The sequence below is a fragment of the Heterodontus francisci genome, chromosome 5 (assembly GCF_036365525.1).
Source record: "Heterodontus francisci isolate sHetFra1 chromosome 5, sHetFra1.hap1, whole genome shotgun sequence".
Classification (NCBI taxonomy): Eukaryota; Metazoa; Chordata; class Chondrichthyes; order Heterodontiformes; family Heterodontidae; genus Heterodontus; species Heterodontus francisci.
In genome coordinates this window covers 120,814,191-120,886,279 of record NC_090375.1, presented here as the reverse complement: position 1 = coordinate 120,886,279, position 72,089 = coordinate 120,814,191, and positions in this window count along the sequence as shown.

Here is a 72,089-nt window from a genome sequence, read left to right as displayed (position 1 = left end):
GGGAGATTGGTTAAGAAGGTAAGAGCCCATGGGCTTCTTGTGAAGGATGCAATAGTGTAGGGTGTGTCAATGTCAATGTATAGTTAGATAGTGGGTGAATGTGTCGCAATTGTGATACTGGTGGTGATGCAGTTATAGTTCAGTGTTTGTCAGATGAGATCTTACCTTGACCACTTGTGTCAAGTCATTAAATTACTTGTGACACTGGAGCCATGTCCTGGAGCCAGGGCTCCCGGCTATCATCTCCCAGGCAATTTCCTTCAACATGTGCTGCATTAGCTGCCTGAGTGGCCTCCTTCCCCGCTGTGGGTAGAGGTCATCCCTCCTCCTCTGTACCTCCTCCTCCAGGACCACCTTCCTCCAGGACCACCAGTCCCATATGGAGAAACTAAGTGCCCACTTTCTAGGTCCTTGAGACATTCTTCCACCCTGGCCACTCTCTAAACCAGCACACTCCACACCTTCAGTAAAAAGTAAGTGAGTGCAGGCTATATATACAGCTCCAGGAAAATTGTGTCAAATGATCACATGAATGCTAAACTTGCAGTTGTTAGTTTCAGTGTCTGCAAGCACAATTAAATCATGATGATCATCAGTTAGGCTGAAAATAGCATGCTAAATCCACACTTCCAAACAGGTGTTTCTTAATAGCACCCTGCGTTCACCTTTTGGCCAAAATAGCCCCCTGTATCACTTCACTCAGCTTTCCTGCTTCAAATAACCTGCCAAAGAGCAATCTCAATCTTATCAATGCATAGTGTTACTTAAATGTAAACAGTTGTCTGCACAATTGGAAGCCTATGGTGTGTCATCATAGCACGGTGTCGCAAAATTCATCTAAAGAGCTTCTGTACATCCAAAATTATATGTTGCACTGCTCATGAAAAGGCCCAACAGTTGAGCCTGAGACTTTCAGGGCCTACATTAACATTACTATAAACTGCAGAAATAAAATATACTGCAGCTTTATCCTTTGTGGAAACTGCATTGTTAATTAAGTAAATGGAAGTTTCTAGCAAAGGTTCAGCAAAGTATGTCTGATAGAGGTATAACAAATTTGACAGCAGCAAAGGCAAATGTGCAGTCCTGAAGATTCCAAAAGCATCTTCACTTTGAGTGAGCACTTGAGCAAATTTGCTCATAAAACAATTATTTGAGATTTTGCATAAAGCTAATGTCATATTTCAAGAATGTTAATCTTTTTCATGGATAGGATTCAGGAATAAATTAGTTTAGGGACTGAGTTTTTTTTTAAATGAATTTGCACAGACTTGAAAACTCTGCAGACCCTGAGACAGAACTGGGAAATGTAGATTCGATGGCTAATTTTAACCCAGCCTATCCAGAGTCTGCATGGCAGTGGTTTGAGCTTCCTGCAAAGCTGCAAATCGTGCTCGCAAGGACTGTGTGGTGAGGATCAAGCTGTTGCATTCTTGGTAATCATACTGTCTAAGGCAGACTTCAGAGTGATGATGACATGTGAGAGATTGTGTTCGAACGCCTCCACACTCTTAGCCTTTTAGTGGTCAGATTTCTTGGCACACCCTCCAAAACCTCAGCGACTTGTTTGTGTGATGTCAGCAGTTTTACTTTCATGGCAGGATGCTCGAAGTCGTCATCTCTGTCATCTTCAACAGAGTTGGGAGAGAGTCTCTCTTCCCCAGTTGAGGTCTGGGATGCCCCTTTCACCACAAACTGCTGTTGCCCACTGGTGCTAGCAATTCTAACATATGCAAACCCCTCTAGCTTATTATTAAATTCACGTGGAGTGCCAAAGTCTGAGCTGATGCCTGGGAGAGTTGGAGTTCCAGATCGTGCAAACTCAGAGGGTCAGTCCTCCGAAGTCTTTTCTTCTGTAGGAGATTGTGGGTGTTGAGAAGCTCCTGAGAAGAAAGAAAAAATGGAGAAGAGTTAGAATGGAAGAGAAGAAGCTGCAAATCAGGTGACAGTCTTGTGAACGCATGCTGAAGTTGTTAAGCATGTTGCATCTTTGCTGGGTTGAATGAAGGGATATAAGTAATATGCAGACACCCTGCTTTGCTATGGCACCAGCCTCTCCTTTGCCGATATTCATTACCCTTCCTGGGCTTGTGTGACCCAGGGCTTCTTACTGTGCTTGTGTGAGGGCAATTATGTTCGGGACTCCTACATCCATCCTCTGGCATTGTGCATAGTCTTCTCCTGCAGGAAGAGAGGATGTGAATTAATGAGTGAACATTGAAAAGATGAATGGGGATGTTTAGAGCTTCAGCATATGTTATATGCATTGAGAGGTTCAAAGAAGCGAGATGGAATGATGAGGAGCTGATGATATAGTTAAAGGGAATTATGCATGATGAGAACTGAAGAAGTAGTGGCAGTAATTACTGGTTGGGAAAGTTGTATGTGAGAAGAGAATGTGATATGAAGAGAGGAAAGAAAGAAGTGAATGTGTTTGGAATAAGTGAGAGGTGCTTCATTGTGGCCACGTGATTGTAAGCTGAAGGATGTGATGGAGGAGAGGTCATAGTTGAGCAGGGTGGGGTAGATGTGTGATGTGAGATACTGATGAGAAAGCTAGATTATTTAAAAAAATCTATAATTAAGGTCATAATGTTCAAAATCCATCCAGACCAGTCTACATCCTCTAATAACAGTATAAAACATAGCTGCCTCAATGACCAGATTTTCTTGTGGAAATAATATGGTTGCACATTTCCTCAGAGTTGTTTCCATAACTTCTGTCACCATAACTTCATTGGTAGTGTGCTGAAAACCTAATTCATGCATGTAAAGGTATTTATGGCACTGATTTTCCTCATTCCCCTTCCACTTTTGCCTGCAGAATGAATAGGTACGATAACTGCCTTGAATTGACCATGTATGATTTTAGTAAGCCAGGTCATTTGAATGGCTCAGTCACAGCCCTGGTGAAGGTTTATCATTGGTAGGGCCTTGTATGTGGAAACAGGTGCTGTTGGAAATGGAGCATGGCTACCTGACCTAAACCCGACGGGACCTGACAACATGCGTCGGGTTCGGGTCGGGTCGCTCTTCAGGGTCTGGCATTTGGGCTCGGGTCGGGTTGGGCCGGGTCGGATACACTATCACCACCTCCGGTAAGTGGCTCCAATGTTACTGTACTTTTTGGACTTGAAAGGTTGTTTAGTTACAGTTTTTTTTTAAGTTTGTGCAGATAAGCAACTAAGTGAAAAACGGAAGCTAGGTTAACTGATGGTCGGGCGCAGGAAAACTGAAAGGACTCAGGCCGGGTCGGGCTCGGGTCGGATGTGGTTCTGTCGGGCTCAGGTCAGCTTTCATTTGCAGACCCGAGCCGGCCTTTAGTTGGAAACACAAGGGCTGCCAAATTCGCTAAGCCCAGAAAACAGATGTGGGAATTGTAATGCACGATTAATCCAGGTAAACTTCATGCTGCCTGCTTACTTAAATAATTGTAGTGTGTAGCCAGGTGAAGCAGTGTTCAGTGCTGCATGCCCGAGCATGTGATGCAAAATTGTGGGAGGCTAGCACCACTTAAAGCCAGCTTGCATATCTTAAAGGGGGAGTGCATTTTGGCTGGACCAGGAAATGGAACTGTTTGCAGAAGAGAATGTACACAAGAAAAACACTGAATTATGGCAGAACATGGCAGAAAGCAGACTGCAAGGTTTTCGACACTGCACTGAAGGATTTTGTCAAGGAAGTGCAGAGGAGGAGCGATGTCATCTGTTGTGTAATTGCTTTAAGAGTGATGTCCATTTAAAAGCATTGTATGCTAATGAGCTTGACTTCTTTCTTCTTTGGGCCTCCTTATCTCGAGAGACAATGGATACGCGCCTGGAGGTGGTCAGTGGTTTGTGAAGCAGCGCCTGGAGTGGCTATAAAGGCCAATTCTGGAGTGACAGGCTCTTCCACAGGTGCTGCAGAGAAATTTGTTTGTTGGGGCTGTTGCACAGTTGGCTCTCCCCTTGCGCCTCTGTCTTTTTTCCTGCCAACTACTAAGTCTCTTCGACTCGCCACAATTTAGCCCTGTCTTTATGGCTGCCCGCCAGCTCTGGCTGCAGACTGCAAGGTTTTCGACACTGCACTGAAGGATTTTGTCAAGGAAGTGCAGAGGAGGAGCGATGTCATCTGTTGTGTAATTGCTTTAAGAGTGATGTCCATTTAAAAGCATTGTATGCTAATGAGCTTGACTGTATGTCCATATTATCATGGAGGAGATGGTACTCGCCATCATTGGAATGGCCATGATAGAGGCTGTGTCCAGCAGCAGGACTGAAACATTGACAATGTTGTTATACTCATAACTACATATCCCACTTCCCCCATTTCCCATAATCTCTTCTGATTTACAAGTTGCAGATGGTGTACACATGCACCTCTTGCTTTCACTACCTCCGCTCACTATAACCCTACCCCTGTGCCTTTCTACTTTCAAATATTCAGGAAGTACATACTGGCCAGGCAGTGTTGGAAGAGCAGGAAGACAGTGCTGAAGAAGAAATACGGTCATTCGCTCTCACACTGGCAGTCACAAGCTCAAATACTGACACTGCGCATGCTTCAGAGGATATCTTAGAGGCAGGTTCTGCACACAGTGAGGCAATGGACCTAATGGCAGGGCAGGGGACAAGCATAGCACAGGTACCAGTTCAGTGGAGGACAAGGTTGCACATGAGTTCTGCTGCACAGGATTTAGATGAGGACTTCAATGGGGAGGCCTACAGAAAAATGTAAATGGGTACGCTCAATGAAATGCTTAGTGCATTGGCAGGCCTGCCTGAACGTCTATGGTCAATGTCAAGGAGCATGGTGGAGACTGGCACCAACTTAGCACAAGTTGGGGAGAGCATTGAACCCATCCTTTCCAGCCTAGAAGTGGTAGCAAACTCCCAAGAAAACACTTCCTGACCCAACCATGTTGCAGCATCTGATGACCGATGTTTCAGCTTCCATTACCTGACCCGAAACGTTAACTCTGCTTCTCTTTCCACAGATGCTGCCAGACCTGCTGAGTGATTCCAGCATTTCTTGTTTTTGCTACCTAATGTCTGTCTGCTGCAATAGAAGCTCTGGCCGAGGTCATACAAACTCAGCTTATTGCCATGGAAGCTCAGACTGCTACCATCCTAGCTGCATATACCAGTGTTCAAAGCAGGGTCTCACAACAGTTCAGCAAGCTGTTTTCCAAAACATTGCTAGGATTGTGAAGCATGGCAGTGGCAGTAGCACCATATAGCACAAACATAATGTCCTTTTTCAGGATGACAGCATTTGTCCTCCCACCAGTGCCCTTGCTGTTGCCTGTCAGCCAGCCAGCCCAGACTGCTGCCGTCCATGCCGAGGAGGTGCAGTCCAACGCCTGGCCTTCTAGGGCCAGAGCTGTTCAACGTCATATTTTAAAGATCATTTGCAGTCTCCCCCACTAAAAGTTAGCAGTCTTCCACTAACCATGCTGCTGTCTCTGGGATAGCACTGAGAAAACTCTAAGACAGGCAGTAAGGGAATGCACAAGGGTGACTAGTTGACTTTTACATAGAATATTGGATGGTTTGATTTATAAACTTGGTTTGGAATGTTTGTTTTATGGTGGCTTTTATTTCAGTATTGTGGCCAAGTGGACATTTTGATGGTCATTAACAGAGGGAAGGTAAGGTGTGGGACTGTTGGTGAATGGGGAATTTGGATTGTGTTCACTGATACCACAGTCAGATGAGCTGATCGCAGACAGCCTGGCGAGAAAGGGGAGTATTGGTTGCCTCCTCCCTTCCTCTTGCTCCTCCTCAGCCGCTCACCATATACCTGGTAACGGCAACTGTACCCTCACGATGGCAAGGTTGTGCAGCAGATATACTATGATGAATCATGACAAAAGCTTTGGCAAGTACTGCAGGGCTCCTCCAGAGTGGTTCACACAGAGGAATCATTGTTTAAGCACCCAAATGGTCTACTTGATCACATTTCATGTAGCAGCATGGCTTTTGTGATATGCATACTGCTCACATGTTCTTGGGTCACACACCCAATTCATGAACCTGATAGTCAGAGATAGGGCTTGTCATCTAGCAGCCACCCTCTGATTTGTTGTGGTGGCTCAAATGCAGATCAGTACAGTGGACTGCCACACAATGAGACATCGTGACTGCTGCCAGGGTACCAGGTATTGACTTGCATGATGTGCTGAGTGTGGTTCACTAGTTGGACACAGAGGGAGTAGAATCCCCTCCAATTGCAATGCATCAGAGCCAAGCAATCATACAACCAGTAAATCAGATCAAATTTCTGTGGACCTGCCATATCCAGTTATGAATGGTTGTGGACAATTAAACAACTTATAGGAGGAGGAGGCTCCATGAACATTATGAGCCCAGCATGAGTTCAAAAGACAAGGTTGAAGCAGGCGCGACCATCTTCAGCCAGACGTGCTGAGTGAATGATCTATCTCGACCTCCTGCTGAAGTCCCCAGCAGCACAGATACCAGTCTTCAGCCAATTCGATTCACTCCATGTGATATCAAGAAATGGCTGAAGGCACTGGATACAGCAGAGATTATGGGCACCGATGAAGTCCCCACTGCAGTGCATCTAATGTGCACCCCGTGCCCCTAGCCAAGCTGTTCCAGTACAGTTGCAACAACATTTACTCAAAAAAGTGAAAAATTGCCATTACGTAAAAAGCAGGACAAATCCAACTCAGCCAATCACCATCCCATTAGTCTACTCTCAATCATCAGCAAAGTGATCGAAGGTGTCATGAACAATGCTATCAAGCTACACATACCCACAAATAACCTGCTCACCGATGCTCAGTTTGGCTTCTGCCAGGACCACTCGGCTGCAGACCTCATTACAGTCTTGGTCCAAATGTGGACAAAAGAGCTGAATTCCAGAGGTGAGGAAAGAGTTACTGTCCTTGGCATCAAGGCAACCTTTGACCAAATGTGGTATCAAGAAGCCCTAGCAAAATTGAGGTCAATGGGAATCAGGGAAAAATTCTCCACTGGTTAGCATCATACCTAGCGCAAAGGAAGATGGTTGTGGTTGTGGAGTCCAATCATCTCAGTCCCATGAGTTCCTCAGGGTAGTGTCCAAGGCTCAATCATCTTCAACTGCTTCATCAATGACCTTCACTCCATCATAAGGACAGAAGTGGGGATCTTCAATGATGATGCACACTGTTCAGTTCCATTCACAACTCCTCAGATAATGAAGCAGTCCATGCCCACATACAGCATGACCTGGACAATCATCAAACTTGGGCTGATAAGTGGCAAGTAGCAATCATGCCACACAAGTACCAGGCAATGACCATCTCCAAAAAGAGGGAATCTAACCATCTCCCCTTGACATGCACTGGCATTACCATTGCTGAATCCCACAGCATCAACATCCTGGGGTTACCATTAACCAGAAACCTAACTGGACCAGCCACAGATATGCACTGGCTACAAGAGCAGGTCAGAGGTTGGGTATCCTGCAGCAAGTAACTCACCTCCTGACTCCCCAAAGCCTTTCCGCCATCTACAAGACACAAGTCAAGAGTGTGATGGAATACCCATCTTGCCTGGATGAGTGCAGTTCCAACAATACTCAAGAAGCTTGACACCATCCAGAACAAAACACCCCATCCACCACCTTAAACATTCAGTCCCTCCACCACTGGTGCACCTCGGCTGCAGTGTGAACCATCTACAAGATGCACTGCAGCAACTCACCAAGGCTTTTTCGACAGTACCTTCTAAACCCATGACCTCTACCATTTAGAAGAACAAGGACAGAAGGTGCATGGGAACACCACAACCTGCAAGTTCCACTCCAAGCCACACACCATACTGTCTTGGAACTATATTGCCATTCCTTCATCGTCCTGGGTCAAACTCCTGGAACTCCCTACCTAACAGCACTGTGGGTGTACCTACACCACTTGGACTGCTGCAGTTCAAGAAGGCAGCTCACCACCACCTTTTCAAGGTCAATTCGGGATGGGCAATAAATGCTGACCTTGCCAGCAATGCCTAAATCCCATGAATGGATGAAAAAAACATCAGAACTTACACATGGCACTGCAGAGCAATGTGTGTAGTCAATGTCGTACTGCACCATGGAGAAGCCTGCAGTCCTGGCAAAGCTATGTGCTTGCTCTGCCTGCTTCTCTTTGGCAAGAGAATGAAATGTACTCAGCTGTCATTGCATACAGAGACTCCGTGACCTTCCTTATGCAACAGTGGGCAGCAAATTGGGAGGTGCTGCAATTATCTCCTGCTCTAGCCTAAAAGAAGCAGATGCACAAAAGTTCATTACCATTGTCACCTTCACAGCCAATGGTAATGTCATCCTTACCCTGCTCTGAGGCTGCAGTTTGAGCTGCAACAGCCAACAAATTTCAATGGGCATTTCCTTGGTGAAGCGGAGACTTCTGACATACTTTTCCTCACTGGGGGGATAGCGGGGTGGGGGGAGTCTTTCCTGCTGCTGAATGCAAGGTTAAGAGAGGGCATTATTTGGAAGATTCAGGTTGAATATTGCACTGCTGGCATTTAATCAGTTATACACACCGACTGACACAAGATCAGACTACTCTGCATACTTCCGGTGCACGTTCCCTACGTTCACGTTAGCGCCATTACCAAAATGGTGTCCAGCATGGCTGTCAGCAGAAGTGTGTGCACTGCTGCAATTGTGGATATGAAACAGCACCTGTAGATTGAAAATATGGGCACTATACAAACAAACTTGTATCCAAGGCATATAGGCCTGAACACCTATGGGAGACTGAGAGAAAAAATAGGACTCACTTTCTCAGGCCCGTGCTACCATGATGTCTGCTCCCTTAGAGCAAGGATCTAATGGGTGCCCAGTGCAAGGACCAATATCAGCTTCTTTAAGCATTCCCACATTTGGGTTCTGTTCCAAAATACCTTGAAGAAGAAACTCGGGAGGACCAGGATTGCCCACATGCCCCCCCCCCCCCTTATTTACATGGCCTTGTTTCACTTGTACCTGCTGTAGGTAGTGCTGGAACTCTTGGAGAAATATAACAGTTGAGGCCTGACTCACAAGTCTCTACCCCTCATACTTGTTGCTTTGAAACTCAGGAATAGACATTGCCTGGACACTGATTGCAGGAAAATCATACCCTTGTCAAATTGAAGTAAGCACCAAAGTTTCAATTCCTCTAAAATTAGCAGACCTTGTATCGTTTAATTAGATTTAGATTAGATTAGAGATACAGCACTGGAACAGGCCCTTCGGCCCACCGAGTCTGTGCCGAACATCAACCACCCATTTATACTAATCCTACACTAATCCCATATTCCCAACAAACATCCCCACCTGCCCCTATATATTTCCCTACCACCTACCTATACTGGTGACAATTTATAATGGCCAATTTACCTATCAACCTGCAAGTCTTTTGGCTTGTGGGAGGAAACCGGAGCACCCGGAGAAAACCCACGCAGACACAGGGAGAACTTGCAAACTCCACACAGGCAGTACCCGGAATCGAACCCGGGTCCCTGCAGCTGTGAGGCTGCGGTGCTAACCACTGCGCCCCTGTGCCACTGTGCCGCCCTTAATCTAGCAATCATGCATTGTTTTAAACAGCTTATAATGCTTTTCTAAAATTAGCAATCTCATTTAATTCTTAAAAGTGAAATCAACTTTGTTCTGGTGGTGCTGATAGTTTGCCGTGCCGGATATTTTATTAAAAGACATATTTTACTTATTAGGGCTGATTCCATGGCCTGTTGTATGATTGCCTTTAAAAGTGATGTCCCTGTAAGATCTTAGTATGCTAATGAGCTAAGTACCAGGATGCAGTCATGTGACTACAAGCCAGCATGTCTTTGCAACTGTAACACCTAGAAGAAGGTTCTGTAAATAGTTTGCTCTGTACTGGATATAATAATTTTAGCTGTAATAAACCCGTTTGAGATCTTCAGCCAACTGGACTCCATGCATCTCATTTATGTTGCTTCAGACAACATAAAGAACTCATTACATGGCCCTGCACTCCAGACAGTCGCAGGGAATGCTGGCTGGGAAATCACAGGTCTGTAGTGCTTTATTTTCTGTTCAAGCAGTGCGGGCCCATAATTTCCCGGTTAGCATTCGCTCCACGAACTAAATGAGTACTTTGCATCAGTATTCATGAAAGAGAAGGACTTGGTGGATGATGAGCCTAGGGAAGGGAGTGCAGATAGTCTCAGTCATCTCATTATCAACAAGGAGGAGATGTTGGGTGTCTTGCAAAGCATTAAGGTAGATAAGTCCCCAGGGCCTGATGGGATCTACCCTGGAATACTGAGGGAGGCAAGGGAAGAAATTGTTGGGGCCTTGACAGAAATCTTTGCATCCTCATTGGCTACAGGTGAGGTCCCAGAGGACTGGAGAATAGCCAATGTTGTGCCTTTTTTTAAGAAGGGTGGCAAGGATAATCCAGAAAATTATAGGCTGGTGAGCCTTACGTCAGTGGTAGGGAAACTATTAGAGAGGATTATTCGGGACAGGATTTACTCCCATTTGGAAACAAATGAACTTATTAGCGAGAGACAGCATGGTTTTGTGAAGGGGAGGTCGTGTCCTACTAATTTGATGGAGTTTTTTGAGGAAGTGACGAAGATGATTGATGAAGGAAGGGCAGTGGATGTTATCTATATGGACTTTAGTAAAGCCTTTGACAAGGTCCCGCGTGGCAGACTGGCACAAAAGGTGAAGTCACACGGGATCAGAGGTGAGCTGGCAAGATGGATACAGAACTGGCTCGGTCACAGAAGACAGAGGGTTACAGTGGATGGGTGTTTTTCTGAATGGAGGGATGTGACTAGTGGTGTTCCGCAGGGACCAGTGCTGGGACCTTTGCTGTTTGTAGTATATATAAATGATTTGGAGGAAAATGTAGCTAGTCTGATTAGTAAGTTTGCGGACGTCACAAAGGTTGGTGGAGTTGCGGATAATGATGAGGATTGTCAGAGGATACAGCAGGATATAGATCAGTTGGAGACTTGGGCAGAGAAATGGCAGATGGAGTTTAATCCGGACAAATGGAAGGTCTAATGCAGGTGGGAGGTATACAGTAAATGGCAGAACCCTTAGGAGTATTGACAGGCAGAGAGATCTGGGTGTACAGGTCCACAGGTCACTGAAAGTGGCAACGCAGGTGGATAAGGTCGTCAAGAAGGCATACGGCATGCTTGCCTTCATTGGTCGGGGCATAGAGTATAAAAATTGGCAAGTCATGTTGCAGCTGTACAGAACCTTAGAGGCCACACTTAGAATATTGCGTGCAATTCTGGTCGCCACACTACCAGAAGGACGTGGAGGCTTTGGAGAGGGTACAGAGGGGGTGTACCAGGATGTTGCCTGGTCTGGAGGGCATTAGCTATGAGGAGAGGTTGGAAAAACTCGGATTGTTTTCACTGGAACAACGGAGGTGGAGGGGCGACATGATAGAGGTTTACAAAGTTATGAGCGGCATGGACAGAGTGGATAGTCAGAAGCTTTTTCCCAGGGTGGAAGAATCAGTTACTAGGAGACATAGGTTTAAGGTGCGAGAGGCAAAGTTTTTAGAGGGGATGTGCGAGGCAAGTTTTTTACACAGAGGGTGGTGAGTGCCTGGAACTTGCTGCCAGGGGAAGTGGTGGAAGCAGATACGATAGTGACTTTTCAGAGACATCTTGACAAATATATGAATAGGAAGGGAATAGAGGGATACGGTCCCCGGAAGTGCAGAAGGTGTTAGTTTGGGCAGGCATCAAGATCGGCGCAGGCTTGGAGGGCCGAATGGCCTGTTCCTGTGCTGTACTGTTCTTTGTTCTTTGTACACGTTATATTCTATACCATAAATGCCTGGTGGTGGAATTAGCTCAAGTCTTGGGACATATTTGTTGTGCTACAAAATATAGCAACATTTCTGTTATTTTTACTGAAAAACATTGATCCCATAAGCTTGAAAATAAAACCCCATTGGGGTTGAGGTTCTCAAATTGAAATGGGCCATTTCAGCTACCACTTTAGAAGAGGTGATTTATGCCTATCATCAATCTAAAGTGGAAAAGCATGTTGCCGTTCTTCATATAATCTTTAACTAATGTGAATATCAATTAGAAGTACTGGATCAGGCTCGCAAATTCAAAACAACTAAAATGAAATGGAAATTAAACAAAAGGCTTGGATTTAAGACCATTCTCAAAAGGATTAAGATAATTATCAGATGTATCAAAGTAAAATTGCTAATAGATCCACAGTGGATGGCAGATCCAGACAGTCAGGTATGAACAATCCGTTTATGCAATGCAAAAAGGTTTCCCTGAGGATAGAACAAGAAGTTGGAAAATTACAAAAGAAACTTAAATAATGAAAGGGTAGCTAGGAACTGCAGTACTCTAAATATATTAATGCAGTTTCAATTGGCCTGTGTCTGCCTTCACACCATCCTTATGAGGTCTCACATTGTTCCTTTTGTCTTCTAATGGCAATCTCTAGCAGCAGTCACCTTTGCATACATTTGGGATCTATATGTGTGTGGGAAGGTTGGAGATTACATGAAACTGTGTGGTATCCTCCTGAGAGATATCTTGGCTTAGTGGTAGCACTCTTGCTTTTGAACCCATAGGAAATGTGCTTGATTTTTGCAGCCACACTCATCTGCATGCACCACTCTCTCAATGGATATGAAAGTGATCACCAATACCAACATTTCTAGCACTGGATCATTTCAAGCTGTTACAGGCCATCTGCAATATCAATCATGGAACAATATGGGCATGCATTTATCAGGTCATTGACTCTTTTTACAGGAAAGCAAATTCATCACCTTTCACATCGCAGCAAGGCAGCAGTGAGAAAGGCAATCTAGTTTGATGGGACTGTTAGCTCTGTGTTTAAGAGGTGGCATTAACTGGAGGGCTTATGAGATGTTTGTGGTTGGTGACCTCTAGGAGCTCCAGTCTGGAAGGGCCCAGTTACAGATAGCAGCAACTCAGGATCTGCTGGGGTATTGTGGCTCACTAAGTCATCCTGAGAGATGGCATCATATTCTGTTCCCATAGCATCCTTTCCCTTGCTACTGGACTAAGGTTCAGCGCTCCTTCTGATTTGTGGGAGAGCACTCTCCAAGAGATAAATAATGTGAAGCCCCAATTGATTCACTCTTGTTCAAGAACCTTGTTCAAGATGAGTCCAGAGCCTGTATGGGTCCTGTGTGAACATCCCTAAGAGCTGCTACTACTGGTGTTGTAGCATCCGAAGATGCAGAAGTGAGAGGGATTAAGCTGCAACAACCAATGAAATGAGTATATTCTCCACAGCTGGCTTCAGAGTGTCAATGAGAACCCAGCCCAAGATAGTATGGACTCCATCATACTATTTGACATGTTTTGGAAGCTCCCTGGTGCACAATCCAATGCATTCAGTGAATTAAATGGGCCTTGGTCCTTTCTCGACAAGCAATTTTTACATTCCTATGAAAGCTGTTCCACTGAAAGTGAATGAAATCAGACCATCATGACGATCATGCTGGTTCAATACTTCCCGGTTCAAGATTGTTTTAGCACCATTTAATCATAAACTTCTCGAGGACCAATACAACAATTCCCAAATGCAACTGGATTACAATGTACAAGAGCAAAGTACGCAGATGCTGGAAATCTAAACAGAAACAGAAAATACTGGAAACAGTCAGCAGGTCTGGCAGCATCTGTCAAGAGAGAAACAGAGTTAATTTTCAAGGTCAGTGACCTTTCACCAGAACAACATTTTCAGTTTTTATTTAGGGTTTCATACCCTCTCCTTCTGCTTCTTCTTATACATTTTTTCCCTGCTTTGTCTTTTGTTTTTCTTGCTTAATCCACTCTCTTTTTCCTCTCTATTTCTCTTTCTGTCTCTAATTTGACTATAATTCACCCTAATTCCTTCTCCATCATTCACTCTGTTCCATTCTCTATCCTGTTGTTTCATTGGTTCAGGAGGTAGCCCATAAGCTGCTAAGTTGATAAGGTTCCAGATACAACGTTGAACAACACTGCACCATTATCAATTCACATTGCCAGCAATCTGTGGCAAAAATATAGTGCAATCTGAAAGATGAGGTTAAAAAGTCCAGTTTATTATGCTTGCTGCTAGATGCACTATTCTGGGCCATTGATTCTTTGCTGATTTACAGTTCTACAGGGTCTAGGCACCCTCAATATCTTACCTTAGTGACCACTATTCAGATATGTGTATCTCAAAAGCGGGATTTGAAATGCTATTTGATTATAGGGCACCACAGCCATGCCTGATGCTATCCTCACCCGATGTCAATATGGGAGCATTTATAGTAGTGGTCGATGGATAAAGATCAGGAACCCTCGATAACTTTACTCTTATTAACACATTAAGGAAAATTGTATTGTCGTTGAGCGTGTTGATTTGGCTGAAGGTGAGAAATGGGGTGAAATCCCAGAAAAATATGAGCATGCGGAAAGCCGGCTCCAACTGCCAACATCCGCATTTAACTGCAATGCATTAGACTGTGCGAGCAATCCCCTTGGGAGAAGCAGGTTGTCAGTTTCAATATGTTAATCATTCCATTACAGTGATATTAACATGGGTTTTGGAGTTTAACTTTGGCTCCTGGACTTCCTTGAACTTTCCAGTGAAAACAAGGCTAGAAGACTATAACAATTGAGGGAGGCTGAAGCCATGACAGGAAAATATGCCAATAAGTACAGAGTACTCACAGCTGCTTTCTTAGCAGTTCACAGGACTTGTGTTGAGAGATTACTTTACACACTTTGGAGGTGTCTTCTACACTTTGGAGGTTTGTACCGCATTTTACAGCTCTAATCTTTCATATCAGTATGGGTGCCGTTTACACTGTGTTACTTTGGACCTCAGGTGAGGACCAAGATGACCAACAGCAGCACCAGTAGCAGCAGGATCTGCTTCAGTAACCTGCACCTCAGAAACCTGCAGTTCCACAGGAGAGAGAGGACCAATAGAGAACTGCAGATGACAGGAGGTCATACCTGGCACATAGGGTCTACAATACAGCTACAACACTAGCATCTATCAGACAATGTAGAAAATTGCCCATGTATGTCCTGTCTACAAAAAGCGGGACAAATCCAATCCAGCCAATTACGACCCCATCAGTCTACTCTCAATCATCAGCAAAATGATAGAAAGTGTCATTAACAGTGCTATCATGTGGCATTTACTCAGCAATAACCTGCTAACTAAAGCTTAGTTTAGGTTCCACCAGATCTTAGGTTCCAGATCTTATTATAGCCTTGGTACAGACATGGATAAAACAGCTGAATTCCAGAGGTGAAGTAAGAGTGACTGCTCTTGACATCAAGGCAGCATTTGACTTTGACTGAGTGTGGCATCAAGGAACTCTCATAAAATTGAAGTCAGTGGGGAATCGGGGCAAAGCTCTCCACTAGCTGGAGTCATTGATGACCTTTCCTCCATCATAAGGTAGGAAGTGAGGGTGTTCACTAATGATTGCACAGCGTTCAGTCCTATTCATAATTCCTCTGATAATGAAGCAGTCCATGCCTGCATGCGGCAAGACTTGGACACGATTCAGCCTTGAGCTTATAAGTAGTGAGGAACATTCACGCCATGCAAGTGCCAGGAAGAGAAAGTTTATTCATCTCCCCTTACACTCAATGGCATTACCATTGCTGAATCCCCCACCATCAACATCCTGGGGGTTACCATTGACCAGAAATTTAACTGGACCATCCATATAAATACTATGGCTACAAGAGCAGGTCAGAGGCTGGGAATTCTGTGGCAAGTAACTCACCTCCTGACTCCCCAAAGCATGTCCACCAGGGCGGGGCACAAGTCAGGAGTATGATGGAATACGCTCCACTTGCCTGAATGGGCGCAGCTCCAACAGTTACCATTCAGTACAAAGCAGCCCACTTGATTGGCACCACCTTTAACATTCACTCTCTCCACCAGCAGCAGTGTGGACCATCTACAAGATGCACTGCAGAAACTGATCAAGGCTCCTTAGATTCTTTCTTTTTCTTTTGGGCCTCCTTATCTCGAGAGACAATGGATACGCGCCTGGAGGTGGTCAGTGGTTTGTGAAGCAGCGCCTGGAGTGGCTATAAAGGCCAATTCTGGAGTGACAGGCTCTTCCACAGGTGCTGCAGAGAAATTTGTTTGTTGGGGCAGAAACTGATCAAGGCTCCTTAGATAGCACCTTCTAAACCCCTGACCTCTACCACTGAGAAGAACATGGTTAGCAGATGCATGAGAACACCACCCCCCTCAAGTTCTCCTCCAAGTCACATATCATCCTGACTTGGAAATATATTGCTGTTTCTTCACAGTTGTTGGGTCAAAATCCTGGAACTCCCTGCAGGCACTGCCTGCTTCAGTATTTGAGGAGTTACAAATGGCACTGAACACTGTGCAATCATCAGTGAACAGCCCCATTTCTGACCTTATCTTGGAGGGAAGGACATAGATGAACAGCTGAAGATGGTTGGGCCTCAGACACTACCCTGAGAAACTCCAGCAGTGATGTCCTGGGGTTGAGATAATCGGCCTCCAACAACCACAACCATCTTCCTTTGTGCTAGGTATGACTCCAACCAGTGGAGAGCTATCCCCCAATTCCCAATGACTTCAATTTTGCTAGAGCTCCTTGATGCCACATTTGGTCAAATGCTGCCTTGATGTCAAGGGCAATCACTCTCACCTCACCTTTTGAATTCAGCTCTTTTGTCCATATTTGAACCAAGGCTGTAATGAGGTCTGGAGCTGAGTGGCTCTGGTGGAACCCAAACTGAGCATCGGTGACCCGGTCATTACTGCGTAAATGCCACTTGATAGCACTGTCGATGACACCTTTCATCACTTTGCAGATGACTGAGCGTAGACTGATGGGACGGTAATTGGCTGGATTAGATTTATCCTGTTTTTTATGGACAAGGCATGCCTTATCAATTTTCCATATTGGGTAGATACCTGTGGTGTAGCTGTACTGGAACAGCTTGGCTAAGGGCATGGCTAGTTCTGGAGCGCAAGTCTTCAGTACTACAGCCAGGGTGTTTCGGGGCCCATAGACTTTGCTGTATCCAGTGCTTTCAGCCTTTTCTTGATATCATTTGGAGTGAATCGAATTGTCTGAAGACTGTAATGGTGGAGACCTCCAGTAGAGGTTGAGATGGATAATCCACTCGGCACTTCTGGCTGAAGATGGTTGCAAATGCTAATATTACAATAGAAAAATTGCTCCTCAGCACATTGTGAGCAGCAATGTTATTGTAATTTTAACCCAATACGACTAAAAATAAATCAATAAACACTTTACTATTGCTTCCTTTTTTGTTTTCCTTTTTCCCTCATTCTTTCTTCCCCACTTCCCCATTGCTTTTATTTTCATTATTTTACTTTATTTCCAAATAATATTTGTTACTTCTCTTTTGAAAGAAAATTCAAGTTATTTCTTTATCTCTCATAATGCACCAGTGACACTTGAACAATTAATATTCCACTTTAGAGGTAGCAAGAGAGAGAGAATGTAAGGATGTAAAAGAATGAATATTTAAATAATATATTTGTTCTGTGACTCAGGTTTCTGTTCAAATTGGTCATGAACAGGTTTCAGATGAGGATGATGTAGGTGTTTCCAAGTTTTCCAGATCTATAAATGTTACCGTCAAATGAACTTGGGAAGACAGTGTGAATTTTTGCTTAGACAGTTTAATTTAACAGTGAAGAGTCTTACTTTTACATTATAAGTGTTTAAGCAATTGGAAAAAGAAAAAAGACTTAGATTTATATAGTTCCTTTCACAACATCAGAACATCCCAAAGTGCTTTACAGCCAATTAAGTACTTTTGAAGTGCAGTAACTGTTATACTATAGGAAGGGTGGCAGTCAGTTTGCACTCAGCAAGGTCCCACAAACAGCAGTGTGATAATGACCAGAAAATCTATTTTAATGATGTTGGTTTAGGGATATAATATGACCAGGGCACCTGGGAGAAATCCACCCCCAACACTTCCATCTTCAAATTAGTGCCATGGAATCTTTTTCATCCACTTCAGACAGCAGTCATGGCCTCAGTTTAACATCTCATCCAAAAGACTGCACCTCCAACAGTGCAGTACTTCCCAGTCCTGCACTGGAGTGTCAGTCTAGATTTTGTGCTCTGGTCTCTGGAGTGGGATGAATCCAGAACCTTCTGACCCACAGGAGGGTGCTACTACTGAGCCACAGTTGATATCAATGTTTTATTTCAGAAAACTAAGCAAAGAACTAAGGCTCACAGTTGGGTTCCCTACAAAGATTGAAAAGAATAGAAAAAAAAATCGGGTAACTCAAGAAGCAATGAATAGATGATGCCAAGATTTGGCTTTAAACCTTGTTGGACATCCTGAAGAGTTATATGTTGTACAGTTAAGGGTTAATAAAACAAGCTTTCCAATATAAACAATATAGCTTTGAGGTGACAGAGGAGAAAGCATAGTCTCTCTGATGCTTGAATATTACCTATGAGAAGCATTTGTGCAAGAAATTCTATAAGTGACTGGGAATACATCCACTATGGGTGATTAAAGTATAACTTTAGTGGCTAGTGTAATTAACACAGGCAGAGAGATTTATAAACTATAAGACAGAAAGATAATGGTTAATGAAGCCCAATCTTCAAAAGATTTGAAAACTGTTTAAGCCCTTTAAGAGAACTATCTTTGAAGTAAACAACTGCAACTGCTTATGTAAACAGAGTGCTTGCAAAGGATTCAGGGACAGACACGTCATGAGGTCTTATCTGTGGCATGTACTTTTGACGTGGCAAAATAAGTGGTATTAAAGAGCATGGATTTCAACAATTCTTTGGAGGGCACATTCTGTGTTTAGTTAGGCTGATCACCAATGCTGGGTATCAATAAAGGTTGTTCCGTATACTCCACCATCAGATGCCTTGTGCTAACTTGAAGCATGCCATTGTGAACCATAGAAGGAAGGAGGTTGGCTAACTGTTGCAGATTAACAAATGTCTCCAGATTATAATAAGAAAAGCTGCAATACCAAGGAAGGTAAAGAAAGTTTTACAATTTTGAGATCCTGGAGAAGAAAGTTTTGGAGAAGGACAGTGTAGTGACTCTGTTGCATTATCCATATTGTCGCACTCACGAGAACAGCAGTGATGAAAATACAGAATCAAACTTAAGTTATGAAAAATTGACTTTTCCTTTAAAAAGTGGACAATGTGCTTCAAAATTGCTATGTTCAGTTGGGAGGTGAACAGTGGGAACCACCCACACCCCTTACCACCTGGCCATAATAATACATTAACATTGATCATTCTATTGAAACATTATATCTATAAAAGTTTAATCATTCCAAGTCAGCTTGTGTATTTTCTAAAATGTAGCAATATCCAACGAAGTAAAAGCACTCACATTTCTGAAGAATTAATTACTTCTGGGAAATAGTGTAAAGTTATTTATTTCCACCCAATGATCCATCTATGTAAAGTAAAAGTGCTTGGAAAATCTTCATTATCTATTTGATGAATTCATATATTCCTCTCTTACACACTTATCATGGAAAATAAATACTTTTATTGATTAAAATAAACAGCACAACTGTAACTCCACATGACAACTCAATATTTTTCTAAAGCCATCAGAATAACAATTACTCTTCAAGTATTGCCTTCAGTTTCTGATTTTACTTCACATTTTTCATTGCTAATTGATGAACAGGACCTCCTCTTGATGTCCCCAGCATCACAGATGCCAGTCTTTAGCCAATCTGATTCACTCCATGTGATATCAAGAAATGGCTGAAGGCACTGCATACTGCAAAGGCTATGGGCCCTGACAATATTCCAGCAATAGTACTGAAGACTTGTACTCCCAAACTAGCCACACCCCTAGCAAAGCTCTTCTAGTACAACTACAACACTGGCATCTACTGGGCAATGTGGAAAATTGCCAAGGTATGTCCTGTGCACAAAAAGCAGGACAAATCCAACCCAGCCAATTACCGCCTATCAGTTTACTCCTGATTATCAGCAAAGTGATGGAAGGGGTTGTCAACAATGCTATCAAGTGGCACTTGATCAGCAATAACCTGCTCACAGATGCTCGGTTTGGGTTCTGCCAGGGCCACTCAGCTCCTGACCTCATAACAGCCCTGGTCCAAACATGGACAAAAGAGCTGAACTCCAGAGGTGAGGTGAGAGTGACTGCCCTTGACATCAAGGCAACATTTGACTGAGTATGGCGTCAAGGAGCCTGAGCAAAACTGGTGTCAGTGGGAATTGGGGAAAAACTCTCCACTGATTGGAGTCACACCTAGCACAAAGGAAGATGGTTGAGGTCGTTGGTCAATCATCTCAATCCCAGAACATCACTGCAGGATTTCCTCAGAGTAGTGTCCTGGGCCCAACCATCTTCAGCTGCTTCATCAATGACCTTCCTTCCTCAGATACTGAAGCAGCCCATGACCATATGCAGCAAGACCTGGACAACATCCAGGCTCGGGCTGATATGTGGCAAGTAACATTCACGCCACACACTTGTGGCAATGACAATCTCAAACAAGAGAGAATCTAACCATCTCCCCTTGATATTCAATGGCATTACCATCATTGAATCCCCCACTATCAATACCCTAGGGGTCACTATTGACCAGAAACTGAACTGGACCAGCCACATAAATGCTGTGGCTACAGGAACAGGTCAGAGGCTGGGAATTCTGAGGCAAGTAGCTCACCTCCTGTCTCCCCAATGACAGGAGTGTGATGGAATACTCTCCACTTGCCTGGATGGGTGCAGCTCCAAAAATACTCAAGAAGCTCTACATCATGCAGGATAAAGCAGCCCACTTGATTGGTACCCCATCCACCACCTTCAACATTCCATCCCTCCACCTCAGATGCAAAATGGCAGCAGTGTGTGCCATCTACAAGATGCACTGCAGCAACTTACCAAGGTTCCTTTGACAGCACCTTCCAAACCCGTGATCTCTACCACCTATATATTATATAATATATATGTAAGTGAGGCAGGAAAACCTATTATACTCAGGAATACAGGAGCAAACAAACACTCTTGCTGGGGAAAGATATAAGGTTTCCACCAGAGAGTGTTTTGAACTCTAAAGTTTTAGTTAATGGAATTGGCAGGGAGTACATACCCATACCTTTGCATAAAGTACACCTAGAAAGTCTTCCGTACTATTGCCTGAATGTTGTCAGGGCCCATAGCTTTTGCAGTATCCAGTGCCTTCAGTCATTTCTTGATATCATGTGGAGTGAATCGGATTGGCTGAAGACTGGCATCTGTGATGCTGGGGACGTCAGGAGGAGGTCCTATTCATCAATTAACAATGAAAAATGTGAAGTAAAATCAGAAACTGAAGGGTTGGTCAGCAATACTTGAAGAGTATCTGATTCTGATACGCTTCTGATATGACCTTTATCCTCAACCGAGGATTCCCCCCCACTGTTGTTGACAGAACCCTCAACCGTGTCCGGCCCATTTCCCGCACCTCTGCCCTCAACCCTTCCCCTCCCTCCCAGAACCGTGACAGGGTTCCCCTTGTCCTCACTTTCCACCCCATCAGCCTCCATATCCAAAGGATCATCCTCCGCCATTTCCGCCACCTCCAGCGTGATGCCACTACCAAACGCATCTTCCCCTCCCTTCCCCTGTCAGCAATCCGAAGGGAACATTCCCTCCGCGACACCCTGGTCCACTCCTCCATTACCCCCACCACCTCGTCCCCGTCCCATGGCATCTTCCCCTGCAATCGCAGGAGGTGTAATACCTGCCCATTTACCTCCTCTCTCCTCACTATCCCAGGCCCCAAACACTCCTTTCAGGTGAAGCAGCGATTTACTTGTACTTCTTTCAATGTAGTATACTGTATTCGCTGCTCACAATGTGGTCTCCTCTACATTGGGGAGATCAAGCGCAGACTGGGTGACCGCTTTGCGGAACACCTCCGCTCAGTCCGCAAGCAGGACCCTGAGCTTCCGGTTGCTTGCCATTTCAACACTCTCCCCTGCTGTCGTGCTCACATCTCTGTCCTGGGATTGCTGCAGTGTTCCAGTGAACATCAACGCAAGCTCGAGGAACAGCATCTCATCAACCGATTAGGCACACTACAGCCTGCCGGACTGAACATTGAGTTCAATAATTTCAGAGCATGACAGCCCCCCATTTTACTTTCATTTTTAGTTCTTCTTTCTTTTTTTTTCTTTTTTTACATTTTTTACAATCTTTTTTTGCATTTATTTCATTTCATCTTAGTTTGTTCAGTTTGCTTACTCACTTTTTTTTCATGTTTGCACTTGCTGCTGTTCAATATTCAGTCTGTTAACACCTTATCTGTGCTAATGCTTTGTCTTTCAACACACCATTAACATATTGTTTGCCTTTGCTCCATGACCTTTTGGTCAGCAATGTGGCCTTGTCCAATCTACACCTTCTCCTTTGTTATCTCTTGCCCCACCCCCACCTCACTTGCTTATAACGTTTGACATTTCTAATATTTGTCAGTTCCAAAGAAGGGTCACTAACCCGAAACGTTAACTCTGCTTCTCTTTCCACAGATGCTGCCAGACCTGCTGAGTGGTTCCAGCATTTCTTGTTTTTATTTCAGATTTCCAGCATCTGCAGTATTTTGCTTTTATATTAATACTTGAAGAGTAATTGGTATTTTGATGGCTTAGAAAAATATTGGAGTTACAGTTATCTTCTAGGTGGTATATATTATATATAATAAAAAGCAGCAGATGCATGGGAACACCACAATCCGCAAGTTCCCCTCCAAGCCACACATCATTCTGACTTGGAACTATATTGCCATTCCTTCACTGTTGCTGGGTCAAAATCCCTTCCTAACAGCGCTATTGGTGTACCTACACCCCAAGGACTGCAGCAGGTCATGAAGGCAGCTCACCACCACCTTCCCAAGGGCAATTAGAGATGGCCATAAATGCTGATCTAGCCAGTGACGCCCATATCTCCCGAATAAAAATAAACAGAATAAGCTTTTGATCAGTGTTTAATGTTACCATATTTTGTGCACTTTTGTACTATTAGAAAGAAATACTGACAAGAAAACTTCATCCACAAAGAACTTTTTCGCTCAGGCCAAAGACTTAACATCTTAAATCAACCCTGGGTACATTAGATGTGCAATGAATACGTGTGAGCCAGGCACAACCAATGCAATATTCATTCAGTTAGCAGATGTCCCACAGCTGTTTGTTCATTTATTAAGAGTGATGGCGAGGAGAGAAGGGGGCCATAACGTGATGAGGTAGGCTTCTTTTCGCTGCTAGAAATTAGAATCCTGTGAACCTTCAGCTTGCAAATGATTATTCTCCACCCATGTAATTGCCTCGGCTGTTATATTCAAACAGGCATGCTTCTACAGGTATTCTGTTGCAAACATCCATCCCTGTCTCCACACCATCCTTTCTGGAAAGAGGCCCCAGAGGCGACACGAGTCATGATTGGAATTGCAAGGTTTAATGTCATCAGTGCATGCTACCAACCCATTCACAAACTCCAGTGTTTAATGTGAAATGGTTTCTCAGCACAAATAAAATTCATTTAATTTCTGCACGTAGTTTTAAACCAAAACATTGTGAAATACACACTTGAATTGTTCATCCTGGAAACATTTCTCTCATAGAGTGACTAAGAATTCAATGATCCTGAGTTTAATCTCCGCTGCATAATTATGTTGTTTACTTCTGTTAGAAATTTATATCTAAAGAAGTCGAAAGATATATTGTTACCAACAGAAAGAGTTATTATCTTTATAAACAAGATAATCCCGCAGTCACTTTTCTCCCTTTAAAGGTTAAGTTAACCAAACAAGTTGACCCAAAACCGGATCAATGCTACTGACAAATGATTTTGTCAAATCTATTTGTTTTCAACAAGGCAAATTCCTTGTCTTAATTACAGTGGTATTTCCTACAAGTTGATTTTGATCATCAATAAATGTAAAAACATTCTAATTTAATTTGTGAGAAATAAATAGTAAACGTTTTTTGACGCATCAAATGTTGGCTCGCGTGAACCCTAACCAGCCCATACAAACGAATTGACTGCCTCATCCCAAATTACCCACAAAGTACTGCTTCTCTCTAGATAAATATGGCTAAAATCTTTTAAAAATATATAAAGTGATCGAAATCATCTTGCAAATCATATGCACTGTGCCCGAAGGTGCGTTTTGTACCAATACAAAAATCCTAGCGGTGGCATGTTTGTTCTGTGATAACACCAACGGTACTGACTTTGCTGTTGCTAACAAAACATCATAAAAGTTGCTAATAAGTCTCAATTGGCTACAAATATAGTACGAAATATCAGTTTTGCTTCCATATAATAGTTGCATTTTTGAAACTAATGAACCATTTTGATGCTGTTGTTGCGAGTTCAAATCTGTTTCCGGGAGAAATCAAGATAATATTATTGTAGATGTTTAACACGTTGAGAATTGCCATATTATTTCTGTATAATTTTAGGGACTATCACTCCATTTTAGATCTAGTTGAGTAATTTACAACTGAAGCAATATCCCGTGCTATCCTGCATAGCTCTGCTTCTATATATCACCGGAGATATATAGCTTATCCTTGCAGCATTCATTGGGTTAAGCAGTAAAGCTGTATCGCATTCGACAATTCCTCGGTTATTTAGGAATAAAGATTCGCTATCAAGTTTCGTAAAATTATCGAATATAACAGAATCATTTAATAAACATTGAATTAATAGAGTTTTTACAGGGAAATCCGACAGCAGCACTTCAGTATTTAACTATACATTCTATTTGCACACCCCTATACTTTACCTGACATAATTGAATTACAGCAAGTGTTGCTTACCACGATTGTTCTCATTAAGATTAAAACATTAAAGTAAGAACTGGGAAGCAGGGTATTTTGCAGACAAATTCTCCTTCGGTGCGTAGAAAAATATGTACTAATTAAGTCTTAAAGGACAAATTTGGATTGCCTATTAACGATAATAATTCTTAACTAGAATGAAAAACTATCTCCGAAAATCACTAATAACGCTTTTCCATGCGACAGTTTTTCATCTGTCTTCTCAATATGAACATTGTTCAACTTAGCGCGCGTCAAACTGCAAAATCGATTAGATAATAACCACAGATGCAGCGAACCAATGTCGCTACTAAAAAGGTTGTAAGTTTTCTTATTGTGTTGACACCATAGAACGAATATTAGAATAAATTAGAATGAAATCGTGTAATTCTAACAAATTAAGGCGACCAACTGCTTCCGAAAATTAGAGGAGTGTAATTCGCAATTAGGTTGCGACAGAAATGATGATCTGAATGGGGAACTTCCACCATCACTGTGCCGAGCGTCACAACGAAATCTGTGAACGCACATTATAAACAATCCTGAGGGGATTGATTATTTATGTAATGAACTGTGCTTTTCAAACTTGTTTTGTACTTATTGACCGCATATAGTAACGCCGTAATTGTGCTGTTCGCTATGACTGAACATGTTACTGTATTACCACAGTGTAAGAATATGCGATTTAGTGGGGGGTGGTGGTGCTGGAAACAGGAGAAACAAAATAAAACCGTCATTTTATTGCAAAAATCTGGACCATGTTCTCACATGACTCAAATCCTGGTTAGTGAGCCTACGCCACACGCAAGCACCTGAAAAGCCCACACTTCTGTTGTATCAAGCAATATTAAAAGTTAGCAGCAGACAATAATAAGACATTTCAACTTACAATATAAACCGAGTTCGAGTTGGTTTGAAATTGTTGACAGAATCAAAACACACTGTTTTATTGGTATAATGATTGCATGACTTTTTAACGGTGGAACGTGCTGATATGAAATATAACAATGCTCTGTCAAACCTAAATTGGTAATTTTCGCACAGCAAACGGTCATAATGTGAGTGGCTTGAAATTCAGTGAACACAATAGTACATTTCAATGTGATTTTATACACTCGTGAACAGTCGAAGTCAATATTAAACGAATGGTTGGAGATCGGCAGCCAATGATTTGTAGATTATAAAACAGAGATAACAGGTAGTTTATCACTTCCACATTTCACTGCTTTTAATTAAATTGGTTGGCGTCTAGAAACAGATTAGTTTGTGTGTATCAACTGCGCGCAGAACCTATGTTTATTCTCTAAATTAAAAGTAGCTCACCCTGTAACCACTTTTTACGCCTTCAGAACTACCAGAACTCAAAGAACAGGCTTACTGCAGCAGAATGTTGTCAAATTTATAAAGATTTCCACCCAGTAAAGCAATTCATCCAGTGAGACCGGACTACATTCATGCATGATACACCGCTTGATGTAAAAAAAAACAATGGATAAAGGCTGTACATAACAGTTACCAATGGAATTGTTTCCCCAGTTAAAATTATTTGACGAACTGAAACTGCAGGAACTAAATATGTTGAAAACCAGAGACGCAATGATCCTTGTCTCTACGAAAAAGGACACAGAAATGCAGGTTAATTGCTATTAAAATCTAAATTTTCCCTTCGCAGCATGTAATGTGTCACTTAAACAAGCACATAAATGTGGATGTTCTTCATACAGTTTATAACATTGAATGCGTGAATGAATTAGCTAATGTATACTGTCAAAATAACATTCAAACTGTTACGCCTTTTAAATTATAAGTAGACAACATAATGCTGATTGTAAAACCAACGTGTAATACTGAAATGTTACAGGGACTGAAAGAGACGACTGGATTTGTTCAAGCGCTTCCCATCCGCAGAATAATTCATACCGATATTGAGAATTTTTAATAACATATTTTAATACATTCTTAATATGAGATTATTCAAACAATTCACACGTACAACGTTAAATCTTTATTCAGTTTCATCTGCTGCTTTGAATCTACTGGCAATGGGCAGATAGCTGCCAAGAAAGTAGCTGGCGATGTTTTCAATGAGTACATCAAAGACTATAATTTATATATATATAGTTGATTTGTAATCAGATTAGGCTGAATTTTGAACAATTCATAACATTTACGCAGTAACTCCAAGTGCATTATATTTATTTGACTGCAATACAAAAGGCAGGATAAAACAAACTCTCGAGGGGTTATATCCAAAATGGGAAGCCAAACCTTTTTTGATGACTGATTGGTCGAATGAACAAAGAATATACTTACGCCGTACATGCCGAAAAAAAAGCCAGTCTTGCCGCGATCTGGGTCAGAGAAACTGACGACTTCTACTACGTGTGTAGGTAAAACATTCCAACAAAAATACGCATAACCCTACACTTGTAAAAATACACTTCCCGCGTAAATCGGTTTGTATAAAAATGCTTGGTTTATATCGATAGTTGTGTGATGGTGATTGTAACAATTTTATGTCTGTGTATGCACCCTGACAGCGAAAAGTGTTGCAGGTAAATAGCTCTGCTCTGAGCGAACGATCCTTGTTGCTGCAGCGCGCGCGCGCGCCCACACGCGGCACTGGGCAGTGTGTCCCGGAACAGGTTCGCGCATGTCATTCAAAGCAGCGCGTGCAGCGACCTCAACAGTGCAAGCGGCAGACTGCGCGCGCACCCACGAGCGCGCTTCGATCTTGATACCCGCGGGAATCCAGCCCGGGTCTGTACGCACGAGAGCGGGTTGGTGGCGCATGTCCAGTCTGTTACTGGGCGTAAAGTTCCGAAGAAGGGTCGCTGACCCGAAACGTTAACTCTGCTTCTCTTTCCACAGATGCTGCCAGACCTGCTGAGTGGTTCCAGCATTTCTTGTTTTTATTTCAGATTTCCAGCATCTGCAGTATTTTGCTTTTATTCTGTTACTGGGCGTGCCGCTTTGGCAGTGTGATCCCTATTAGTGGCAAGGGGGATGAACCCTGGTAGGTGGAACCAAGGCAGCGGGCAGTGTTCTCCGCTTGGGTGTGAGACATGTCTGAACTCTTGTCAGTTGATGACAGTGAATATGGTATATGTGATCGTCATCACTTGGGTCCGCACCTGTCACCTTCGGCGGTGGCTTTGTCGGCGTTAGTTGGAGCAATGACTCTGTCACTGAGAGACATCCGAGCAGTGGAGCGCGAGGCGCAGGGAGCATCTGAGACGCACGCGCGATGCTGGGCGCGCGGATGGGATCTGGCGCGCACGCGAGTGAAACCCCAGCCGCGGGGGCGCGCGTTCCCAGCAAGTGCTCGTGACAGCTGAAGCTGACGGCGAAGAGGAGTCAGCTCGCTTGCTCTAGTTGTATTCTTTATTTCAAGGACTTTTACCCTTTCTGTGGCACTCTGTTCTGGTCGAGATGGGCGGAGTAAGTCTAAAAGTACACGCTGTATATTTGCAATTTGACGAGGAGCCTCATAAAGAGGCTGCAGCACCGGAGACCGAGCTTCGTCCTTCTCCAGCAGAGTTTATAATATTTTACTCACGTCAAGATGACAAGCTGCCCCTTTTCTTTCCCCACTGGCAGCGGCAGAAATTTGAGTAGGAAGCGGGACAGGGAGTTAGAGATGGAACCCCGCGAGGTGTAGTCCATCTAGATACTGATTATCTGTCCGTGTCTGTCTGGGTGATTTTAATCGTGGTGACTTTAACTCTCAGTTGGCTCGGTTGTATTCATTCAGACTGACTTTGTTCCCCTGTACAACAGGCAGATCTCTCTAAGAGATCTTCCCCACCCATTGCGTCTTACCTTGTGTGGTTAGAAATTGTAACTGTGATCACACCAATAATATCCATCCCCGCACATTACAAAATGAGGGATTTATAGGATGGACCTTTTCGGCAACAGCAATAAATTGTTCAAATGAATTCTTAATTTGCGTTGGCTAAAATGTAAAGCCTTCAGGTAAGTAAGAATGAATCTTACATTAAAATATTGAGGAAATTAACGATTTTGTTAGAAAAAAACATATGAACTCTTGTAAAAATTTTGTTCGGCAAAAAGTGAATAAAAATAAATGGTGTTGCTTTGGAGAGGCATCCATTCATACTGAATTGTTTCCTTTGCTTCTTTTTATGGGGAGAACCCTGGCCAACACATTACATAACTCTCATCACAAACTGCATCAAGATTTTATTCTGTTTCCGACATTAGGCAAAAATGATACGTGGCTGTTACCCTTTTCAAAGTGCAGTTGTCTCTCAATCATGATTCAGCAGTACTTCCAATTGCCTGATCTATGGCAGTATATGTAATTGCTTATTGAACTATAGATTCCCGGTGCTTTTTATTTTAAGTCCTAATAATGGGTTTATTTAATTTGAAATATTCATTTACAATGGAGTACTTGGTCAATACAGGGTAGAGTTCAGACATTGTATCCAATCAGGCTTCTTCAGCCAATGACCTCACCAATGTAAAACCACATCAGAATTTTGGTGGCCACCAGTGTGTTCCTCAGAGCATCCTTTACAGTTACTTCTTTGTAACTCCAAATCCAAAATAGGCCTCTATTGTCAAATGCCCGACATTTGTAAAGCCCATAGGTGCACACACCAAGTGACAAATATATTATTTGCTAGCCTTGGAGTACACAAGAACACAAGAAATAGGAGCAGGAGTAGGCCATTCAGCTCCTCTAGCCTGCCCCATCATTCAATAAGATCATGGCTTATCTGTCCCAGGCCTCAACTCCTCTTTCAGGCCTGCTCCGCCTAACCCTCGACTCCCTGAGATTTCAAAAATTTATCTACCTCCTCCTTAAATACATTTAGTGACCTAACCTCCACAACTCTCTGAGGCAGAGAATTCCAGAGATTCACCACCCTCTGAAAGAAGAAATTCCTTCGCATCTCAGTTTTAAATGTGTGCCCCCTTATTCTGTAACAATATCGCCTAGTTCGAGATTCCCCACTAGTGGAAACATCTTCTCAACATCTACCCTGTCAAGCCCCCTTAAAATCTTATATGTTTCTATAAGATCACCTCTCATTCTTCTAAACTCCAATGAATAAAGGCCTAACCTGTTTAGCCGTTCTTGATAAGACAACCCCTTCATCCCAGGAATCAGCCTGGTGAACCTTTTCTGAACTGCCTCTAATGCTAGTATATCCTTCTTTAAATACGGGACCAAAACTGTATGCAGTACTCCAGGTGTGGCCTCACCAACACCCTGTACAGTTGTAACAAGACTTCCCTATTGCTAAACTCTAACCCCCTAGCAATAAAGGGCAAAATTCCATTTGCCTTCCTAATTACTTGCTGCACCTGCATGCTAACCTTTTGTGTTTCATGCACAAGAACACCCAGATCCCTTTGTACTGCAGTATTTTGTAGTCTTTCTCAATCTAAATAATAATCTGCCTTTTTATTCTTCCTACCAAAGTGGCTTACCTCACACTTTCCCACATTGAACACCATCTGCCAAGTTTTTGCACACTCACTTAACCTATCTATATCCTTTTGCAGATTCTTTGTGTCCTCATCATAACATGCCTTCCCACCTATTTTTGTATTGTCAGCAAATTTGGATACACTGCACTCTATCCCTTCCTCTAAGTCATTAACATAGATAGTAAATAGTTGAGGCCCGAGGACCGATCCTTGTGGCATCCCACTAGTTATGGCTTTCCAACCTGAAAAAGACCCATTGATCCTGACTCTTTGCCTTCTATGTGTTAGCCAATCCTCAATCCATGCCAACACATTACCCCCAATACCATGAGCTCTTATTTTATGCAATAACCTTTTATATGACACCTTATCAAACGCCTTTTGAAAATCCAAATACACTACATCTACTGGTTCCCCTTTATCCACTCTGCTTGTTATATCCTCAAAGAACTCTTAACAAATTTGTCAAACATGATTTCCCTTTCATAAAACTATGTAACACCCTCCTGTCCCTGACCACTGACCGAATTCAAGGTAGTTAATCTAAGGGGTGTGACTGTCTCCTGAAACACAGTGTCCAGGTAACTCTCCCCCACCCTGATGTGTCGCAGTGCCTGCAGCTGAGACTCCAGCTCATCAACTCTGAGCCGAAGTACCTCGAGCAGCCAACACTTTCTGCAGATGTGGTCACCATGGATCGCATCGGTGTCCACCAGCTCCCACATACTACAGCTGCAACACATCGCCTGCCCAGCCATCTCTATTCTATTTAATTAATTAATTTGGATCTCAGTATTTCAAAAACAAGAACTATTTAAGTGTACTCTTAACCTGTAATGTATTTGTCAACTTTTCCATGGAACTCATGCATCAGGAGGTATGTGCACTTGGCTTCTTCCAAATGTTTCTAAAGGCCTATGAAGCCAGCAGTGGCATGCATATGGGCATTTGTACTCCACTGCAATGGAATGCATAGGAAATAATTGTGTTTTTTTAATGTACAGCTTGTGTGGAACCACTTCCATAAGCCTATGCATATGAATACTAGATGTCCAGATAGCATGCACAATGCTTTAATTCTTAAGTAGTAAGCAGTTCTCCTATTGTTAGTGGACATGCCTTGAAGGGCTGCCTTCTGGGTCCAAGGGACCCAGTGCAGCTTAGTTGATGGCACCTCTGTGCCATTCTCAAACTCCTGAACAGAGAAAGTTCAATAATGCCTATGCCTTCTATTATAGAGAACACAATAAGCATACTCAAATATGTGACTCCGATGTCTGCACAAGTTGTGGGCATCCCACTGACCAACAAAAGTGACCAAAATAACTACTAGCCTGTATAATTCACTGTCTGGACATCAACATCGACAGGGCCTTGGAGGAACAGCAGAAAAACCTTTTAAAAGAGGAAGGGACACAGGAACATAGGAGCAGGAATAGGCCATTCAGTCTGTCAAGACTGCTCTGCCATTCAATTAGCTCATGGCTAATCATCTACCTCAATGCCACCTTCCCGTGCTATCCCCATATCCCTTGATGAACATGCTCAATGATTGAGCTTCCACAGCCCTCTGGGGTAGAGAATTCCAAAGATTCACCACTCTCTGAGTGAAGAAATTCCTCATCATCTAGTCTTAAATGGCCTGCCTCTAGTTTTGAGACTATGTCCCCAGCTAGGGGAAACGTCCTATCTCTATCCACCCTGTCACACCCTGTAAGAATTTTGTAAGTTTCAATGAGATCACCTCTCATTCTTCGAAACTGTGGAGAATACAGGCCCGGTTTCCTTGAATGAGAACAGAAAGTGCCAGAAATACTCAGCAGGTCTGGCAGCATCTGTGTAGAGAGAAACAGAGTTAACGTTTCAGGTCCGTGATCCTTCATCAGAACTGGCAAAAATTAGAAATGTAACAGTCTTTGAGCAAATGCAAGTAGGGAGGGGGAAGAAGAACAAGAGGGAAGGTCTGTGAAAGGACGGAGGGGGGAGAGATTAAATGACAGAAATGTCTTAAAACAGAATGCAAATGGAGTGCTAAATAGTTGCAGTGAAAGACAAAACATGAGGCTAAAAAGAGTGCTAATGGCAGAATAATGATCAGCTCTGTCCAAAACTGTACACAATACTCCAGGTGCGGTCTCACCAAAGCTTTATACAATTGCAGCAAGACATCTTTACTCCTATACTCAAATCCCTTTGCAATGAAAGCCAACATGCCATTTGCCTTTCTAATTGCTTGCTGCACCTGCGTGTTTCAGTGATTCATGAACAAGGACACCCAGGTCCCTTTGGACATCAACACTTCACAATCTCTCACCAGATAAGGAATGCTATGCTTTTCTGTTTTTTCTACCAAAGTGGATCACTTCACACTTCTTCACATTATATTCCATCTGCTATGTTCTTGCCCATTCACTTAACCTGTCCAGGTCCCCTGGAAGCCTCCTTGTATCCTCCTCACAATTTATATTCCCTCCTAGTTTTGTGTCATCAGCAAATTTGGAGAGAGGGAGGAGAGATCTGAATAACCAGAAGATTATCAGGTTGCACCAGTCCTTTCTAAGTACTCGACCCTTTCACCTAATATTGTGACATTGCAGCCTTTTCTTCAAATACCCTGGAATATTCCCGTAAGTATTACGTTCCTACCCCGCAAACCTAATCACTTCTGAACTTTAAATTTTATCCACATCAACCACAAATCTCTGAACAAAGAACTTCGGGTCCAATCACAAAATCTACACAATCTATATTAATGACTTGGATTGAAGGGACCGAGCGTATAGTAGCCACATTTGCTGATCATACAAAGATCATACAAAATGAATTTGGCCTAACCATCAGCCTCAAGAAAACGAACATCATGGGGCAGGATGTCAGAAATGCTCCATCCATCAATATTGGCGACCACGCTCTGGAAGTGGTTCAAGAGTTCACCTACCTAGGCTCAACTATCACCAGTAACCTGTCTCTAGATGCAGAAATCAACAAGCGCATGGGTAAGGCTTCCACTGCTATGTTCAGACTGGCCAAGAGAGTGTGGGAAAATGGCGCACTGACACGGAACACAAAAGTCCGAGTGTATCAGGCCTGTGTCCTCAGTACCTTGCTCTACGGCAGCGAGGCCTGGACAACGTATGCCAGCCAAGAGCGACGTCTCAATTCATTCCATCTTCGCTGCCTTCGGAGAATACTTGGCATCAGGTGGCAGGACTATATCTCCAACACAGAAGTCCTTGAAGCGGCCAACATCCCCAGCTTATACACACTACTGAGTCAGCGGCGCTTGAGATGGCTTGGCCATGTGAGCCGCATGGAAGATGGCAGGATCCCCAAAGACACATTGTACAGCGAGCTCGCCACTGGTATCAGACCCACCGGCCGTCCATGTCTCCGTTATAAAGACGTCTGCAAACGCGACATGAAATCGTGTGACATTGATCACAAGTCGTGGGAGTCAGTTGCCAGCATTCGCCAGAGCTGGCGGGCAGCCATAAAGACAGGGCTAAATTGTGGCGAGTCGAAGAGACTTAGTAGTTGGCAGGAAAAAAGACAGAGGCGCAAGGGGAGAGCCAACTGTGCAACAGCCCCAACAAACAAATTTCTCTGCAGCACCTGTGGAAGAGCCTGTCACTCCAGAATTGGCCTTTATAGCCACTCCAGGCGCTGCTTCACAAACCACTGACCACCTCCAGGCGCGTATCCATTGTCTCTCGAGATAAGGAGGCCCAAAAGAACAAAGATAGGTAGGAGAGCAAGTTGTGAGGAGGGCACAAAGAGTCTGCAAAGTGATATAGATAGATTAAGCAAACATTTGGCTGATGGCGCATAATGTGGGAAAATGTGAAGTTGTCCACTTTGGTGGGAAGAAAAGAAAAGCAGAATATTATATAAATGGAGAGAAACTGCAGAATGTTATGATACAGAGGGATCTAGGTGTCCTTGTACATGAATCACAAAAAGTTAGCATGCAAGTAACAGCAAGTAATTAGGAAGGCAAATGGAATGTTGGCCTTTATTGCAAGAGGAAATGGAATATAAAGTAGGGAAGTCTTGCTACAACTGTACAGGGCATTGGTGAGACCATACCTGGAGTACTGTATACAGTTTTGGTCTCCTTACTTAAGGAGGGATATTCTTGCATTGGAAGCAGTATAGAGAAGATTCACTAGGTTGATTCTGGGAATGAAGGGATTGTCTTATGAGGAAAGGTTGAGCAGTTTGGACCTATACTCATTGGAGTACAGAAGAATAAGAGGTGATCTTATTGAAGCATAAAAGATTCTGAGGGGGCTTAACAGTGTAGATGCTGACAGGATGTTTCCCCTCATGGTGGAATCTAGAACTAGGGGCACAGTTTCAAAATAAGGGGTCTCCCATTTAGGATTGAGATGAGGAGGAACTTCTCTCAGAGGGTCGTTAATCTTTGAAATTCTCTACCTCAGAGAGTAGTGGAGGCTGGGTCATTGAGTATATTCAAGGCTGCATTAGACAGATTTTTGATCTTCAAGAGTGTCAAGGATTATGTGGGGGGAGGGGGTGGGGGGGGGGTGGGGGGTGGGTGGGGGTTGTGGTGCCAGGCAAGAAAGTGGAGTTAAAGCCACAACTAGATCAACCATGATCTTATTGAATGGCGGAGCAGGCTCGAGGGGCCGAATGGCCTACTCCTGTTCCTATTTATGTCCTTATGTAAAAATCCTCTGTTGAGCACCACACTTATGATGAACAAACGAAAATGTCTCCGCACACAAAATATCCTGCCCAAATTCTTTATTAAGTAACATCAAAGTAAGTGTTCTGAATCAAAGGGGGGGATGGTAAACTCCAAGAATGGGTGAGTTGGGGCAAGTTGGGGAGGGATAAAATTAATGACTTCTCAATAGGGACTGCAGCCCAGTTCCATACTTGCCCACTTCTGGGTTTAACAGGCCCATTTGGATGCCAGCAAAAAACCTACTCGCCAAAGTTGGGGATTTAATTATTGCAGACAGACGGGTAGGCATTGGTGCATTTAACATCCTTAGGGGATGCTAATGAGGTCCTAGTAAATTGAGTTTAACTTTACTCTAAATTTAACATGCACAGCATGGATTTCCTGGGGTTCAGTTGGTATTTAAATTTGTCACTGCCCATCTGCATAAAAGCTCACTTGTTGAGGGTCTCAGAGACCGTTGCACATAAATGCATAAGGCAGGTGATGGATGCATTGTTTGCCAGGTCTGGTAGTTATGTAACTTTCCCCTGTGATGACAATAGCAGGAAGAGCAGGCACTCAGATTCACCTCTCCAACTGGATTCTCACAAGTACAGATTGCCATTAATTGCATACACATGGCATCTAAGCACCACCACAGCAACCAGGAGTTTTTATCCACCATACGGGATATTCTACCATCAATCTGCAGCTGGTGTGCAAGCAGAAGAGGAGGTTCATGCAAGTGTGTGCCAGATTCCCTGGGAGCAGTTGTGATGCTTTCATACTGTGCAGTCCAACATACCAGAACTCTTCCTTCCAGGAAGCAGACTTAAGGGTTGGCTCATAGGGGGCAAGGAATAACCCCTTCAAACTTGGCTCAGGACTCTTGTGAGGAATCTTACCAATGAGGTGCAGGACCACTACAACAAGATCCAAATGACCATCTGTGTGCCATAGAGCATTAGACTTTTTTTTATTTGTTTGTGGGATGTGGGCATCACTGGCTAAGCCAACATTTATTGCCCATCCCTAATTTCCCTTGAACCAAGTGGCTTGCTAGGCTGTTTCAGAGTCAACCACATTGCTATGGGTCTGGAGTCACATGTAAGCCAGACCACATAAGGACAGCAGATTTCTTTCCCTGAAGGGCATTTGTGAACCAGATGGGTTTTTGCAACAATCAACAACAGTTTCATGGTCACCATTAGACTAGCTTTTTTAATTCCAGATTTTTTAATTAATTAAATTCAAATTTTACCATCTGCTGTGGTGGGATTCGAACCCATGTCCCCAGAACACTAGCCTAGGCCACTAGCTTACTAGTCCAGTGACGTTACCACTACGCCACCGCTTCCCAAAGATGTACTTCAAATGCCTAGTTAGATCATAAGAACATAAGAAATAGAAACAGGAATAGACCATATGGCTGTTGAGCCTGATCTGCCAATCAATATGGTCATGGCAGATCTTCAGCTTCAACTCCAATTTCCTGCCCGCAACCTTATCCTTTGATTCCCTGAGAGACCAAAAATCTGTATCTCAGCCTTAAATGTATTCAATAATGGAGCATCCACAACCCTCTGGAGTAGCGAATTCCAAATATTCACAACCCTTTTGAGTGAAGAAATTTCTCCTCATCTCGATCCTAAATGATCCTAAATGAGTCTTGAGACCGTGCCTCCATGTTCTAGAATTCCCAGCCAGGGGAAACAACCTCTCAGCGTCTACCCTGTCAAGCCCCTTCAGAATCTTGTATGTTTCAATGAGGTTACCTCTCATTCTTCTAAACCCTAGAGAGTATAGACCCAATTTACTCAGCCTGTCATCATAGGACAACACTCTCATCCCAAGGACCAATCTAGTGAACCTTCACTGTACTGCCTCCAATGCAAGTATATCCTTCCTTAAATATGGGCCAAAAACTATACACAGTACTCCAAGTATGGTCTCACCAAAATCCTGCACAATTGTAGGAAGACCTCTTTATTCTTGCACTCCAGTCCCCTTACAATAAAGGTCAACATGCCATTTGCCTTCCTAGTTGCTTGCTGTATCTGGATGCTAACTTCCTGTGTTCCTTGTACAAGTACACCCGAGTCCATCTGAACATCAACATTTACAAGTTTCACATATTTTAAAAAATATTCTGCTTTTCTATTACTACTGAAGTGAATAACCTCATGTGGCCTCACATTATATTCCCTCTGCCATCTTGTTGCCCACTCACTTGTCTATATTTCTTTGCAACCTCTTTGTGTCCTCCTCACAGCTTACATTCCCATCTAGCTTTGTATTGTCAGCAAACTTAGATACATTGCTCTCTGTCTTTTCATCTAAGTCATTAATATAGATTGTAAATAGCTGAGGCCTCAGTACCAATCCTTGTGGCACTCCACTAGTTACAGCCTGCCAACTGAAAAATGGCCCGTTTATTCCTACTCTTAACTTCCTGTCTGTCAACCAATCCTCTATCCATACTAATATATTACCCCAACTGTCTGAGCCCTTATCTTGCATATTAACCTTTTGTGTGCCACCTTTTCAAATGTCTTTTGAAAATCCAAGCATACTGAATCTACTGGTTCCCCTTTTTCTACCCTACTAGTTACATTCCTAAAAACTCTTAATAAATTTGTCAAGCATGATTTCCATTTTGTAATACCATGCTGACTTTGTCTGATCATGCTATGATTTTCTAAGTACATTGTTATGACTTTCTTAATAATAGATTGCAGGTAACCAAGGTTGGGAAATAAATATTCCAGAATATACAACATTTGGAAAAGACAGACAGAATGGAAAAGGAGGTAGCATAGCCCTGATAGTAAAGGATGACATAAGGACAGTGGTGAGAAAGGATCTTAGCTCAGGAGATCAGGAAGTAGATCAGTATGGGTGGAGGTTAGAAATAGCAAGGATCAGAAAACACTGGTGGGAGTAGTTTATAGGCCCCCTAACAGTAGTTAGATCATTGGACAGAGCATTAAGCAAGAAATTATTGGAGCTTGTAATAAAGGCAATGTAATAATTGTGGGAGACGTTAATCTTCACATAGACTGGACCAATCAAATTGACAAAGGTAGATGAGTTTGTAGAATGCTTTCATGACAGTTTCCTGGAACAATATGTTGTGGAACCAACTAGGGATAATGCTATTCTAGATCTAGTATTGTGCAATGAGGCAGGGTTAATTGGTAATCTTTTAGTAAAAGATCCACTATGAAAAAGTGATCATAATACAATTGAATTCTGTATTAATTTTGAAAGCAACATACTCCATTCGAAAACATGAATCTTGAACTTAAACAAAGCCAATTTCTTAGGTATGAGGGGAGAGGTTGCTAAGAATGATTGGGTGAATAGACTAAAAGGTATGGTAGTAAATAAACAGTGAGAATGTTTTGAATTGTTTCTTCAGATGTTTCAACCAAAGAACGTTCCATCAAAAAACAAAAACTCAGTAAGAAAGATCCATCCATGGCTTAATCAGCAATTATTAGAGTAAAATAAGAGGCTTATAATGTTGCAAAGAATAGTGGTAAACCTGAGGATTAGGAGTGTTTTAGAGACCACTAAAGGGCCACCAAAAAGTTGATAAAAAGGGAAAAATAGAATACGAGAGCAAACTAGCCAGGAATGTACAAACATTGTAAGAGCGTTTACAAATATATAAAATGGAGGAGAGTAGCTAAAATAAATGTTGGCCTCTTAGAGGCAGCGACAGGAGAAATTATCATGGAAAATGAGGAAATGGAAGCAATGGCAGAGGGTTGGAGGTATCCTTCAGTACTCACCAGCGAGAGTGTCCCGATTAATAGTGATGTGCTATGTCTGCCGAGCGGTTTGCAGGTAAAGGAGGATGAAGGAGCTCATCACGAATCTTCGTATGAGAAGAACACAGAAGAGGAGGATGACAGGATATTCGTCACCAGACCAGCTGATTGCATTGCTACCAGGGATGCCCTAACATCATGGGGTTTCACCTACTATAAAACGTAAGAAATGGAAACCTGTGGTCCTGTCCTACCACCAGAACCACCCCAATCCTCCTCCTTCTTTTGCACTAAACAGTCCAATCGGTTCCATCATTCATTGATGTACATCATGAAATAGGTGAAAGGGCAAGTTGGTACTCAGGATGCAGTAATGGGCAAAATGTAGAAAAGATGCTAATTGATAAATTTTATGAGACATAAGAAAAGGAAACTTAACAGCATAATATTTTGTCAAACATCCATGTGCATATCCTTAGTGAATTAAGATTTCTTTAACTTGCACTTCATATTGCTTCTACATCCCATGAGTTTCAGTAGAGTGAGAGACAGGCTGCTCAAATCCTTGTTCAGACCTCTGGGTTTTGGAGCACCCTGCCAAAAACTGCTCCACCCGCACCTGTGCAGTGACAGACTCGGCAAGGCACTATGTCAGGTACTGACTGAGGGTGGGGGCAATGGGTGAGAAGTGAGAGCGCTGCAAATGAAGTAACCACTTCCATATCCCCTTTCACCATCATCACTCATGTGTCCATGTGTCCATCTATATGTAAATTTGATGTGTCATAATGTAGAATCAAGTTTTATAGAAACAGAACTCTTGTTGGCCACAATGTTGGATGATCTTGTTGATTTAGACACTGTCAACATAAATATATAAGAGGCAAGACTGTCCTGCCATTGATGAGTTATGGAAATTTTGATGCTCATTGTCCACAATTAATTTTTATTTTTTGTTGCCTTCCCCATTGCAGCCCCAGGAAGCAGTGTGCCCCACCCCATTGCCATTTGCATGTGGAAGATGGGGAAGGGATAGCCAACAGCAGAAGGAGTGATATCCTTCAGGGCAGTGAGCTGGCAGCTTTTCTTCCGCTGCAATCCTGCTTGATTTCAGTTGGGATCATGTAGGAGAATTACCGCACCACCCACTTCCCCCACGTCTGCCCAAATTGAAATGAGTCAAGCTGTGGGATTGCCTTGGTGTATTATAGATGTTATTAAGTACTGAAACATAGTTTTGTAGTTTACATAATACACAATCTCTGAATAAACAAAGCAAAGCCAAAATGTCCATCAGTGAGTTGGAACAGGATAGTTTCAAATATTTCCAAAAATAGTGTAGTCTGTTGTAATCTGTTAAATTTAATATAATAAAATGTACTAAGTTAGAAAAAAAATCATCTGGTATAAATTTAAACAGCTTACTTGCTCTTTTGCAGTTTTTATTTTGCCAAAACTGATCATATAGTAGTTTCTTAAGTTAGAAAATACTTCATTAAGTGATTTTGAAGAACAGTAACTGTACTATTTAAAAGGTGTTGAGAATGATAACCACAATTCAAATTGCTCGAATAAAAATAAAGATGATTGCATATTTTGCCTAATTAAATCACTGAAAAAGGATCCAACCTTGGGATACACTTTTAACTTCTGTTAAGCATCTGTTAGATGGACTAGACTGTTGAATCAAACATAAATCTCATGCTGGCTCATTAGTGAGGCATTTTTGAATTCCACGAAGCACCAAAGGCACATGTTGCATTTTAACTTTTAGCACTTCTAGCAAAGCTGGCTATTAACTGAACATCAGGGATAATAGGTTTTATATATATAGGATTAAAACCAAATGGGGAGGCCAAGAAAGTCAAACCCTCTTCCCCCAACTTGTTAGCCCTCTGTCAGGCAGTTGGAACCTATAGACATCAAAGTTGTTTTGACTGGTTAACACATTCCAGCCTATTTTAATAAATGAGATGAGTTATATATGTAGTTTCCGAATGATATGGTTCATGATAATGTCTCAGTATCTGAGAAAAATAGAAAGGTAACTTAGCAAAAAATTGAGTAAATCTGCAGTTAGTGGTTTATACAATTTAAAGCAATATACTTATTACAACATTTTGTGCTTGTGAGAGGAAAAAACTGATGAAATAGAGAGCAGGTAACCTCTTACCTCGGGCTAAGAGCATTGAATGCATTTGTAACTAACTTAAATATCCAGTTGAAAACAAAGAGGTTTGTGTAGGTTTTTAATTTGTTCTTGGGGGATGTGGGCTTTGCTGCAAGGCCGGCATTTATTGACCATCCCTAATTGCCCTTGAGTGGGAAGTGGTGAGCTGCCTTCTTGAACCACTGCAGTCATGGGGTCTAGGTGCACCCAAGGTACTGTTACGGAGGGAGTTCCAGGATTTTGACCCAGCAATAGTGAAGGAAATATAATTCCATGTCAGGATGCAAGTTGTAGCTGGTGGTGTTCCCATGTGTCTGCTGCCCTTATCCTTCTAGGTGATACAGGTCACAACTTTGGAAGGACAGGTCACAGCTTTGGAAGGTGCTGTCAAAGGAGCCTTGGCGAGTTGCTGCAGTACATCTTGTAGATAGTATACACTGCTGCCACTGTGTACTGGTGGAGGAATGAGTGAATGTTTAAGGTTGTGTGGATGGAGTGCTGATCAAGTGGGCTACTTTGTCTTGGATGGCGTTGAGCTTCTTGAGTGTTGTTGAAGTTGCACTCATCCAGGCAAGTGGAGAGTATTCCATCACACTCCTGACCTGTGCCTTGTAGATGGTGGACAGGCTTTGGGGAGTCAGGGCCAAGTTGCTCACCGCAGTATTCCCAGTCTCTGACCTGCTGTTGTAGCCACAGTATTTATATGGTTGATCCAGTTAAGTTTCTGGTCCATGGTAACCCCCAGGATGTTGATAGCGGAGGATTCTGTATTGGTAATGCCATTGAATGTCAAGGGGAGATGGTTAGATTCTCTCTTGTTGGAGATGGTCATTGCCTGGCACTTGCGTGGCATGAACGTCACATGCCACTTCTGAGCCCAAGCCTGAATGTTGTCCAGGTCTTGTTGCATGCAGGCATGGATTGCTTCTTTATCTGAGGAGTTGTGAATGGTATTGAACACTGTGCAATCATCAGTGAATATCCTCACTTCTCACCTTATGTTGGAGGAAAGGTCATTGATGAGCAGCTAAAGATGGTTGAGCCTAGGACACCAGCCTAGAATTCCTGCAGTGATGTCCTGGGGCTGAGATAATTGGCCTCCAATAACCACAACCATTTTACTTTGTACTAGGTATGATTCCAACTAGTCGAGATTTTTTCCCCTGATTCACATTGACTTCAATTTTGCAAGGGCTCCTTGATGCCACATTTGATCAAATGTTGCCTTGATGTCAAGGGCAGACACTCTCACCTCACCTCTGGAATTCAGCTCTTTTGTCCATGTATGAACCAAGGCTGTAATGAGGTCTGGAGCTGAGTGGGCCTGGCAGAACCCACCTGAGCATCTATGAGCAGATTATTGCCGAGTAAGTGCCACTTGACAGCACTGTCGATGACACCTCCTACAGCACCTCATGGCTGGATTATGTTGTTAGTCTGCAAATTTTAAGCATTCCAACTTTTTGGTTGAGAATTTGTATTGGAGCAAATAATGTTCAACAGAACAGGTTAAACTCTAAATCTTGGTAATTTTAAGGAAATCATCAATTTTCATAACTTTCCTTTCATTTTATCTTCGTAGGGTGCAACACTGTTACATTGGGAAGTCAGATGCAAATATCTAACCAATTGGTTTGAAATTATTATTGACAACTATAGGATATATGACATTCCTCTGCTTGCTATGTTAACACAAATATTAATCAGTTTATTTTAAATAATTCAACACCTACACTACAGTAATAGAAGAGGAATGTTATGCAAACATATTAAACATTTGGCCATTAATCTGGCCAACAGCATTCCTAAGTTGATATGTTTTGATATATTTTATATATTTGACTTTGTAGTCCTGGCGCAAAGGAGCCAGGACTGGATGTCAGCAAGTGATGCATTCAGTGATGCTGCAAAGTCCAAGCCACATTATTTTGTGAGGTTATACAATTTACGTAAATTATGCAAACTCCCATCCTTGTGCCTGTATGTACTTTAAGGGGAAAGAGGTAGAATTACATGAGATTGAAGCCGTTAAAGGGATGTGGCCAGTTTAGGAAGCCACACATAAGCCCCTATTTTAACCCAGGCTGTGAAATGGGGGTTGGGGGGGTGGGGGGTGCTGGGGGTTGGGTGCGGGCATGGTCAGGGTAAGCAGGAATCCTAAATGACATTGCCAATGTGAGGCCCAGGTGAGTAACGACCTGTTCGCCTGATCATGTCAGAAATGGACAGCCTATCCACTTTATGTGCATAATGTTCAGTGGGTTTACCGAGGTTTATAAGTGGAAATGCACTTCTTAAAGCAAGATTGCATTTCATGACTGTATACACCATTCTGCTGTGACTGATGAGTTGGAGGGCTGTCCCCAGGTTTGCTGATGCCTCTCTGGAGGCCCTCATGGAGGAAGTCAAGGCAATGAGGGCTGTACTCTTCTCCAGCACCTGTAGAAGCATCCCCAGGGCCATTATTCAGCTGGCTTGGACAGGTGACTGACAGAGTCAGTGGTTTCAGCAGTACCCAATTTCACTGTATGAAGAGGTTCAATGACATCTCTCCAACTCTTTCAAAAGCACCTGACAACATTCCTTTTACCTGCTCCCCCATCATTCCCACCCTTTAACTACATCATTTAGCATATCATCAAAAAGATACAATTCAACACCTTTCACATTCCAAACAGACTAGCCTCTTCATGCATTCATTTACAGCATAGAAGGAGGCCATTTGGCCTGTCGTGTCCACACCAGCTCTCCAGGAGCAATGCAGTCAGTCCCACTCCCCTGCTCAATGCCCACAGCCCTGCAAGTTTATTTCTTTCAAGTGCACGTCCAATTTCCTTTTGAAATCATTTGGTGGAATTTTATGCTCTCCTGCACAGTGGGTTTGGAGGTGGGGAGAGCATGAAATCAAGTGGGATGGTGGCGGCGGGGGCACCCCACCACCAACCCACCTCCACCGAAATTTAGTCTGGGGTAGGAAGGCATGTGAATGGCCTTCCCACCCCACCGCCAATTGAGGCCCTTAGCTGGGTAATTAACCCCCAATTAAGGGCCTCTTCCTGCTAAATCTGCAATTACTCGTGCGGTGGGTGGCTGTGTCGCCGCACAGGAAGCACGGCACGGAAAACCGTGCGAGCTGCTTCCTGGCTCTGGGTTGGGGGAGGTGGGTCCCTCGTTTGAAGGCACAGTGCCTGAATGAGGGACTCGACATTGGAAAGGGGGTGGGGGGTCCCCCTCCGCCCTTGCTGCTGACCTCCCTCTCACACCCCCTGCAACCACTACCTGTGAGACCCCTCCTGCTCTCACCTACTTTAAGCCTGATTCCAGCACCGCTCCGCGGTGTCTGGTCGTTGTAGCTACAGCAGCAGCCACCACCTCTAAGGTGACACTGCCGCTGCCAGCCTCTGATTGGCCGGCAGCTCTGCAAGGCAGGGACTTCCAGTGACAGGGTCTTAAATCCAATGGAAGGCCTGCCACTGTCCAGTTAAATGCTTGATTGGCACTTAATTCGGCGGGCCTTCCGTAGAATAGGGGATGCAGGGATCTTGGCATCTGATTCCCCCGACGTTGAGACCCCTGCCGCCAGCGTGAAATTCCCTCCATTGATTGTCTCCACTTCCACCACCCTCGTGAGTAACGAGTTCCAAGTCATTACCGCTCACTGCATATAAGTGTTCTTCCTCACATTCCCCCCGCATCTCTTGCCCAAAACCTTCAATTTGTGTCCCTTAGTCCTTGTACCATTAATTAATGGGAACTGCTTTTTCTTGTCTAACTTAGCTAAGCCTGTCATAATCATGTACACCTCTATTAAATCTCCCCTCACTCTCCTTTGGTCCAGGGGGAACAACCCCAGCTTTTCCAACCTAACCTTGTAACTAAAATCCCTCATCTCTGGAACCATTCTGCTAAATCTCCTCTGCACCCTCTCAAGGACCTTCACATCTTTTCTAAAGTGTGGTGACCAGAAGTGGACAAAATACTCTAGTTGGCGCCTAACCAGAGCTTTCTAAACATTCAGCAGAACTTCACTGCTTTTGTTCACTATGCCTCTACTTATGAAGCCCAAGATCCCTATGCTCTCTTCAGATTGCACACTTACAGCATTCTCTTCTCACATCCTGGCACTTTCACAACCACCAACTCCTCTCAGCACTCCTTCCACTTCCAACCACTGTGGTGTTATGTCGGATGGCATGAGTACTCTGCAGTTTACCTTGAAGAGGGTGCTTTCCAGGGATGCTACAGTCAGGCCCTCACAAAGAGTCGGTGTCACCAGCCTTTTAAGCTTTGGAGGAAGCTCAAACTGCTGCCATGTAGATGCTGGGCTCAAATTTGTGATTCACCTTGGAGAGGCAGACATCCACTTTGCAGAGACAGACACTCACCTTGGAGAGATTTCTGGAGCGAATTGATCGGAGCTTTTAAGATGTCACTCATTTTCTGTTGCCTGCTCTCCTATAGATCAATGGAAGTGATGAACCCCAACCCACTGAAGTGGCAGTAACACAATGGGAGCATTACGTGTTGGCCTCTCTCAGGATATCAGCATGCCTGCTCCTTCACCACCCCTCAACCAATAGCCACCATAGTGCTAGGAAGTCAGCTGGACCAGATTGTCCCGGCAGCAGCCAAAGTGCAGCAGTCTGAAGCCAGTCACCCCACAGATTCGAACATACAGAAGTCACTGGCTGCCAGCATCTCAAGAGTCATCACATGAGCAACAACAGTCTTCACTAGATTTGCTGAGGCCACTATGGGAGCACCTCATCTGATGAGGATTGCTCCTTTAAATACAGGCCTCTCTGTACAGCTAGACTGTAAAGAATGCAGCATACAGCTATGAATTAGGAGACTCAGGGGCATATTGTAAGGAGCCACCGATGTGTTGAAACACCTGCATCTCTGTTTCAGCAGTCTCATGGTGTGTTAATAATCACCCTAATGGTTCTGGCTTTGATTATACCTCTGTTGCTCAGCTATGGTGAGGTTGCAAAGCCACATGTGTAAGGGATGTACCTTGTCCCTCAGCAGGCTTCCTGCCATATTTTTGGTCAATAGGCCCTTGCCTGCCTTCAGTGTGTACTTCAGCTGACTGAAAAAGTGTGCGGTTAATATGCAGCTGGTGGGTACTTTACAATGATTTTAAAAACCCACTTACCCTGTTCCCTTCAGACAGGCAGGATTAAAATCAGCCCTGTAAGTTGCAAATATTGTATGAACCTTTATCAAGTAAATCGTTAAGTCGCTTAATTTCACAGCAAGTGTCCATACAGAGCAAATGTTATAATCAAATTCACTTTTTTTCAATCAGTGCTCCTTTTGATTGTACAAGAATACAAAATAATAAATACCCTACACTTCCCAAATGTCTTAGTAACTTAAACAAAATGAGGTAGAAATTGGTGTGTGTTGCATGGATTTTTGCATGCAAAACATACCAATTTAGCAGTGAGATGGGATGTACCCAATCCATGCAGGCGATTGTCCCACTGCTAGATTCAAAGGGATCATTTTTTAAGTGTCCGAGACCCCTTAAATTTGCCAATTCAGGATCTAATATCTGTTAAAGGACCCATTGGTGAAATTAGTCAGCGATGATCAAGATGTCAGGCCTATCCTGCTGAAAATTCTTCAACAGTCGCTTTCTCCACCAACAAAAAATTAGCTTCAAAAAACTATTTTTTCAGTACTTCTCCTGTGGAGTGCTCTTTTGACTCCACAGGCATCTCAATCCCCTCACTCACACCTCCACCACCCTTCAGTAGCCCCACCTTTCCACCCCATAGCCAACTCCAACTCCTCTCCTTGGGACTTACCTGAGGGCTGCTACTCAAACTGAAGTTTTCTTTCAGACAAACTGTTGTGGAGGCACGATCAGCATTGACAGCTTGCCATAAGTATGTTGATGAGGCTCAGATCTAAGCTCTGCAGTCCTGCCACATCCAGTCGTGAATGAAGGTGGACAATTAGACAACTAACTTGAGGAGGTGGCTCCACAAATATCCCCATCCTCAACGATGGGGGAGCCCAGCACATCAGTGCAAAACAGTATTTGCAACAATCTTCAGCCAGAAGTGCCGAGTTGATGATCCATCTCGTCCTCCTCCTGAAGTCCCCAGCATCACACATGCCAGACTTCAGCCAATTTGATTCACTCTGCATGATGTTAAACGACTGAAGGCACTGCGTACTGCAAAGGTCATGGGCCCTGACAACATTCCGGCAATAGTACTGAAGACCTGTGCTCCAGAACTTGCCGCGCCCCTAGCCAAGCTGTTCCAGTGCAGCTACAACACTGACATCTACTCGGCAATGTGGAAAATTGCCCAGGTAAGTCCTGTCCACAAAAAGCAGGACAGGTCCAAGCCAGCCAATTATCGCCCCATCGGTCTACTCTCAATCATCAGTAAAGTGATGGAAGGTGTCGTTGACAGTGCTATCAAGCGGCACTTGCTTAGCCATAACCGGCTCACCTGCACTCAGTTTGGGTTCCGCCAGGGCCACTCAGCTCCAGACCTCATGACAACTTTGGTACAAACGTAGACAAAAGAGCTGAACTCAACAGGCGAGATGAGAGTGACTGCCCTTGACATCAAGGCAGCATTTGACCAAGTATGGCATCAAGGAGCCCTAGCAAAACTGGAGTCATTGGGAATCAGGGGGAAAAATCTCCACTGGTTGGAGTTGTACCTAGCGCTAAGGAAGATGGTTGTGGTTGTTGGAGGTCAATCATCTCAGCTCAGGGCATCACTGCAGGAGTATTGTCCTAGGCCCAACCATCTTCAGCTGCTTCATCAATGACCTTCCTTCTTTCATAAGGTCAGAAGTGAGGATGTTCGCTGATGATTGCACAATGTTCAGCACCATTCACGACTCCTCAGATACTGAAGCAGTCCGTGTAGAAATGCAGCAAGACTTGGACAATATCCAGGCTTGGGCTGATAAGTAGCAAGTAAGACTCGCACCACACAAGTGCCAGCCAATGACCATCTCCAACAAGAGAGAATCTAACCATCTACTCTTGACATTCAATGGCATTACGATCGCTGAATCACCCACTATCAACATCCTAGGGGTTACCATTGACCAGAAACTGAACTGGAGTAGTCATATAAATAGCATGGATACAAGAGCAAGTCAGAGGCTAGGAATCCTGCAGCGTGTAACTCACGTCCTGACTACCCAAAGCCTGTCCACCATCTACAAGGCACAAGCCAGGAGTGTGATGGAATACTCTCTACTTGCCTGGATGGGTGCAGCTCCAACAACACTCAAGAAGCTGGACCCCATCCAGGACAAAGCAACCCACTTGATTAGCACCCCATCCACAAATATTCACTCCCTCCAGCACCGATGCACAGTGGCAGCAGTGTGTACCATCTACAAGATGCACTGCAGCAATGCACCAAGTCTCCTTAGACCGCACCTTCCAAACCCGTGACCTCTATCACCTAGAAGGACAAAGGCAGCAGATGCATGGGAACACCATCACCTGCAAGTTCCCATCCAAGTCACACACCATCCTGACTTCGAACTATATCGCCGTTCCTTCATTGTCGATGGGTCAAAATCCTGGAACTCCCTTCCTAACAGCACTGTGGGTGTACCTACCCCACATGGACTGCAACGGTTCTAGAAGGCAGCTCAGCACCACCTTTTCAAGACAATTAGGAATGGGCAATAAGTGCTGGCGTAGCCAGCGACGCCCACATCCCAGGAAGGAATTTAAAAAAACTTACGTGGGTGGTCATTGGTTGTGAATGCATTGTCACATGATATCTCCGACCCACCATACCACCAAACTCTCCTACTGCTCAATGCACCGCATCCCAATCACTCACCCATCAGCAGTTCCTGGCACACGGGACTCATGCCTAACATCCAGATACTTCATCTCACTTTCACACACCTACCAATGCTGCCAGCCTCACAACCACCTCTCGCTGCATCCATTTATCTCTAGCTCTTCAGCTATGGTAGGAACATCACCCAAACACTTTGCTATACAATCACTGACCTTCTGCCCTTTCTGTTGCAGGCAAGGTGGCACAGGATAGCAGAACCAATGGCGAACTAGGACACCTGCACCTGCGTTCAGTTTGAGGGAGAGAAGAGTGGGTCCAAGACGAGTATTTTAAACTTAAATAAGGGTAATTATGAGGGCATGAAAGCAGAGCTAGCGAAAGTAAAATGGAAAATTAGGTTAAGGGATAGGTCAATGGAGATGCAGTGGCAAACATTTAAGGGGATATTTCAGAATACGCAGAATAGATACCATCCAACAAGAAAGAAAAATTCCAAGGGTAGGACCCGCCATCCATGGTTAACTAAAGCAGTTAAATTTAGTCTCAAACTTATAGAAAAAGCATATAATTGTGCAAAGATGGGAGGCAGGTCAGATGATTGGACAAAATATAAAAAACAGCAAAGAATGACTAAAAGATTGATAAGGAAGGTAAAATTAAGAGTACGAGAGAAAGCTTGCTAGAAATATAAAGACAGATAGTAAGAATTTCCATGGATATTTAAAAAAGAAGAGTTAACAAAATGAGTGTTGGTCCTATAGAAAGTGAGTCTGGGGAATGAATAATGAATAATATGGAGATGGCAGATGAACAGAACAGGTATTTTGCATCGGTCTTCACTATTGACGATACAAGTAACATCCCAATATTAGCTGTAAGTCAGGAAATGAAAGGGAGGGAGGAACTCAAGAAAATTACAATCACCAAGGAACTGGTACTGAATACATTGTTGGAGCTGCGGGCTGACAAGTCCCCGGGTACTGATGGACTTCATCCTGGGGTGTTAGAAGAAGTGGTGAGTGAGATAGTTGATGCATTAGTTTTAATTTTCCAAAATTCCCTAGATTCAGGGAAGGTTCCGTTAGATTGGAAAATAGAGAATGTAACTCCTTTATTCAAAAAGGGAGAGAGACAAAAAGCAGGAAACTACAGGCCAGTTGGCTTAACATCTGTCATAGGAAAAATGTTAGAAGCTATTATTAAGGACGTTATAGCAGGGCGTTATTATGAAGGACATTATAGAAAAATTCAAGGTAATCAGGCAGAGTCAACATGGTTTTGTGAAAGGGAAATCATGTTTAACCAATTTATTGGAGTTCTTTAAGGGAGTTACATGTGCTGTGGATAAAGGGGAACCGGTGGAAGTATTGTACTTAGATTTCCAGAAGGCGTTTGATGAGGTGGCACATCGAAGGTTATTGCAGAAAATAAAAGTTCATGATGTAGGGGGCAACATATTGGCATGGATAGAAAACTGGCTAGCTAACAGGAAACAGAGAGTAGGCATAAATGGGTCATTTTCTGGTTGGCAAGATGTAATGAGTGGTGTGCCACAGGGATCTGTGCTGGGGCCTCAATTTTTTATAATTTATATAAATGATTTAGATGAAGGGACCAAAGGTATGGTTGCAAAATTTGCTGATGACACAAAGATAGGAAGGGAAGTAAGTTGTGAAGGGAACATAAGGAAGCTACAAAGGGATATAGATAGGTTAAGTGGGTGGGCAAAGACCTGGCAGATGGAGTAGAATGTGGGAAAGTGTGAAATTGTCCACTTTGGCAGGAAGAATAAAATAGAAGCATATTATCTAAATGGAGAGAGATTGCAGAGCTCTGAGATGCAAAGTGATCTGGGTGTCCTAGTGCATGAATCGCAAAAGTTAGTCTGCAGGTACAGCACGTAATTAGGAAAGTTAATAAAATGTTAGCGTTTATCGCGAGGGGAATTGAATACACAAGTTAGGGAGGTTATGCTTCAGCTATACAGGGATGAGACCACATTTGGAGTACTGTGTATAGTAATGGTCTCCTTATTTAAGGAAGGATGTAAATGCGTTAGAGGAAGTACAGATAAAGTTTACTAGACTAATACCTGGAATGGGCAGGCTGTCTTATGAGGAAAGATTGGACAGGCTAGACTTGTAACTGCTGGAAGTTAGAAGAGTAAGAGGCGACTTGATTGAAACATATAAGATCCTGAAGGGTCTTGATAGGGTGGGTGTGGAAATGATGGTTCCCCTTGTGGGAGAATCTAGAACTAGGGGTCACTGTTTAAAAATAAGAGGTCACCCATTTAAGACAGACATGAGGAGAAATTTTTTCTCTCAGAGTGTCGTGAGTCTTTGGAACTCTCTTCCTCAAAAGGCGGTGGAAGCAGAGTCTTTGACTATTTTTAAGGCAGAGGTAGATAGATTCTTGATAAGCAAGAGGGTGAAAGGTTATTTGGGGCAGGTGGAAATGTGGAGTAATCAGTTCAGCCATGAACTTATTGAATGGCGGAGCAGGCTCGAGTGGCCGACTCCTGCTCCTCATTCATATGTTCATATTCCCTGAGTCCAATGGAGGAGGTGGCTTTCAGCATCATGAGGCCAGCAGCAACAGAGCTCTTGTCATCCGGCGTTGCTGAGAACATTCAGGATGACAGTACATTTTTGCCATATGCCCCTTTTCAACTCCCAGCTTGCTATTTGGCATAATATGCAAGCTGCAGATAATGTGACCATGGACCTCTTGCTTCATATCCTACCCCATTTCCCTCACTCCAACCTTCCCTTTCTGATTTCCAGCTTTCAGACACCTGAGAGTGAAAGCAACAGTTGGGCACTAATGAAGAGATCCTATCACTTGATCTGACACTCGTAGCCATCAGCTCAGATACTGGCACTGCACATATCTTGGGGCATGTATAGAGTTGGGATCAGCACATGATGAGTCATTGGCACGAGTGGGCTGCAGCCAGTCTAGGGGAAAAGAATGGTTTGTTTGCCAGCCACTGAAGGGCGAGGTCGCAGATAAGTTCTGCTGCAGAGGATTCAGATGAGGACCTTGATAGGGAGGCAGATAGGACAGCACTGATGGACATGCACACTGAGATGCTGGGTGCAGTAGCTGGCTTGCCAGTCAGCTTCCTGCCACTGTTAAGGAGCCCGGAAGAGTCTGGCTCCATGTTGGCAGAAGACATTTTGCAGAGCTTGCCCTCTCTGTAGCCTCTGTTCTACAGTACTTGCAGAGACTGGTTGCTGGCATAATAACAGGTTCAGGCAGTTCTCTTAGTGTCCTGGCTAACATTCCACCCTCAACCAACACTCTCAGGGCAAAGCAGTCCATTTGATTGACAGCCCATCCACCATCTTAAACATCCACTCCCTCCACAACTAACATACTGTAGCTGCAGTGTGTACTATCTACAGAAAGCACTGCAGCAACTTAGCAAGACTTCTTCAACAGCACCTCCCAGAACAGCAACCTCTACTACTGAAGGACAAGAGCAGCAGACGCATGGGAACACCATCACCTACAAGTTTCCCTTCAAATCATACACCATTCTGACTTGGACATATATCGCTGTTCCTTCGTTACTAGGTCAATGTCCAGGGACTTCCAGCCTAACAGCACTGTGGGAGTACCTTTACCATATGGACTGCAGTGGCTCAAGAAGGTGGCTCATCACCACCTTCTCATCAGTACCAGGGATAGTCAATAAATGCTGGCCTTTTTAATGGTGTCCATATCCCAAAAGTGAACAAAAAAAAAATCTGAAACAGATTATATAGTCATTTATTTAATTTGCTGTTTGCAGGATCTTTTATGCAAATTGACTTCTGCATTCACATACGTAACAAAATTCATTGATTGTCAAATGTTTTGGGACAATGGGCGGCACAGTGGTGCGGTGGTTAGCACCGCAGCTTCACAGCTCCAGGGACCCGGGTTCGATTCTGGGTACTGCCTGTGCAGAGTTTGCAAGTTCTCCCTGTGACCGCGTGGGTTTTCGCCGGGTGCTCCGGTTTCCTCCCACAGCCAAAGACTTGCAGGTGATAGGTAAATTGGCTGTTGTAAATTGCCCCTAGTGTAGGGAAATATAGGGACAGGTGGGGATGTGGTAGGATGGAATTAGTGTAGGATTAGTATAAATGGGTGGTTGTTGGTCGGCACAGACTCGGTGGGCTGAAGGGCCTGTTTCAGTGATGTATCATTTGGGCGGCACAGTGGCGCAGTGGTTAGCACCGCAGCCTCACAGCTCCAGCGACCCGGGTTCAATTCTGGGTACTGCCTGTGTGGAGTTTGCAAGTTCTCCCTTTGTCTGCGTGGGTTTCCTCCGGGTGCTCCGGTTTCCTCCCACATGCCAAAGACTTGCTGGTTGATAGGTTAATTGGCCATTATAAATTGCCCCTAGTATAGGTAGGTGGTAGGGAAATATAGGGACAGGTGGGGATGTGGTAGGATGGAATTAGTGTAGGATTAGTATAAATGGGTGGTTGATGGTCGGCACAGACTCGGTGGGCTGAAGGGCCTGTTTCAGTGCCGTATTTCTAAACTAAACAACCTGAGGATGTAATAAAGCATTATATAAATGCAAGTTATTTCTTACTGACCTCCCTAGCATGCCTTCTTTCATCGTATACCATTTTAAATATGAAACACTGAGTTCATTTTCAGATATAGTGCACACAGGGGCCGGGATCTTGTTGAGACGGCAGGGCTCCTGGCCAAAAAGGTAGGGGGGAGCCCCATCGCTGCCTTTTTGGCTCCCCCCCTTCCCCCATTGGTGCAATCCTCCGTTGTTCCAGAGGCAAGGTTTCCGGCATTGGAATCTCCATCCCTTTAAAGACGGGGATCCCACTTCCAAGAGCTGCCGGCCAATCACAGGACTGGCAGCTCAGCAGTATCAGCAGCACCACTGGGAGCACTGACCACTGCCAGTACTACAGAGGTCTTGGACCCAGGCCTAGCATTGGAACCCAGGACCTCAGGTAAATGAGGCTGGTTCCCAGGGCCAGTCTGGAAGTCCTTGGCGAGGGGAGCGGAATGGAAGGGTGAAGTCAAAGGGGAGGAGGGCCATGTAGGTGGAGGTTTTGCCGTTGGAGGTCCTCCATGGGCCACAGATTGCCCAGGGAACAGGGACCCCCCCCCTGCAAGCCTGTAGGGAGGGTGCCTTGTATTACCATCCCCACTTACTTCAGCAACCTGGGATGCAAGCCACTCAGACCAGGTGGCTTATCTACCCTAAGCATTACCAGCCTTTCAATTTTTATCTCAATTTTTATCCCCATCCATTGCTTCTACTCTCTCCGCTTCTACAGATATTTTGTCAGATTCCATTTCCTTACTGAACACTGATACAAAGTACTCATTAAGTATATTAGCCTTGCGCTGCACCTCGAAGCATACATTACCCTCTTTGTCCCTAATAGACCCTACTCCACCTCATACTATTTACATGCTAGTAGAAGATCTTTGGGTTCCAGATGTGATCTCACCAAAACCCTGTACAATTGTAGCAATACGTCCTTATTCCTATTAGCAGAAAGTATATAAACATCTTGTCAATTCCTTTCTGTCCCATAATAGTGTCACACCAAGCAATCTGCACTGATGAACTATAAAATGAACTTATGAAATAAACCCAGAACAGACACTTTTCTTGGAAAACAAAATGGAGTTAAGAGATCAGGTGACCTTTCTTGTCAATACACATAGAACTACAAGAACCCTGAGGGAATTTTCAGATCTGGAAAAGTCTTGGAGAAGTCATTAAAATACAAACAATCTTTCTGGAAACATCCCTGAGAAACCAATAAAATACAAGTGACCCTTTCTGTGGTCATGGCTGCTTTTCTCCAACTGATTGGGGCAACAATACCGTTGCAGACTTCTTGACTCCAAACTGAAATTCCAAAGAGTGGGTGTGTACGTCATCAAGGTGAGATGAGGATGAATACCACCCAGACTCCATTGTCTAACAATGGCCTCACCATCCGCAACAATTTATGAGGGCCGTGGAAAAAGAAACTATAGTCACATGACAGAAACTAGGTTTCTGATAATAAAGGTATATTCTGGGCAGACAAAGGAGATCCATCTTTGCCATCGAAGAGAAAGGACCCTGCCTAAGATTACCAGTTTTGAACTACAGGTATATAACATCTGGAGTTGGCCTTGAACTCCCTATCTGAGAAATGGTACCAGGACTTTGCCATTGACCTTTGGCTGGAATATGACCAGAGCAGTCTGCGCCAGTGTATCCATCTTTCTGAACCTCCCAAATCTTCAGTGAACAAGGGAAAATATTACAGGCCTGCACCATTTCAAGTCTTTACCCCGGAGTTGGGGTGGGGGTGGGGTGGTAAGCAAGTTTAAAGTGAACTCTTTGCAAATCATGGGACCTAAAACATGTTATCTTTATAATCTCTATCTTTTCTTGAGTGTGTATGTATCTGTATGAGTGTGAGAGTGGGTGTTGTTGCAAATATTTTGGGTGTTGCATAATAAACAATTATCTTTCTTTTAAACTTATGAGAAAATCTGTCATTTGTCTGTGCTTGTCAATTAAAGCGCTCAAGGGTAAAAGCACCTTTGTCTTGAAAAAAAGACACTATCTTTGGTCAGTCAAAAGGTGAAAAAGGGGGAACCATCCATATCATCCCTCACTTGTCTGTAACAATAGCTTTTTGTATGGTGACTAAAAACAATATGGTATAGTGGGTCTATTATATTTTGAAAACTGATAATAACATACTCAAAGCATTCAAAAGGGCTGAATCTGCTTTTACATATGGGAAAACCTAGATCAAAATTTCATTGTTCAAAGGCATGTGCTATGTTTCAAATTTATAATGAAGAAGCATGTTCTTTTGTTGCTTATTCCCAAGTCAACTAGGCATTTATATGGCTGATGCAACCTCCAGCCAGAAAATCACACAGCCATATTTCACCACAGCTGAAATGCAAAATGAACCACACTGCAGTCATTTAATATACATTGTATTAAAACCTGAGGATAACTTAGTTTCAGGGAAAAGGGCGGGTGTGGGCCAAAACCAACAAACATGGTTCCTTAAGTAGAACAATGGCCTTGAAAATTTACTAAGAAAGAAAATTAACCCTTTGCAGTATGTGTTCTGTTACTGCTAAAAAGTGAGCAACAGGTTTATGAAGCTTTTACAAGTAAGCTGGATTAGTTTCACATATATTCACACAGCTGGTTGCATTAAAACACATGAAGTAAACTATTGACATTGGCTGCACATTTATTTCACAGTGGTAACCTCTGCACAAGTGGAATCTTTTTACTATTTAAGATGAAGTTGAGCTTAATGAGAACAATATTTGTACAGCTTTTAGGCAAATCCCATGAAAAATCAAAATATCAAACTTGCATAATGCAAGGAGTTATAAGCAGCATTATTGCCCTGATTAATTATAGGGTGCTTTTATGCACCATGCTTTTGCTACCTCCAGATTCAACTATTCCAATGCTTTCCTAGCAGACCTCCAACCTTTCACTCACCATAAACCTCAGCTTATCCAAAATTCTGCTGCTCATATCCTAATTTGCAAAAGGTGCGATTAACCCTCCACACCTGTGCTCACTGACATACATTGGCTCCTGATCCGGCAAATTCTCATGCTTGAGTTCAAATTCCTGCATGGCCTCACCCTATCTTATCTCTGTAACCCACTCCAGCCATACAACCTTCTGAGATCTCTGCACTCCTCCAATTCTGGCCTCTTGTGCACCCTAATTTCCATTGACCCATCACTGGCAGTCACGCCTGCACTGCCTGGCCCTAAGCTTTAGAATTCCCTGTCTATACTTCTACCTCTCTCTCTCTCCATACCTTTAAGATGCTCCTTAAAATCTACCTTTTTGACCTAGATTTGGTCACCTGTCCTAATATCTCTTTATGTGGCCTGGTGTCAAATCTTGTCTAATAACACACCTGGGCAGCGGCTTGGGACATTTTATTATGCTAAATGTACTATTTAAATGCAGGATTTTGTTGCTGGTGTGAGTGAAACACAGATTCTTGCAGTAGGAAGTCTCCTTTGTGAAGATTCACAGTATCAGGCCCTGGAGGACTGCCACAGCATAGCATGGATGGTGACTCTGCTGCTTGTTAAACTTGAGATTTTTTTTTTCCTTTTCCTACATCAGAACAGTGACCACACTTTAGAGTCATAGTCATAGAGTCGTACAGCATAGAAACAGGCCCTTCGGCCCACCACATCCATGCCGACCATAATGCTTATCTATACTAATCCCACCTGCCTGCGTTAATTCCATATCCCTCTATGCCTTGCTCATTCAAGTACCTGTCCAGAGGCCTCTTAAATGTTGCTACTGTTCCTGCCTCCACCACCTCCTCAGGCAGCTCATTCTAGATACCCACTATTTTTTGAGTGAAAAATTTACCCCTTTGATTCCTTTTAAACCTCCTCCCTCTCACCTTAAATCTATGCCCTCTAGTTCTAGTCACCGCTACCATGGGAAACAGACTCTGGTTATCTACCCTATCTATGCCTCTCATAATTTTATATACCTCTATCATGTCCCCTCTCAGCCTCCTTTGCTCCAGGGAAAACAGACCCAGCCTATCCAATCTCTCTTTATAACTCAAGCCCTCCAAACCAGGCAACATCCTTGGGAATCTTTTCTGCACCCTCTCTAGCTTAATCACATCTTTCCTGTAGTGCGGCGACCAGAACTGCACACAGTACTCCAAATGCGGCCTAACCAATGTTATATACAACTGTAAATGACGTCCCAACTCTTGTACTCAATGCCTCGGTAAAGTACTTCATTGGCTGTAGAGCACTTTGAGAAGTCTGGTGGTCATGAAAAATACTGTATAAATGCAAGTCTTCTTTTTTAAATGATGTCCAAGTATATGCAATATTAAGAAGGAGAATTAGAGGAATTTGTGTTATCATAGTATGTCTATTCTGTTACTTTATTGCTTGATAATTATAAAACTGTAGGTCTGTGATTGATTTCACAGCTTTTCTGCACCATTAAACTTTAAGTAGACCCTCTTCCGCCAATAGCAACACTGGACAACAGATGCTCCTTGCATTCAGTGTTGCTCTGGCATAAATGAAGAAAATTGCATATTTCCATCATTTGAATTCCATTATGATACACCTGCCAATAGTTGATTGGATGTACTATACAACCTCCATCACATCTGGCAGGAAATCCCAAAAGGGAAACTAGTGATGGGCAATGAATTGCAACTTTGACAGCAACGGCCAAATCCTGAAAATTATATTTTTAAAAAGTGCTGTAGAATGCAGGGACGGATTGGAGCACATCGCGAAGAATTAACTGCCCAAATCTGGGAGCTGGCATAACTCGCATTGAAAATCTAGAGCAACTTGTTGGAACAGTCCTTGTGTTATGAATGCACACATTTGTAATGGTGCAACGCACTGCATAGCAAGTATACAATGGCTAAAAGGGACACAATAATGCTATCATAACTTTGTTCTTGTATAATATTTCCAATTCAATGTGCTTGTGATTTTACACCCTTATCGTCGGTGCTGTAAGAGGCAAAGGTGCCTTACACAGGCTCAGAAATTCCCACACAGCGACAATGCCAGCGGAAACACAGTGAATGGAAATTCCACCCATTGGTTGTGCTCCTAACCTGACTCATCTACCTCAGTTGGAGTGGGGGTGGGATGGGGGTGTGGTAAAAATCATGGTGATGCTTTGCTGCTGCATGGGTTGGCCTGCAGATCAAGCCCAAGACTTTTTAAAAAGTGAGCATACTGCATGTTTTCAAATATGGCGGTTTCCTTAATGCAATTGATTACTCTGTGCTCAACTTCATTAACAAAACTAGCCATTTGAAATTTAAATTATATTGTGAACACTAGAGGGGGGGGGGGTTATATTGGTTACACCCCAAATATGGGCACAGGGATCATGATGCGTGATTTACCCATGCCTATTGATTGCAATGCAGACTGGACGACAACTTTGTGCTGCCTACTCATTCCATGATTGCTGATTACAGCCAGCACTCCTGCCACTATGCATTGGCAGCACGTATCAGTAGGGGGCTCAACATTGTGACTGGCTAGTACTACTTAAAGTTAGCCTGCGCCTCTTGAAGGGGAGGTGCACCTGTGCCTGCTGCTAATGCTGAAATCATTCTGAATATTGTGCTGTGAAAAAAGCAATGATGTCTGACCACAGGAGCGAGCATGCATCAAGGTCTTGGTGGAAGAAATGGAGAGAAGACTCAGAGGGCAGAAGACAGTGGAAAGAGTTAAGAGCGAAGGAAAATGCCAAAAGTTTAGCCCCAAGGACCGGAATGCAATGCAGGAAGAAATTTAATGAGCTCACATGGGTGTCATGGTCAGTAAGTGCATCTTCAAATGTCATATTTTACTAACTGCACCACTAACCTCATCTGTTGCTCAATTCACGACACCCCCATCACTCACCTACCAACAATTTCTCTCAATTCGTGCTTATACCTGACATTCATATCTTTTACCTCACCCTCATACACTTAGCACTGATAGAAGCCTCACACCCACATCTCAAAGCTTGCACACACTGGCAGCTATTCAACCATGACAGTCACATCACACAAACATATTGCACGACATTCACTGAGACACTTCCCTCTTTCTTGCAAGAGAAGGTGGCACAAAACAAGAGGCAGAAAAAATTAATGGGAGGGAGAGAGGCATGACTTTAATCCCCATGGAGGAGACAGGGCTGGACATTATAGAAAGGGTCATGGCTGAAGCTGTGGCCACCAGCAGGACTGAAGTGATCGAAAATGCGAGTATCCGCATACTTAATCCTCCTTCTATTATTCCATATCGCTTTCATCCCTCAATATCTTCTGCTGATGGTGTAAGCATGCACTTCTTACTTTCTCCTCTCCCATCACCACAATGCAACCCTTGTCTCATTTTCATTCAAGAATTGGAAACTGCCCAGGCAATGGAGAAAGAACAAGAAAAAAGTGCAGATGAAGGGACACCATCACTTGATTTCATAGTCACAACCACCAGTTCAAATACTGACACTGCGTGTAATTTAGAGGTTAGTATAGAGGCGGGTTCTGCACATGGTGAGACACCTGCAGAAGTGAGCTGGAGCTGGGGGAAAGGATAGTGCAGATGCCAAATCGCCAGAGAGCAAGTTTGCAGACGAGTTTTGCTGCAGAGAACGCAGATGAGGACTTCGATTGGCCATGCTACAGAAGAAGACTGATGGGTGTACATACCCAATTGTTTGGTGCATTGGGAAGCCTGCCAGAAGGCCTGCGTTTAATGTCAATGAGCATGGAGCAGTGCAGGACCAACTTGGCACAGGGCTTTGCACAGACCCTTTGCAACACAGAATGGATGGTATTCAGCAGGATGTTTCATTGCCCATGTTTGAGCTGAGCCGTGAGACTTCATGGGGTTTGAAGTCAATGTTGGATACTTCCTCCTGACTGTATACCTTTATGCTACCACCTATGGTGGGTTTGTCCTTTAGTGGGACATAACGTACCGAGAGATGGCGATGAAGGAATTTGGGGCATTGGCTGAAAGGTATGATTCTATGAGGATAATTATGTCAAGCTGCTGCTTGATGAGTCTGTGGGACAGCTTGTCCAATTCTGACTCAAGTCCCCATATGTTAGTGAGGAGGACTTTGCAGGGTTGACTGGGCTCGGTGTGCCTTTGTCATGTCCAGTGTGTCGGTCAATGCCGCATGATCCATATTATTTTATTCTTATTATTTTTGTAGCAGTTTTGTACAACTGAATGACTTGCTAGGCCATTTCAGAGGGTGGTTAAGAGTCAATCACATTGCAGTGTGTCTGGAATTACATATAGGCCAGACCGAGTCAGTGCAACAGATTTCCTGCCATAAAGGGCATTAGTGAACTAATTGTTTTTTTTTAACAATAATCCAAGCTTTTAATGCTAGATTTATTTCATTAACTGAATTTAAACTGATTAGTTGCTGTGGTGGGAATGGTAGTATAGTGGTAATGCTCCTGGACTAGTAATCCAGAGGCCTGGATTAATGCTCTGGTGATATGAGTTCAAATCCCTCCCATAGCAGCTGAGTAAATTTGATTAAAATCTGGAATTTAAAAAGCTGCTGTTTTTACAGGTGTGACTCTAGACTACAGCAATATGTTTGACTCTTAACTTCCCTCTGGAATGGTTGAGCAAGCCACTCAGTTGTATCAAACCTATGTGGAACAGTAAGAATAAGACAAGACAGCTTTTATTGCTAAAGTATGACTTCTACTGCTTGTATTCTAGTCCTGTGGATATAAAGGCCAGCATTCCATTAGCCTTTCTCTATCTGATCATGATATTATAATTAGCTATGTACCTGGACCCTATGTCTGTTTGGATCTCTAGTCCTTCCAGCTTTTTATCATTTAGAAGGTACCCTGTTCTAACCTTTTTCATCAAACTGAATAACCTCACATTTGCCTACATTGAAATCCAATTGCTGCAGCTTTGTCCATTCACTTCATCTATCAATATCATCTTCTAATTTTATGCTTTAACCTACACTTCTTACGATGTCACCTATCTTTGTATCATTAGCAAATTTGTATATGTGGCTTTCTATTCCATCATCCAAGTCATTAATAAATATGCTGAATAGTTGAGGCCCCAACACAGATACTTGCAGGACTGCTAGTCACATCCTGTCAATTAGAGTACCTGCTCACGGCAATTTTCCAATCTAAAGTAATGGTTCCACAATGGACAGAACTTCAGAAGAATATAATTAGTGCATCTGCAATGTTCTCACCTACTTCCTTTAAAAAACTGGGATGAAACCATCCGGTCCTAGGGAATTGTCACTCTTTAGTACCATTATTTTCTTAATTACTGTTATTTTGCTTATGTTAGTTTTGGTGAGTCCCTGTCACTGATCCAAATATTAATTTCCTTGGGATGTCTGGTATGCTAACTCTTCCTTTACTGTAAATACTGATGCAGAATAAAAATGCAGCTATTGCCTTGACAATATCACCACTATCAGATTTCAAAGCGTCCACATTGCTCCTGACCACCTTTTTCCTAATATCATTGCAAAAAATGTTAGTGTTGATTTTGATATCTCCTGCAAGTTTCTTTTCATACTCCCTTTTTGTAGCTCTTACAAACTGTTTTGTCACCCTTTGCTGCTCTTTGTATCTTTCTAATTCACCAGAATCTGTGCTTTTTTTCAGTTTTATGTTGTCTGTTACATGGCTGTGTTTATTTTTGGAAAGTAGAGGTCTTACCCCTTAGGAGTGTAAACTGGTTCTGTATCACTTTAATAAAAACAAGAAATGCTGGAAATACTCAGCAGGTCTGGCAGCATCTGTGGAGAGAGAAGCAGAGTTAACGTTTCAGGTCAGTGACCCTTCTTCAGAACTAGCAAATATTAGAAATGTAAAAGGTTATAAGCAAGTAAAGCAGGGATGGGGCACAAGATAACAAAGGAGAAGGTGTAAATAGGACAAGGTCACAGAATAGCTGACCAGAAGGTCATGGAGCAAAGGCAAACAATATGTTAATGGTGTGTTGAAAGACAAAGCATTAGTACAGATAGGGTGTTAATGGACTGAAAATTGAACAGCCGCAAGTACAAACATGAAAATAAACAGTGGGTAAGCAAACTGAACAAACTAAGATGAAATAAAATAAAATAAACACAAAAAAATAAAAAAAAATAAAAAAGGAAAAGGAAAAAAATAACTAAAAATAAAAGCAAAATGGGGGGCCCGTCATGCTCTGAAATTATTGAACTCAATGTTCAGTCCGGCAGGTTGTAATGTGCCTAATTGGTAAATGAGATGCTGTTCCTCGATCTTGCGTTGATGTTCACTGGAACACTGCAGCAATCCCAGGACAGAGATGTGAGCATGAGAGCAGGGGGAGTTTTGAAATGGCAAGCAACTGGAAGCTCGGGGTCCTGCTTGCGGACTGAGCGGAGGTATTCCGCAAAGCGGTCACCCAGTCTGCGTTTGGTCTCGCCAATGTAGAGGAGACCACTGTATCACTTTAAATTCTTTTTTGAACATCTCTCACTGCTCTTCTGTCATTTTACCCATTAATAAATTTTCCCTGTTTACTGTGGACAGTCTCTATTTCATTCCACTGAGGTCAGTCTTACCTAAATCTCAAATCTTAGTAGCTGTTTCACATTTCTCCCTTGCAAACACTACGTTGAAGTCAATCATATTATAATCCCTATTAGATCACTGTTCATATACAGTTAGGCTGTTAACTAAATCTGGCTCATTACTAAATCTAATATGGCTTGCCCCTTTTTGTTCTGGGATATATCGTTGCAGAAAACTATCCCAGACACACTCAAGAAATTCACTACATTTCTGATGTGTGCTCATCTGTTTATCTCAATCTATATGAAAGTTAAAATTCCCCCATTAAAACCACTCTACCTTTATGACATGCTTGTTTAATCTCTGCATTTATACAATTTACTACTTCACAGCTGGTACCAAGGGGCCTATACACAACTCCCACTATAGTTTTAAATCCACTTCTGTTTCTTAATTCTATCCATAAAGTCTCCACTGCCTGCTTACTTATCATTATATCCTCTCTTACCGGGAAGTGATTTCATCTTTAATTATTAAGGCTACTCCTCCTGCTTTATCATTTTTGCGATCTTTCCTCTGGACCCTATAACCTGGTATATTTGGTTTACAGTATTGACCATCTTGCAACCATATCTCAGTAATGAATACCATGTCATACCTTCCAAGTTGAATTTGTACCTGCAATTCATTCAATTTGTTCCTTATACTCTGTGTGTTTGTATAAAGAATGCTTATTTGGGCCACACATCCTAACCTGTCCCTCTGCTCTCAAGTTTCTCTCTCCTGGTTTAATTACTTTTTACCTTTTAGTCTTCCCCTTTTTCCAATGGCTGTTCATGCCATAGTGGCTCCATTGAAATGAGGCACAAAGTCCTATACTAATGGTGCATTAGGCCTCCCTATTCAGGTACAGGGAATGTACCATGCCTAAAAAAGAATACAACTGATTTTCTAAACCCTAATAACTAAAATGTGGCTTTAAAAAATTTAAAATATTCCCATATTCCACCGTAATATGATTACATTTACTCATTGAATTATCTTTTTTGTCTTTTAATTCCTACATTCAAGATTTTACTTGAAGCCCTCAGCCTCTCTCAAAAGCCTGGGATTAGCCTGTTTTCCCAGCACTCTGCATCTGTGAGCCAAAGCTAGATTATTCAGTCTGAGCATGTATAATATATCCAATTTTCAGGATGTATCAGCAGCAGTTAGTCTGTTAAACTACTGGAATATTTTTCTTTATTTTCAAACTTTAAGGTGTCTGCCATAGTTTATTGGTAGCACTTTTGCCTCTGAAGCAAAAGGTTGTGGGTTCAAGACCCACTCCAGAGACTTGAGCGCAAAATCTAGGCTGACACACCTATGAGGTACTGAGGGAATGCTGCATGCTCGGAGGTACTGTCTTTTGAATGAAATATTAAATCAAGGTGGATGTAAAAGATCCAATGGCATTATTCCAAAGAACAACAGGTTAGCTCTCCCTCGTGTCCTAGCCAATATTTGTTCCTCAAACACCTAAAAAGAGATGATCTGCTCATTATCACATTAATGTATGGGAGACCTTGCTGTTTGTAAATTCGCTGCTGTGAGTCCTATACTACAGCAGTGACTACACTTCAAAAGTTCTTCATTGGCTGCAAAGTACATTGAGACATCCTGAGGTTGTGAAAGGCACTGGATAAATGGAAGTCTTTGATTTTTTCTTTCATACAAGTATACATAGAAACATAACTTCTCGTCCCACCATAACTGAATCTGAATAAACTGAAACACGTTAATCCATTGTACTTGTAGCTCACTTGTTGCCGAACATTTTCTTCATATATTTTGCTGTATTTTCACCCATATGGTTGTGAACATTTGGCACCTCTTGCCTTCACATAGGATTATCCCTGCAATGCCATGGGGGTATTTTGGGCGAAGGGTGAAAACAGATGCTAAATGGGTGCAGTGTAAATAAAACTAGCCTGTTTGAAAGTCTGGATCCAGCACACAATTTTGGTCCTTATTGCTGATTACCATAATTGAACTTTCCTGAAGGTACTAAATCAGAAAGCTCAAGTGCTCATTAGATGTTGTTTTCAAGAAGCAGTCTATGTGGGCCTCTCAGACCCACTTTCATTGAAGGTCACTGAAGGTGTGGAGTGCTCTGGCTGGCACACAGCAGCACATTGCAGGATGGCTTAGGGACTGAGGGAGAGGATGCACAAGTTTTTGGATGGAGCACTTGTGTGTTGTTGTTTTAGCGTAGCTAGGGCGTTGTAGATAAAGTCTTGGAGTTTATAATAGGTCAATTAATAACTATTATATATTCACATTACTATTTACACTCTCCTTAAGCCTCATTAGCTAGCATCCTTCGTGCTGCTACCTCTTCTTCCCAAGCTTATTACCATGTGACTATTACATCATCATCCTTACAGTGGGAGGGGTTGCTCTCATGTTTCCAACATTAATCCTTACATGTCTTGATACTACATCTCTCCCCAAGTCTTAATCCAACATTTTCTCACGCATATATACATTCTTGACTTATCTACTACCTTTTCTCCCCTCTGACTTCACAGATTTAATCTGTTCGGATGTTTCACAACTCTCCCTGATCTGGCTGTAGTCTGACTGGGCTGATCAGTAGTCTTCCTTGCAAGTCTGGATCGTTGACTTTGTTGATCTTCACTGAAGATTGTAATATTCTGTTTTATTTGGGTTTGCTCATCTTCATCTGGGTCTTCTAAATGAATGATTGGCTGTTGCTTCTGGGGAATAGGCATAATGCTTCTCCTATTTCAACATATGTTTCCTTCAGTTGTGTGTCCCACATACGATGTCTGGTAGTTTTCATTTCTGTGAATTACAGTACCTTCCCTTTCTAGGTCACGTATCCATACTCTTTGGCCTTTATTCAGTTTCAGTAAGTTTCTGGTACAAGATCTTTTGTTGTAATTTTGAGTTTGTTGTCTTCTATAAAAGTTTTCCCAGTCTCTTACTCTCGTGGTCCTGAACATTCAATCATGGAAGCAATTCCTTAGGCAACACAGGAAGCTGTGTTCTTATCTTCCTGCTCATCAGTAACTCTGCAGGTGATAATCCACATATCAACAGTGTAGATTAATAAATTAGAAATGAAGTTGGAAGAACATGACTTTGTGGTTCATATACCTCGTTTTGCTTCACCATTCAACTGTGGATACAGTGGTAAACTTGTGAGATGTTGAAATCCCATTCTTGTCACAAACTGTGAAACAATTATTCGCAAACTATGGTCAATTGTCTGACAATATTTTGTCAGGGATACCATGTGTTGCAAAGATGTCTTGTAGGACTCTTATAATTGCTTCAGTTGTATTTTAATATCCATCTCGAGAAGTAATCAATGATGATTGTGTAGGACTTTCTGTTGAACATGAATAAATCCATACCTAGACGTTGCCAAGGTCTGGCTGGAAATTGAGTAGTTAACTACTGCTGCTCGGGTCTATGTAGTCACAGACTCACAGGATTGTTACAGTGTAGAAGGAGGCCATTCAGCCCATCGTGTCCAAACCAGCCCTCCGAAAGAGCATTTCACAGTTCCATTCCCTCGCCTTCTCCCCATAACCCTGCACATTCTTCCTTTTCATATAACAGTCTGATTCCCTTTTGGGAACAGTTTCTCTCTATCTACTCTGTCCAGACCCCTCATGATTTTGAATACCTCTATCAAATCACCTCTCAGCCTTCTCTTCTCCAAGGAAAACAGTCCTAACTTCTCCAATCTATCATCATAACTGAAGTTCCGCATCCCTAGAACCATTCTCATGAATCTTTTCTGCGCTATCTCTAATGCCCTCATGTCTTTCCTAAAGTGTGGTGGCCAGAACTGGACGCAATACTCCATCTGAGGCCAAACTAATGTCTTATACTATTAGTGTCTTATACTCTTTCGGGACTGGAACCATTGTTGAACACTACTCCGTTTGTTGTGTAAATCAGAGAAATGAAATACTATTATAGTATTGCACAGATCTGACAGTTCTGGATCACATTTTTGATGTCTTTGGATATTCCTAGCCACCACAGTGAAGATTATGCTCTTACTCTGCGCTTCGTTGTTCCCATACGGCCTTGATGTAGACATTCTAAGATATCTGATCTCAGTGAACTAGGAATGACTATTCTGTCATTGTAAACTATCAAGTCATTGATAATTGTAAAGTATTTCCTATACTCATAAAAGGTTTTCATGCTTTTCCAACAAGGACGTTCTTGTGGCCACATTGTGTGTAATACTGCCTTACGCAAATACATTCTTCATCGTTTTTTTGAGCTTGACAAATTTCTTGCAATTTCTGTATGTTTGCTGGCCAATTTTGTGTGCTGCACTGTGAATAGAACTCTTTTCTTCTATTTATTTATAGGATGTGGGTGATGCTGGCCAGGCCAGCATTTATTGCCCATCCCTAATTGCCCTTGAGAAGGTGGTGGTGAGCTGCCTTCTTGAACTGCTGCAGTCCATTTGGGGTAGGTATACCCACAGTGCAGTTAGGAAGGGAGTTCCAGGATTTTGACCCAGCGACAGTGAAGGAACGGCGATATAGTTCCAAGTCAGGATGGTGTGTGACTTGGAGGGGAACTTGCAGGTGGTGGTGTTCCCATGTATTTGCTGCCCTTGTCCTTCTTGTTGGTAGAGGTCACGGGTTTGGAAGGTGCTGTCGAAGGAGCCTTGGTGCATTGCTGCAGTGCATCTTGTAGATGGTACACACTGCTGTCACTGTGCGTCGGTGGTGGAGGGAGTGAATGTTTGTAGATGGGGCGCCAATCAAGCGGGCTGCTTTGTCCTGGATGGTGTCGAGCTTCTTGAGTGTTGTTGGAGCTGCACCCATCCAGGAAAGTGGAGAGTATTCCATCACACTCCTGACTTGTGCCTTGTAGATGGTGGACAGGCTTTGGGGAGTCAGGAGGTGAGTTACTCGCCTCAGGATTCCTAGCCTCTGACCTGCTCTTGCAGCCACGGTATTTATATGGCTACTCCAGTTCAGTTTCTGGTCGATGGTAGCCCCTAAGATGTTGATAGTGGGGGATTCAGTGATGGATACAAAAATTTCGAAATTCACTTGTAACAGCCCTTCAAAACACTCCCACAGGGGATGCTGAGACCAAGTGGGCCCACATCAGAGACGCCATCTATGAGTCAGCTTTGACCACCTACGGCAAAAGTGCGAAGAGAAATGCAGACTGGTTTCAATCTCATAATGAAGAGCTGGAACCTGTCATAGCCGCTAAGCGCATTGCACTTTTGAACTACAAGAAAGCCCCCAGCGATTTAACATCCGCAGCACTTAAAGCAGCCAGAAGTACTGCACAAAGAACAGCTAGGCGTTGCGCAAACGACTACTGGCAACACCTATGCAGTCATATTCAGCTGGCCTCAGACACCGGAAACATCAGAGGAATGTATGATGGCATGAAGAGAGCTCTTGGGCCAACCATCAAGAAGATCACCCCCCTCAAATCTAAATCGGGGGACATAATCACTGACCAACGCAAACAGATGGACCGCTGGGTTGAGCACTACCTAGAACTGTACTCCAGGGAGAATGCTGTCACTGAGACTGCCCTCAATGCAGCCCAGCCTCTACCAGTCATGGATGAGCTGGACATACAGCCAACCAAATCGGAACTCAGTGATGCCATTGATTCCCTAGCCAGCGGAAAAGCCCCTGGGAAGGACAGCATTACCCCTGAAATAATCAAGAGTGCCAAGCCTGCTATACTCTCAGCACTACATGAACTGCTATGCCTGTGCTGGGACGAGGGAGCAGTACCCCAGGACATGCGCGATGCCAACATCATCACCCTCTATAAAAACAAAGGTGACCGCGGTGACTGCAACAACTACCGTGGAATCTCCCTGCTCAGCATAGTGGGGAAAGTCTTTGCTCGAGTCGCTCTGAACAGGCTCCAGAAGCTGGCCGAGCGCGTCTACCCTGAGGCACAGTGTGGCTTTCGTGCAGAGAGATCGACTATTGACATGCTGTTCTCCCTTCGTCAGATACAGGAGAAATGCCGTGAACAACAGATGCCCCTCTACATTGCTTTCATTGATCTCACCAAAGCCTTTGACCTCGTCAGCAGACGTGGTCTCTTCAGACTACTAGAAAAGATCGGATGTCCACCAAAGCTACTAAGTATCATCACCTCATTCCATGACAATATGAAAGGCACAATTCAACATGGTGGCTCCTCATCAGAGCCCTTTCCTATCCTGAGTGGTGTGAAACAGGGCTGTGTTCTCGCACCCACACTTTTTGGGATTTTCTTCTCCCTGCTGCTTTCACATGCGTTCAAATCCTCTGAAGAAGGAATTTTCCTCCACACAAGATCAGGGGGCAGGTTGTTCAACCTTGCCCGTCTAAGAGCGAAGTCCAAAGTACGGAAAGTCCTCATCAGAGAACTCCTCTTTGCTGACGATGCTGCTTTAACATCTCACACTGAAGAATGCCTGCAGAGTCTCATCGACAGGTTTGCGTCTGCCTGCAATGAATTTGGCCTAACCATCAGCCTCAAGAAAACGAACATCATGGGGCAGGATGTCAGAAATGCTCCATCCATCAATATTGGCGACCACGCTCTGGAAGTGGTTCAAGAGTTCACCTACCTAGGCTCAACTATCACCAGTAACCTGTCTCTAGATGCAGAAATCAACAAGCGCATGGGTAAGGCTTCCACTGCTATGTCCAGACTGGCCAAGAGAGTGTGGGAAAATGGCGCACTGACACGGAACACAAAAGTCCGAGTGTATCAGGCCTGTGTCCTCAGTACCTTGCTCTACGGCAGCGAGGCCTGGACAACGTATGCCAGCCAAGAGCGACGTCTCAATTCATTCCATCTTCGCTGCCTTCGGAGAATACTTGGCATCAGGTGGCAGGACTATATCTCCAACACAGAAGTCCTTGAAGCGGCCAACACCCCCAGCTTATACACACTACTGAGTCAGCGGCGCTTGAGATGGCTTGGCCATGTGAGCCGCATGGAAGATGGCAGGATCCCCAAAGACACATTGTACAGCGAGCTCGCCACTGGTATCAGACCCACCGGCCGTCCATGTCTCCGTTATAAAGACGTCTGCAAACGCGACATGAAATCGTGTGACATTGATCACAAGTCGTGGGAGTCAGTTGCCAGCATTCGCCAGAGCTGGCGGGCAGCCATAAAGACAGGGCTAAATTGTGGCGAGTCGAAGAGACTTAGTAGTTGGCAGGAAAAAAGACAGAGGCGCAAGGGGAGAGCCAACTGTGCAACAGCCCCAACAAACAAATTTCTCTGCAGCACCTGTGGAAGAGCCTGTCACTCCAGAATTGGCCTTTATAGCCACTCCAGGCGCTGCTTCACAAACCACTGACCACCTCCAGGCGCGTATCCATTGTCTCTCGAGATAAGGAGGCCCAAAAGAAAAAAGAAGAAAGAAATGCCGTTGAATGTCAAGGGGAGATAGTTAGATTCTCTCTTGTTGGAGATGGCCATTGCCTGGCACTTGTGTGGCGCGAATGTTACTTGCCACCTATCAGCCTGGATATTGTCCAGGTCTTGCTGCATTTCTACACAGACTGCTTCAGTATCTGAGCAGTCATGAATGGTGCTGAACATTGTGCAATAATCAGCGAACATCCCCACTTCTGACCTTATGATTGATGGAAGGTCATTGATGAAGCAGCTGAAGATGGTTGGGCCCAGGACACTACCCTGAGGAACTCCTGCAGTGATGTCCTGGAGCTCAGATGATTGACCTCCAACAACCACAACCATCTTCCTTTGCGCTAGGTATGACTCCAGCCAGCGGAGGGTTTTCCCCTTGATTCCCATTGACCTCAGTTTTGCTAAGGCCCCTTGATGCCATACTCGGTCAAATGCTGCCTTGATGTCAAGGGCAGTCACTCTCACCTCACCTCCTGAGTTCAGCTCTTTTGTCCATGTTTGAACCAAGGCTGTAATGAGGTCAGGAGCTGAGTGGCCCTGGCGGAACCCAAACTGAGCGTCACTGAGCAGGTCATTGCTAAGCAAGTGCCTCTTGATGGCACTGTTGATTACACCTTCCATCACTTGACTGATGATTTTCATACACAAAATTCACATCTTGTTGCGTTGGATGGTCTACTGTCGCTCTTGATAGTGCATCAGCAGATGTTTGCATCTTTCCCTGGACATCTACTGTCTCGTACATATATCTCATCAGTCTTAAATGAAATCTTTGGATTCTTGGAGGCATTTTTGCAATCTCCTTTTCATCCAATAAAGATACCAGTGGTTTATGGTCTGTCTTGATGACGACTCTCAATCCGACAATATAATCAGAAAATTTCTCACATGTCCAGGTGGTGGCAAGTGCTTCATTTTCAATTACCGCATAACTTGTCTCTTTGTCAGACAAAGATCTAGATGCATAGTATATTGGACTACGAGAACCATCAAGTTGCTCCTGAAAAAGAACTGCCCCAACCCCATGGAGGAGGCGTTTGCCGCTATCATCGTAGGTAGTGTAGGGTTATCGTGTGCCAAGATGTCCAGTGATGTGAGCATATCTTTAATCTTCTGGAATGCTTGTTCTTGGTGTGAACTCTAACACCACGCTTGCTCTTTTCTGAAAAGTTGTCTTAACAGTTCTGTTACCTGCGCTCGATGAGGTAAAAACTTTGCTAATTGATTCACCATTCCCAGGAATCTTTAGAGTTGCTGAATGGAAGTAGAGTGGGGAATTCTGTAATGGCCCATGTCTTATGTGGATCTGCCATTAATTCTTCACTGCTCACTCTATGTTCCAAGAAACAAATTGAAGTCTTGGAAAATTCACACATCTCGTTCAGAGTTAACCCTGCATCTTGATGTCTCTGTAGAACTGCTTGGACTCTTTGGTCATGTTCCTCTACTATTTGACCATGTATCAGGATGTCATGACAAATAACTCCTTCGAACCCCGCTAAGATGCTGGACATAGACCTTTGGAAGTTCTCTGGTGCAGGAGTTATTCCAAATGATAACCAATTGAAACAAAACCTCCTGAATGGGTTAGTAATGGGTTAGTAATCCTGGGTTCTCATCTAAGGGTACTTGTCAAAATCCACTATTGGCATTGAGTTTGGTAAAGATGGTGCTCTGAGACAATTTTTCTAAGCTGTCATCCACCGTGGACATTGGGTGAATCTCATGCGTGACTGCTTTCTTAAACTATGTTGAGTCTACAC